Source organism: Ipomoea nil, unplaced genomic scaffold, assembly GCF_001879475.1.
Source record: "Ipomoea nil cultivar Tokyo-kokei standard unplaced genomic scaffold, Asagao_1.1 scaffold2297, whole genome shotgun sequence".
Taxonomy (NCBI): domain Eukaryota; kingdom Viridiplantae; phylum Streptophyta; class Magnoliopsida; order Solanales; family Convolvulaceae; genus Ipomoea; species Ipomoea nil.
In genome coordinates this window covers 884,762-956,850 of record NW_017618725.1, presented here as the reverse complement: position 1 = coordinate 956,850, position 72,089 = coordinate 884,762, and the positions used below count along the sequence as shown (strand labels likewise).

The 72,089-nt window shown below is 37.4% G+C and overlaps 1 protein-coding gene and 1 long non-coding RNA gene across 2 annotated transcripts; both read right to left on the bottom strand.

Annotated features, from left to right (window-relative positions):
* Positions 1 to 25,839: 25,839 nt before the first annotated feature.
* On the bottom strand, positions 25,840 to 46,755 carry LOC109151896. The gene is made up of 3 exons (XR_002049303.1): positions 46,743 to 46,755; positions 45,815 to 45,822; positions 25,840 to 25,939 (listed from the first exon to the last, which is right to left on the bottom strand). It is a non-coding gene; the product is annotated as an uncharacterized LOC109151896 (long non-coding RNA).
* Positions 46,756 to 51,635: 4,880 nt separating this feature from the next.
* LOC109151883 lies at positions 51,636 to 52,373 on the bottom strand. The gene has a single exon (XM_019299483.1). The coding sequence runs from the start codon at positions 52,371 to 52,373 to the stop codon at positions 51,636 to 51,638; it is 738 nt and encodes a 245-aa protein (XP_019155028.1).
* Between the last annotated feature and the right edge of the window lie 19,716 nt (positions 52,374 to 72,089).

Below are 72,089 nucleotides of genomic sequence, written 5' to 3'. Positions count from 1 at the left end.
TATATATATATATATATATATATATAAAATTTAATATAGATATAATTAGATAAAGCTTATTTTGTGACCAAACAATTGGTAATATTTATGATTTATTGAACCAATTCGTAAATGAGTCAATCTATACTATAATTAAAAACAAAATCCTATTTACTTGATTTCCCACCCAAACAATAGTAAATAGTAAAGGTAAATTTTAAAAAAAGAATGGAAAAAAGAACATAAATATTTCACAATAATATTCTACATCATCTGTTAAAAATGGAATGGAAATTAGGTAAACTGAAAAAATAACTGAATATTAATAATTGACTGAAAATTAAAAATGAAAAAAGGAACATAAATTAGGTTAATTGAAAAAAGGAAATAAATATTTATAATTGACTAAAAATAAAAAATGATCCATAATTGACTAAAATGGAAAAGGAAAATGGTCAAATTATTGCATTTTAATTTTTTACAATAATATTACACAATATAGTACATCAAATCATAATTATGTCATAAATCTTTCACAATTTTAAAAATGGAACAGAAATATTTCAATAATAATATTTTACATCATCAAGTAAACGTAAATTAAAAATGAAAAGGAAATATTTAAATAACAATATTCTACATCATCAATAATAAAGGCATATTCTAATCAATAATAAAGTTAAATTAAAAATGCAATGAAAATTAAAAATGAAACGGAAATATTTTAATAATAATATTCTACATCATCAATTAAAAATGGAACGAAAATTGGGTAAAATATCACTACATCTGATATTCTAATTGGCTAATTGACCAATTGACTGAAAATAAAAAAGAATAATTTGCTGAAAATGAATATGATATTACTAATTAACTGAAAATATAAAATAAAATGAAATATTAATAGTTGACTGCAAATAAAAAATGATCTATAATTAACTAATATGAAAAAAAATAAATGTTTAGGTCATTGCATTTTAATTAAAAATTGATGGAAACTAAAATTTAACGGAAATATTTCAACAATAATATTCTACATCATAGATAATAAAGGCATATTTTAAACAATAATAAAAAATTAAAAATGCAACGGAAATATTTCAATAATAATATTATACATAATCAATTAAAACTCGAACGAAAATTAGGTAAAAATATCATTGCATATGATATTCTAATTGACTAATTGATTAAAAATAAAAAAGAATAATTGGCTGAAAATGAATATGATATTACAAACTGACTTAAAATATAAAAAAATCCCTAATTGACTAATATTCTACCATTATATATTTTCACTCGAGTCACCCATCATGATGGACTGAAGGTGTTAGCTATAGACGATGATGGACAAGATTGTGTTGCTACTACCAATGTCGAAAGATGTTTCAATAATGTGTACATACAATCGTTGACATTTTTTTTAAATGACAAATTTGCTATATATCTAGACAAAAAAATATATATCTTCCATACAAATGAATTAAGATAGTAATTCATTCCTATAACTGAGTTGCTTGAGAATGAGCACATTTGACTAATTTATATAAAAAAAAAAAAAACACTAAACAATGATAAATAAAATCTCCAAAATTACAGCACCGCATGCGTACATCTACACATTAGCTATTAATTTGAGCAATCATTTGCTCAAATTTAAGCAATGATAACATCAAAACACATAAATAATCCAAACCATATGTTCAATTGCACTATATAATATTTGATGTTATAATTTAAATAATTATATATTGATCCAAATATTCTTAAATATATTACAACAAATCCATTCTGTGCATCAAACGGGTGAAAATACTATTATTCTAATAATTTTTCTTTTCTTCTTTCGTGTAATTACTATGCTAATGTATTTAAATATTGAAAGAGAATTCTATAAAAAGGATCCTTAACTCACTAAAATTCTATATTATTCTTAAAAACAAAACCCCCATTTCTTACTTACCCGCCCAAACAATAAAAAAAAAATTACCAATTAATAATACTAATAATAATTAGTAAAAAAGTTAGTAGTAAAATAGAAAAAAAGATCCTTAATTCACAAAAAAATAGAAAAGGAAACGGGATTCACTAATTAATTAAAACTAACAATAATCAGTAAAAAAAGATCATTAATTCACTAAAAATGAAAAAAAAGAAACGCAAGGGTGTGAAAAAAAAAAGGTCATAATAGGATAACAGTAAAAAAAAAAAAGAAAATTCTACCAAAAATTAGAATAATAAAAAAAGTTTCTTAATTCACGAGAAATAAAAAAAGAAATGGAATTCACTGATTAATTAATAGTAATAATAATCAGTCAGAAAATTAGCAGTAAAATATGAAGAAAAAAAAAGATCATTACTTCACTAAAAATGGAAAAATAAACGAAATTTACTGATTAATACTAATAATAATCAGTAAAATTGAAAATAAAAAAGGATTCTTAATTCAATGAAAATGAAAGATTTTTTTTTTAAAAAAGGGGTCATAATAAAAATAACAGTAAAAACAATCCTACAAAAAAAAATTGAAAAAAAAGATTTATAATTTACGAAAAATAGAAAATGAAATGGAATTCACTGAATAATTAATACTAATAATAATCAGTAAAATTAAAAGTTAGGATTAAAATAGAAAAATATAAAAGGATCCTTAATTCACTAAAAATAGAAAAAGAAACGAAAGTCACTGATTAATACTAATAATACTCAGTTAAATAGGAAAATATAAAAAAATTCTCAATCTATACCATTATTAAAAAGAAAATCCTTCTTCCTTACTTTCACACCCAAACAATAGAAAAAGAAAAAAAATCTATAATATAATTAAAAACAAAATTCTATTTACTTGATTTATCGCTCAAACAATAGTAAATAGTAAAGGTAAATTAAAAAAAAAAAGGATGAAAAAAAAAGAACAAAAATATTTCACAATAATATTCTATATTATCAATTAAAAATGGAATGTAAATTAGGTAAATAAATAAGTATCTATATTGAAACATATTTTCTCAACCAACACCTTCACTAAGGCCCGATCTCATGACTTCCCACATCACTACATGCCATCTGAGCACAAGGTGCTTGGCAACAAACATTAGGTTAATTGAAAAAGGAAATAAATATTAACAATTGTTTGAAAATAAGAAAATATTCATAATTGACTAAAACAGAAAAAAAATGGTCAGATCATTGCATTTTAATTTTTCACAATAATATTACACAGTATAATACATCAAATCACGAGTATGTCATAAATTTTACACAATTTTAAACAATAGAATGGAAATATTTCAATAATAATATTCTACACTATCAAGTAAAGGTAAATTAAAAATGAAAAGGAAATACTTCAATAATAATATTCTACATCATCAATACTAAAGACATATTTTAAACAATAGTAAAGGTAAATTAAAAATGTAGCGAAAATTAAAAATGAAATGAAAATATTTCAATAATAATATTCTAAATCATCAATTAAAAATAAAACGAAAATTTGGTAAAAATATCATTGCATTTGATATTTTAGTTCGCTAATTGATTAATTGACTAAAAATAAAAGAGAAGTAATTGGATGAAAATAAATATGATATTACTAATGGATTGAAAATTTAAAAGGAAATGAATATTAATAATTGACTGCAAATAAAAAATTATTCATAATTGACTAATATGAAAAAAATAAATGGTTAGATCATTGCATTTTAATTAAAATGGAAGGGAAACTAAAATTGAACGCCAATATTTCAATAATAATATTCTACATTATAAATAGTAAGTGCATATTTTAAACAATAGTAAAGGTAAATTACAAATGAAACAGAAATATTTCAATAATAATATTATACATCCTCAATTAAAAATGGAACACAAATTAGGTAAAAATATCACTCCATGTAATATTCTAATTGACTAAAAATACAAAAGAATAATTGACTGAAAATGAATATGATATTACTAATTTATTTAAAATATAAAAGGATCGCTAATTGATTAATATTATACCATTATATATTTTCACCGAGTCACCCATCCTGATCAATTGAAGGTGTTAGCTCTAGACGATGATGGACAAGATTGTATTGCTACTACCAATGTCGTCTACAAAGAGGTTTCAACAATGTGTAAATAAAATCGTTGATATTATATTTTTAAATGACAAAATTGTTATATGTATAGACAAAAAAAATATCCTCCATACAAATGAATTAAGATAACAATTCATTCATATAACTGAGTTGCTAGAGAACGAACACATTTGTATAATTTATAAAAAAAAATACTAAACAATGATAAAAAAAAAAAAAATCTCCAAAGTTATAACACTACATGCATACATCTACACATTAGCTATTAATTTGAGCAATTATTTGCTTAGATTCATACAATGATAATATAAAAACACTTAAATGATCCAACCCGTATATTCAATTGAACTATATAATATTTGATGTTCTAATTTAAATAATTATATATCGATCGAAATATTCTTAATATATTACAACAAATCTATTCCGTGCATCGCACGGGCGCAAATACTATAATAATAATAATAATAATAATAATAATAATAATAATAATAATAATAATAATAATAATAATAATAATAATAATAATAATGTTATTACCTTAAATAAATAAATTATTATACTTTCCTTTTGAATTAGTATTTTCTACCTATAAATACAAGGGCTTCTTCAATCAAAAAATGTCAGACTCATCTCTCTGCTTGTTTTTTTTTTTTTTTTTTTTTGTATGAATTTTCTACATTTTTCTAACTATATTCTCACGTACTTCAATATGTTTTGCAGTTTATATCGTCTGGTATGAGTTTGAAGATACTTAAAGAGGCTATGCTTCAACAAAAGGAAATCGAGGAGGAAGAGCATTTGTAACAGAACCCTATTGGTTTAGTTTTTATGGAAGATTGTAGAGATGCGATCGAGGATGATAAAGACGGTAATTTTGATAATTTTGTAAGATTTTCTTAAACTTAGAGTTAGTATGTTGATTTCGAGATTTGTACATGCCATTCAAGTTTCTATGTTTTTTTTTTAACAAGCAGAGCTCATTTTATAGCATTTTTATAATATATATATATATATATATATATATATATATATATATATATATATATCACAACTTGAGTAGAGTGTTTGTTTAACCTATTAAAAATCTCGCTATATTTGATTTTTTCTAAATTTTTGTAAAACACAAAAATAATGATTATTTAAAAAGAAGAAATAAATAACAAATACAATTTCAGATTTTGTGTTACTCCATTCACATATTAGTATAAATAAAAAAAAGTAATAAAATAAAATACAAAGGAAATATAAATTTTTAACCAACAATTTAATTAGAGAAACCTCCCAAAAAAATCCACGTTGTACTGAACCCAAATAAAAAAATATTGGCAATAGCACAATCATAAGGATCAAAGAGAACAATGGAAGACCCAGAAATTCAAACATCATTGATGTACCGAACGGTGATGAGAGACTCAGAAATAGGAATATCATTATTAATGAAAACGGAGATTTTCTTGACACCCGAATTTAGTTTAAGGAGAAGTTTACTCTTGAGTACAAATGTCTCCTCAATGGATTTTGTATGGTCATATAGAGTGTATTTATACACATGGATGAGTTCAAAATGGCACAATATTGAAATTATAAAATGGTAAGAGATCTCAAAAAAGGTAAAACTTTCAAATTTTCAGTTAATAACAAAAATGTTATAATCGCCGAAAATATATATCTTTAACTTTTTGTCATGCTGACTCATCGTGAAATATAGTAATTAATGAATTACCATTAAAATTAGTATAGTAATGAAAGAATTATCATTTGTATGTTGACATTTTCCCCGTTTATTACCATTCAAATGTTTGATACCAAAAATTATACTATATAAACACAAAATATGCATATATGGTAAATATGCAATTTATATATATATATATATATATATATATATATATATATATATATATATATATATATATATATATATGTCCCTAAGTTTTGGAGATAAACTTGGTTAGGAGGATTTTACTTTTAATTATTTATAGATATAGATTATTCTCATAATTTTTCTTTCCTTCTTTTGTGTTATTATTATGGTAATGTATTTAAATATTCAAAGAAAACAAATGTTATAATTAATGAAATTATTGTGGTAATTGCCACAATATTTGGTAATTACAATTAATATAATTAATAAAATTGAGAAATATATGATTTCTTCCGTAGAAATATTTGTGACAATTTTATTAAATTATAATTAATAAAATATGAAATATAATTAAAGAAATGAAATTATAAAATTAACAAAATATGAATATTTATAATTTTTTTTAAATATACATACATATACTCTTTAAATTTCTAAATATAATTTTTTTAAGTATAAATCTATCAATATAAATTATAATTAATGAAATTATATTATAGGACTTTCCTATATACATATTAATAAATATTATGTGTATATACAAAGTATTATACAATCATATAAGGATATGCGTCCGATTAGAATATTTATTAATTCATACAAAATTTAGAATTTATATTTTTATTGATTTCTAAGTACAATTCTCTTAGTTATTATTATTCATATTTTTAAATTTCATATATAGATATGAAATACAATTTGGAATAAATCAACTTAATTATATGAATTTTTTCTATAAATTTATCTAAATATGTACATGATTAGAGATTATATTAACCAAACAAAATTTTAATTTTAATTTCGTATGTTATGAAAATAGATACTTGACTAAATATATAAAAGTCCAACTATATTATTCTATTGTACATTTTAATATCTTTTTATTTTTTCTATTTTTATTTTAAATTCATAATAACAAAAATAAAATTACGTGCAATGCATGGATAAAACACTATATTTAAAAAATACAATTTGATTAATATCATAAATTAATTAGTAAAATATCATTTATATTTATAATAATTAAATAAAAAATAAATAATTCAACTATGTAAACCAATAATTTCAAAATGAAATTAATGTACAGTTACAAATAAATATAGCATGATTACATTTACTTTAATTAGTTTTAATTTCCTTAATGATATGACTTTTCTTTATCAATTTTTTGATGTGAGACTAAGTGAGTGTTTGGGTTGCTGGAAATTATTTTTTTTAAAAAAATACTTACTAATAAAAAATAAATTTAAAATATTTTTTTACCCCTCATAACATGTGTAAATCTTATATTTTTTAAAAATAGAATTTGATAAATATCATAAATTAATTAGTACATTATCCTTTCTGTTTATAGATTATAATAATTAAAAAAAAAATTAAATATGTGAACCAATAATTTCAAAATAAAATTAATATACAGTTACAATTAAATATAACATGATTAGATTTACTTTAATTAGTTTTAATTTTCTTAATGAAGTGACTTTTCTTTATCAGTTTTTTATGGGAAGCTAAGTGAGTGTTTGGATTACTGGAAAATATTTTAAAATAAAAATACATATTAATAAAAAATATTTTAAAAATATTTTTTAACCCATCATAACATGTGTAAATGTTATATTTTTTTTAAAAAAATACAATTTGATAAATATTGTAATTTCTATTTATAATAGATAAAGAAAAAAATAAATAATTCAAAGATGTGAACAATGATTCACGTTGAGTTATTACCAAAAAAATTAGTCTTTAATCACGGTTAATTGTATGTGACTTTTTCACGAGTCACCCATCCTGATAGTCTGATTGTTTTAACTATAGACGAGGATGAATAAAATCCCGTTACTACTACCAATGTCGTCTACAAAGAGATTTTCAATAATGTATAATTCAAGCCATTCGTATTATGTTTTTTAATATACAAAGATGACAAAATTGCTATATATCTACATAGAAAATATAACTTCAATATAAATAATTTCTATATATGTTCGAATTTGATCTTAACAACATTCAATTTTAAATTTATTCTTAACCATAGTCAATTAATTATTATTATTATTATTATTATTATTATTATTATTATTATTATTATTATTATTATTTGCCATGACTTTATTATTATAGTAATAAAGGAAAAGGAAATGATTGAAGTTAAAATATTATTTTCATATTTTTAATACTCCGTAATATGTAATAATTTAAAATTCAAATTTTATTCAAATTGCGTTAGTATAATATCACGAAGTAATTTACACAATTTATATTATATATTTTACGTTTGTAGGGTTTTAGCTTCCAAAACAATACTAATAACTAAAAAAAAATGCAAAAAAAAAATAGTAATTATTATCTTCAAAAGAAATTAGTAATTATTATTATTATTTACGTTTTAATAATAATATTTAATATTCCCTGGATTCTTTTACGTTTTTTATGATAATAATAAAGAAATATGGTAATATTATGCTACAATTTAATAAAGAATTATTTGAATATGGTAATTTTATATCCTCTGATATTATGGTGATATCACTAAATCATATATGCTACAATTTAATGAAGAATTATTTGAATATGTTAATATTATGTTCGAATTTGATCTAATATTGTCGTAATATAACCAAATCACATATGCTACGATTTAACCAAATTATCGTGTAGAAATATGGTAATGAAGAAATATAGTAATATTATGCTACGATTTAATGAAGAACTATTTGAATATGGTAATATTATGTCCGAATCTGATCTAATATTATGCTAATATCACCACATCATATATGCTATGAATTAATGAAGAATTATTTAAATATGGTAACCAAATTACCATGTAAATTTTTAACTAAAAATATGCTATGTTAAAAAGATATATTATTCAAGGGTGAAATATATGCTACGATTTAACTAAATTACCATGTAGAATTTGATCTAATTTAATACAACTTATTTTGTATTAGTTGTAAGGACATTAATTGCTTTGCACGGAATTCTTCGTACTATCACAAACTAATGCAATAATGATAAGGGGATTGACGGGAAGAATAAATAAACTAACGTACAAAGAAACAATTAACTAAAATTTTGATAATATTGTTTCCATATTCCCATATTAATGTACTACCATAATTTATATTTATACTATTATTAAAAACAAAATCATTCTTTCTAGAATTCCGTCCAAACACTTTTGCCCAAACAATAGAAAAAGAAAAACGAAAAAGGAAAACGGATTAATTAATACTAAATACTAATCAATAAAAAAGTTAACAGTAAAAAATGAAAATAAAAAAGATTCATAATTCACTGATTAATACTAATAATGTTAGCGGTACAAACATAAATAATGAAAAAAAATAAACCGGAATCTATACTATTAATAAAAACAAAATCCTTCATTTAAACTCTCCGCCCAAAACAATCATATATTATTAAGGTTTGCGTAATATTATAAAATGATGTAATACAATTCTTAATAAAATATAATATTTTCTACTTTTCTATTCGTACTACAATTCTACATTAAAATTCGTATTCGTAATACAATACAATAATATTAAAATTCATATTTCTATTCAACAATATTATTCCGTCACCTCCAATCAATCAAAACTTATTATTAAAAATAAAATCTTCCTTTTCAACTTCACGCCCAAACACTTAATAATAATAAGGTTAGAGTAAAAAAAAAAAAAAAGAAAAGAATCCGTAATTCGAGAAGTCATAATGTTCTAAAATTATTTCTACGCGTTATTTTACTATTAATCTAATGAATATGAATATAAGGAATATTTTGCAAAAAAAAAAAAAAACAAACAAAAAGAAAAGAATAAGTTATTTATAATTTAGATTAAAATTACAGGTCGTTATTGTAATATTAATCTCATGAATATAACGAAGATTTTTCAAAAAAAAAAAAAAGGGAAAAGAATCGGTTATTAATAATCTACACGTATACCATTATTAAAAACAAAATCATATTTTTTAACTTCCCGCTCGACACTTAATAATAATAATGTTAGCAATAAAAAGAAAAGGAAAATGGAAAAGAATCCGTAATTTGAGAAGTCATAATGTTCTAAAATTATTTCTATGCGTTATTGATCTAATTTTCTAATGATTATTTATATAAGGAATATTTTGAAAAGAAAAAAAAATTGGTTATTAATAATTTAGATTAAAATTACACGATATTATTTTATTATTAATCTAATCAATCAATACTATTATTAAAAAAAAAAAATTCTCATTTTAAACTTCCTGTCTATATAAAAACAAAATCATCATATTACATTTTCCCGCCCAAACTTTTGTAGTAAAGCTTATTTGGTAAGTAAATGTCAAATAGAAATTAATTAAAATCTATTAATTGGTAATATTGCATAATTAGTAATATTATATATGGTATTATATATTCTATAATATAATTGGTAATATTGTTGTTCAAGTATAATAAAAATCCTATGTAATAATAAAATAAAATTACAATAATAATAAAAATAATAGAGTGAGTAGCATTCAAAATAATATATATATATATATATATATATATATATATATATATATATATATATATATATATATATAATCCTCCTAACTAATTTTTCCGCCCAAACTCAGTGGCATTTTAGTAAAACCCTTAATTTCATTAATATGGACGTTCCAGATTATTTGTTTTTTTAGCCTTTGATTCCTTTTTAAATTTGTCTAATTTTGTTAAGTTTTTAAAGAGTAAGGGCATATTAGATGCCGTTATTCTTGAAAAATTAGTATTAATATTCATAATAGTCTACATCATCAAATAAAAATAAAACAAAAATTAGGTAAAAATATCACTGCATCTATATTCTAATTGACTGAAAATATAAAAGAAAATTGATATTAATAATCCATAATTGATTAAAATTAAAAAAACAAATAGTCAGATCATTGCATTATAATTAAAAATGAAACATAAATTTAAAATTAGACGAAAACATTTTAATAATAAGATTCTACATCATGTAAATGCATATTTTAAACAATAATAAAGGTAAATTAAAAATGGAACGAAAATATTTTAATAATAATATCTACATCATCAATTAAAAATGGAACGAAAATTAGGTAAAAATATCACTTCATTTGATATTCTAATTGATTGAAAAAAAAAAGAATAATTAGCTGAAAATGAATCTGATATTCTAATTGACTGAAAATAAAAAAGAACAATTGACTGAAAATGAATATGATATTACTAATTGACTAAAAATATAAAAGGATCACTAATTGAGTGATGTTCTACCATTATATATTTTCACCTGAGTTACGTGTCCTGATGGACGGAAGGTCTTAGCTCTAGACGATAATGGACAAAATTATGTTGACACTACCAATGTCGTCTACAAAATTTTTTTAATAATGTGTAAATACCATCGATGATATTATGTTTTTTAAATAACAAAATTGCTATATATCTAGACAAAAAAAATAAAAATAAAAAACTTCCATATATACAAATGAATTAAGATAGCAATTCATTGTTATAACTGAATTGCTAGAGAACGAGCACATTTGCCTAATTTATAACAAAAAATACTAAACGATGATATACAAAATCTCTAAAGTTACAGCACCGCATGCGTACATCTACATATTAGCTATTAGTTTGAGCAATTATTTGCTCAAATTCAAACAATGATAACATCAAAACACATAAATGATTCAAATCGTATCTTCAGTTGCAATATATAATATTTGATGTTCTAATTTAAATAATTATATATCAATCCAAATATTCTTAATATATTACGACAAATCTATTCCGTGCATCGCACGGGCACAAATACTAGTATATATAAAAGTAAAATCCTCCTAACAAATTTCCCCCCAAAAACTTTTGTAGTAAAACTTATTTGGTAAGTAAATGCCAAATGGAAATTAAATAAATATTAATAATCTATATATATATATATATATATATATATATATATATATATATATATATATATATATATATAAAAGTAAAATCCTCTTAACAAATTTTCCCCCCAAAACTTTTGTAGTAAAACTTATTTGGTAAGTAAATGTCAAATGAAAATTAAATAAATAATAAATAATAATAATAATAATAATAATAATGTTATTAGCTTAAATAAATAAATTATTATACTTTCCCTTAAATAAATAAATTATTATTCTTTCCTTTTGAATTAGTATTTTCTACCTATAAATACAAGAGCTTCTTCAAGCAAATAATCTCAGACTCATCTCTCTGCTTTCTTTTTGTATGAATTTTCTACATTTTCTAACTATATTCTCACGTACTTCAATATGTTTTGCAGTTTATATCGTTTGGTATGAGTTTGAAGATACTTAAGGAGGCTCTGCTTCAACAAAAGGAAATTGAGGAGGAGCATTTGTAATAGAACCCTATTGGTTTAGTTTTTATAGAAGATTGTAGAGATGCGCTCGAGGATGATAAAAACGATAATTTTGATAATTTTGTAAGATTTTCTAAAACTTAGAGTTAGTATGTTGATTTTGAGATTTGTACATGCTATTCAAGTTTCTATGTTTTTTTTTTTAACAAGCAGAGTTCATTTTACATCATTTTTATTATATATATATATATGTATGTATGTATGTATGTATGTATGTATGTATGTATGTATGTATGTATATACATACATACATACATACATACATACATACATATATATATATATATATATATATATATATATATATATATATATATATATATCACAATTTGAGTAGAATATTTGTTTAACCTATTAAAAATCTCGCTATATTTGATTTTTTTTCTAAATTTTTGTAAAACACAAAATAATGATTATTTAAAAAGAAGAAATAAATAACAAATACAATTTACGATTTTTTGTTACTCCATTCACATATTAGTATAAATAAAAAAAGTAATAAAATAAAATACAAAGAAAATATAAATTTTTAACCAAAAATTTAATTAGAGAAACCTCCCAAAAAAATCCACGTTGTATTGAATGCAAATAAAAAAATATTGGCAATGACACAATCATAAAGATCAAAGGGAACAATGGAAGACCCAGAAATTCAGACATCATTGATGTATCGAGCGGTGTGAGAGACTCAGAAATAGGAATATCATTATGAATGAAAATGGAGATTTTCTTGACACCCGAATTTAGTTTAAGGAGAAGTTTACTCTTGAGTACAAATGTCTCCTCAATGGATTTTGTATGGTCATATATAGAGTGTATTTATACACCATGGATGAGTTCAAAATGACACAATATTGAAATTATAAAATGGTAAGAGATCTCAAAAAAGGTAAAATTTTCAAATTTTTAGTTAATGCAAAAAATGTTATAATCGCCGAAAATATATATCTTAGACAAAAATTAAAAACGAAATCATAAACAATTTTAATAATTGACTATTTCATTTCTATGTTTCTTGAAAAATGATGGGCATGAACATGCTGACTCATCGTGAAATATAGTAATTAATGAATTACCATTAAAATTAGTATAGTAATGAAAAAATTATCATTTGTATGTTGACATTTTCCCCCGTTTATTACCATTCAAATGTATGATACCAAAAATTATACTATATAAACACAAAATATGCATATATGGTAAATATGCAATTTATATATATATGCCCCTAAGTTTTGGGGATAAACTTGGTTAGGAGGATTTTACTTTTAATTATATATAGATATAGGTTATTCTCATAATTTTTCTTTCCTTCTTTTGTTTATTATTATGGTAATTTTATGGTAATGTATTTAAATATTAGAAGAAAACAAATGTTATAATTAATGAAATTATTGTGGTAATTGTCACAATATTTGATAATTATAATCAATATTAATATAATTAATGAAATTGAAAAATATATGATTTCTTCCGTAGAAATATTTGTGACAATTTCATTAAATTATAATTAATAAAATATAAAATATAATTAAAGAAATGAAATTATAAAATTAACAAAACATGAATATTTATAATTTTTTAAATATACTCTTTAAATTTCTAAATATAATTTCTTAAGTATAAATCTATCAATATAAATTATAATTAATGAAATTATATTATAGGACTTTTCTATATACATATTAATAAATATTATGTTTATATACAAAGTATTATTAATCATATAAGGATATGTGTCCGATTAGAATATTTATTTATTCATACAAAATTTAGAATTTACATTTTTTTTATTGATTTCTAAGTACAATTCGCTTAGTTATTATTATTCATATTTTTAAATTTCATATATAGATATGAAATACAATTTGGAATAAATCAACTTAATTACATAAATTTTTTCTATAAATTTATCTAAATATGTACATGATTAGATATTATATTAACCATACAAAATTTTAATTTTAATTTTGTATGTTATGAAAATAAATACTTGACTAAATATATAAAAGTCCAACTATATTATTATATTGTACATTTTAACATCTTTTTAGTTTTTCTATTTTTATTTTACATTCATAATAACAAAAATAAAATTCCGTGCAATGCATGGATAAAACACTATATTTAAAAAATACAATTTGATAAATATCATAAATTAATTAATAAAATATCATTTATATTTATAATAATTAAATAAAAAATAAATAATTCAACTATGTGAACCAATAATTTCAAAATGAAATTAATGTACAGTTACAAATAAATATAGCATGATTACATTTACTTTAATTAGGGGGGTGTATTCAATCATGACTTTTGTAGAGTTTTAAAGACTTTTAAAATGATATATTTTAATAAATTTTGATTGACTTTCATAGAGTCGTTCAAAACTTTTTAAAACTTTATAAGACTCCATAAAAGTCTATATAAAAAACATTCATAGACTTTTATCAACTTTTTTATTTTAAAACGTCTACAAAAGTCATTGAAATTCTAAATTGAATACATCTTTACAAACTTTCAATGATTTTGATTCTTATCATTTAAAATTTTCTTACAAAACATTTATAATATATCATAAAATTCTTCTTATAATATATAAAATACAAACATGTGGACATATACCGTGCACACACCTAATGCGGGTATGCACAAATCCAATGTAGTATGCATGGGTGAATCCACAGTATTTGGGCCGGCGTGCACACGTCCATGAACGACAGTGCACAAAGGCGGGCAGCACACAAAATCATAAAAACTAATCACAACCTTAGATACCTAAAATCCAACGATCCAAAAATGTCCACACGTTTGTATTTTAAGTCCTGTTTTTATATGAATGTAATTTTATATATAAACATAAAAATAATAAAAATCAAAATATATAAGTATTTATATGAATATTATGAAACCTATACTAAAATTTGACGATGAAAAATTTGCTTTGTTCATGTATTTAAGGAGAATTAGAGAAAGTTAGGGATAAAAAATTCATAGAAAAAAAAATAAAAACCAATATAAACAAGCAATAATGAAGTAAAAATAATATTATTTCGAATTTTTAGATGAAGATTCTAAAGTTTATGAGAGAGAGAAAAATTGGTAGAGTTTAGGTATGAGGAAAATATAGGATAATGAAGCAAAAAATAATTTTATTGAATTTAGATAGGTTTATAGAGTTTAAATAGGGAGAAAAAATAGAGTTTAAATAGAGAGAGAGAGAGAAAAAAAACATTCAAAGTTGTTGGAAAGAAAATTTGAAATCTTGGGGTTGATGGTTCGATTTCAACTATTTATATTTGAGAAGGAAAAGTCTACAAAAGTCTTAAAATTAAAAAGTCTACAAAAGTTCATAACTTTTTGAATACCACAGACTTTTAAAAACTCTTTAAAAAGTCTTAATCGAATACCACACGACTTTTTAAGACTCTTTAAAAATCTTGATTGAATACCGCCTGACTTTTAAAGACTCTCTAAATGTTTGAATTGAATACCTCTAAACTTTTAAAGTTCATAAAAGTCTTTAAAACTCTATGAAAGTCATTGATTGAATACACCCCCTTAGTTTTAATTCCCTTAATGATATGACTTTTTTCTTTATCAGTTTTTTTATGGGAGACTAAGTGAGTGTTTGGGTTATTAAGTCAGCTAGTTTGTTATTAGTTTGTTATAATAAAGTAGAGTCTTTAGCTGTGTCAAGCTCCCCCACCTATTGTGGTGGGCAGCTCTACTATATAAGCCTTGTAATATTTCTTCACCGTGAATATTGAAATCTGAGTTTTTCCCTTCTCATTTGGTATCAGCCTAAAATACGGTCCAATGGCCAACCCACCCACAGTCACATCCAACCCCACTCCCGCCGACTCCTCCGAACGAGAGAACCAAGCAGTTGCGCAACCTGACCGACGTCCGGCCAGTGTATTGCAGCAGGCGCATCACTATGTTTCACTAAAGTTGAATGCCACGAACTACCTGTTCTGGAGAGCGCAGCTGGTCCCGTTCTTGAGAGGCTAAAATCTCTATGGCTTTGTTGACGGAACGAGTGTGTGTCCGCCGGAGTTTTTGCCTTCCCCGACCACGCCAACGGCAACCCCGGTGGTGAATCCGCTGCACGCCGACTGGGTCCAACAGGACCAGTCCATTCTAAGCATGCTGTACTCGTCCATGGCGGAGGAGGTACTATACCTCGCAATCGGCCACAACACTGCCAGGGCGGTTTGGGTCTCGGTCGAAACAGCCTTGGGCTCGACGTCGCGTTCCCGCACCCTCAGCTTACTAACACAACTCCAGGGGCTTCAGCAAGGGAACTCATCGACATCCGAGTATCTCGGACGTGCCAAAATTCTCGTCGAACAGCTCGCACTGGCCGGTCGGCCGATAGGACTGGACGAGCAGAACCTGCACCTATTCAGGGGTCTCAGGCCAGAATATCGATCACTCGTTGCCTCCCTCACGACCAAAAGTGCTCCCCTGACCATATCGGAAGTAGCTGATCTCCTTAATACTCACAGCTACCTTTTTCCGGAAGAAGCTGCACCAGTCGGCCATTCTCCAGCTGTGTTGATTGCCCAGCAGGCACCATCGAACAACAGGTCCACCAACGACGGTGGACGTGGTCGCGGCCGGCATCAGAGAGGCCAGCGAGGGCGTGGACAGCGTGGCCAAGGTGGTGTGCGTTGTCAAATATGTGACATACCCGGTCACACGGCCCTGACTTGCTACCGGCGGTTCGACGACTACGGCGGCCCTCGTTCGGCTTCTACTCAACCTCAGGCGAACATGGTACACCGGCAGCAACAAAATGACCACAATACTGCTCCTTTTTCAAATGTGTGGCTGCCTGATACGGGGGCCAATGCGCATGCTACACCGGCGGTTGATAGTCTGACTGGCGTAGAACACTATTCAGGCGGTGAGGCACTGCAAGTAGGAGATGACACAGGTCTGGTTATAAAGAATACAGGTTCCTTTACATTAAATTCCCCGTCTTGGTCTCTGTTTCTAAAACATGTGTTACATGTCCCCGAACTACGTGCGTCTCTGATGTCTGTCCAAAAGTTTACACAAGATAATGATTTGTACTTTGAATTTCACCCTCGTTTTTTTGTTGTGAAGGACCGTACCACCCAGCAGATTCTGCTTAGAGGTCCTAGCACAGGTGGGATGTACCAACTCAATGTTTCCAGTCCAGTTGCCTTCTTGTCTGCTAAAGCGTCCCCAAGGACATGGCATGAGCGTCTCGGTCACCCCAACTCTCAAGTTTTAAAACAAGTCTTAGCAACCTGTCCAGTTGTAGGGTCTTGTAATTCTTTAAATAACGTATGTACTCCGTGTCAGATGGGCAAGTCTGCGCGCTTCCCATTGTCACGTATTGAAAAGTCTAGTGAGTCGGTTTTGGATCTTGTTTTTTTTTTTGATATTTGGGGTCCATCTTCTGTGCCCACAGTTGATGGCCATAAATACTTTGTGTTGTTCGTCGATGACTACTCTAGGTTCATGTGGATTTATCCCATGCATCTAAAGTCGGACATTTATTCTATCTTTGGCAGGTTTCGGGCATTAGTGGAGAAACAGTTCTCCCGCCCCATAAAATGTGTCCAATCCGATATGGGTGCTGAATACATGAAATTAGGTACGGTTTTTGCAGCCGCAGGAATACTCCACAAAAAGTCGTGTCCTCATACACACGAACAGAATGGGCGTGTGGAACGCAGGAATCGGCATGTGGTCGAAACGGGTCTGACTTTGTTAGCCCGTGCTCAGGTTCCCCACAAGTTCTGGTTCTATGCCTTTGAAGCGGCAGTACACTTGATCAATCGCCTTCCATCTTCTGTTTCGTGTGGTAAAAGTCCGTATTCTTTACTTTACGGTCATGCTCCTAGCTATACCATACTACGTGTGTTTAGGTGTGAGTGTTTCCCGCATTTACGCCCATACAACACACACAAAATGGACTTCCGTTCCAAGGCGTGTGTTTTCCTTGGTTACCCGGACTCCTACTATGGCTACCGGTGTCTTGACATTCAGTCTGGACGTGTCTACATATCCCGGCATGTCCGCTTCAATGAGGCGGTGTTCCCATTCTCACAGGTGAAGGCATTAGCAGCTGTTCCTACACAGGATGTACAACCTTGGGCGTGTGCTCAGGTTAACATTCAATCTACTAAGATGGCCACAAACAATGATGTTCAACCAACCACAGGTGGTCCGCCACGTACATCGTTGCCCACATCCTCGTCCACGGCAGCTGCAGCATCTTCCTCTTATCAGCCGTCCACGTCAACCACGACATCAACTAGGCGTCGTCGACAACGTCCAACTGTTCGCACGCATGTGATGCGCCTCCGGACTACAACTGACGCTCAACGCAAGCGTCCCACTGCCTTGGTTGCGTCGGTGGACGACGACGAACCCACGTGCCATTCCCAGGCTGTTCGTCAACCTCAGTGGCGTGATGCCATGAATGTTGAATTCAATGCTTTGCTGCATAATCAAACGTGGTGCCTCGTGCCCTCACAACCAGGGATGAATGTCATCGGTTGTAAGTGGGTTTTCCGTATCAAGCGGAAGTCTGATGGTACAGTTGAACGATACAAAGCCCGCTTAGTAGCTAAGGGGTTTAATCAAATACCAGGGCAAGACTACGTAGACACTTACAGTCCGGTAGTCAAGCGCACAACTATTCGGCTGTTGTTAGCCTTTGCTGTCTCCCAGAACTGGACAATGCGTCAACTTGACGTACATAATGTCTTCTTGAATGGGCATGTCACTGAAGATATCTACATGCGCCAGCCACCGGGTTATACTAACCCAAATTATCCCGATCATGTGTGTAAGTTGCAGCGATCGTTGTATGGGCTCAAACAGGCACCACGCACTTGGTTTACGAGGCTACACGATTTCCTGATTCATGTCGGGTTCCGCCCTTCCAAAACGGATATCTCACTTTTCATTTATGATACCGGGGACGTTCGGATATACTTGCTAGTATATGTGGACGATATACTTCTCATGGGCAACAACCCTGCTGTGATTCATGACATTCTCAACAGGCTATCCACGGTCTTCAAGATTCGGGATCTTGGCAAGCCTAGGTTCTTTCTGGGTATTGAGGCTGTTGAGGTAGACAAATCCCTAGTGTTGTCCCAGAAGAGGTACATGACTGAGTTGTTACGGAAGGCTGGTATGGATTCCTGCAAACCGTTGTGCACTCCGATGTCGGTGTCGCCTCCTGCTGAGGACTCAGAAGCGTTAGATGATCTAACCCCATACCGTCAACTGGTTGGGTCATTGATGTACTTACTAATCACCCGTCCCGACTTGGCTTTTTCTGTTAACAGGTTGTGTCAGTTCATGCACACTCCTACACATGGTCATTGGGCGGCGTTGAAACGAGTCCTTCGATATGTCAAAGGCTCGTTGGATATTGGTCTGCGCATCTCTCCATCTACTACTCCAGTTATCCATGCCTTCTCCGACTCAGACTGGGCTGGTTGCTCTATTGATAGGCGATCAACCGGAGGTTTTGCTGTTTTTCTGGGTCCTAATCTTCTGTCCTGGACTTCCAAAAAGCAGCGCACTGTCGCTCGGTCTTCTACGGAAGCTGAGTACAAAGCTTTAGCTGATGTTGCTGCCGAGGTCACATGGATTCAGTCTCTGCTGCGTGAGCTTGGGTTGCTTCCTTCGACTGTTCCTGTGTTATGGTGTGATAATCTCGGAGCAACATACTTATGCTCTAATCCGGTTTTTCACGCTAGGACGAAGCACATTGAGGTGGACTATCATTTCGTCCGGGATAAGGTAGCGACTGGTGGTCTCAAGGTCAATTTTGTGTATACTCAAGACCAGTTAGCTGACATCTTCACCAAACCACTCTCGAGTGTTCGCTTTGCTGATCTCCGTCACAAGCTTGGCGTGGTATCTTGTCCCCCGTCAGCTTGAAGGGGGGTATTAAGTCAGCTAGTTTGTTATTAGTTTGTTATAATAAAGTAGAGTCTTTAGCTGTGTCAAGCTCCCCCACCTATTGTGGTGGGCAGCTCTACTATATAAGCCTTGTAATATTTCTTCACCGTGAATATTGAAATCTGAGTTTTTCCCTTCTCATTTGGGTTGCTGGAAATTATTTTTTTTTAAAATACTTACTGATAAAAAATAATTTTAAAATATTTTTTTACCCCTCATAACATGTGTAAATCTTATATATTTTTTAAAATAGAATTTGATAAATATAATAAATTAATTAGTACAATATCCTTTCTGTTTATAAATTATAATAATTAAAAAAAATTAAATATGTGAACCAATGATTTCAAAATGAAATTAATATACAGTTACAATTAAATATAGCATGATTAGATTTACTTTAATTAGTTTTAATTTTCTTAATGAAGTGACTTTTCTTTATCAGTTTTTTATGGGAAGCTAAGGGAGTGTTTGGATTGCTGGAAAATATTTTAAAATAAAAATACATATTAATAAAAAATATTTTTAAAATATTTTTTAACCCCTCATAACATGTGTAAATGTTATATTTTTTTTTTAAAAAAATACAATTTGATAAATATCGTAATTTCTGTTTATAATAGGTAAAGAAAAAAAATAAATAATTCAAAGATGTGAACAATGATTCACATTGAGTTATTACCGAAAAAATCAGTCTTTAATCACGGTTAATTGTATGTGACTTTTTCCCGAGTCACCCATCCTGATGGTCTGATTGTTTTAACTCTAGACGAGGATGAATAAAATCCCGTTACTACTACCAATGTCTTCTACAAAGAGATTTTCAATAATGTATAATTCAAGCCATTGATATTATGTTTTTTAATATACAAAGATGACAAAATTGCTAGATATCTTCATAGAAAATATAACTTCCATATAAATAATTTCTATAACTGAGTTGCTAGACAACGAGTTAATTAGCCCAATTAATACAAATTATAAACACTGATATATAAAATCTCTATAGTTGCAGCAACGAATGCGTATATCTACACATTAGCTATTAATTGAGAAATTATTTACTTGAATTCAAGCATTGATAACATCAGAAAACATAATCGGTGCAACTCAATTTTTCAATTATATTATATAATATTCGATGTTATAATTTATACAATTGTATATCAATCTAAATATTTTTAAAATATTATAACAAATTCATTCCGTGCAACGCACGGGTAAAAATACTAGTATGATTTAATAGTTGTTATATTAAATGTTTCCCTCTTCATCTCTAATTCGAGATGAAGACTATGTATTCTTCTATAGTATAGTTTGGAGATGAAGAGCATTTCTTCAATTCGTCTCTAACTATGGAGAGGAAGAACAGTCTTCGTCTTTAAATCGAAGATGAGTAAGAGGGGGTACGGTGGTTAAAAAAAAAAATTATTTTATTTAAAAGTATTAAATATATTTTAAATTTTTAAAAAAATCACATGGTGTGTTGTAACCGGATATAGTAGTAAAATATTTTACTAATAAATTGATCTAATTTTATGAAATTAGTTAATATAAAAATTTAATTAAACTTTTTAAATTTTAGTAGCCAAATTAATACTTCTATCCATGTTCTAGTCCGTCGGGCTTATTGTTTGAGTGCTCAAACCATAAGTCGTAGTTCGTTTTATCCTTGGAAACCTAAACTACAATGCTCCAACACCTTTCAAAGGTAGCAAATAATTTTTTTTTTTAAAAAAAGAGTGTTTCACTCGACTCGAACTAAATCTCAACTTTTCGTTTTTGTGCTTGTATCTGTTGGTCCCGAAAGGGTGGTGAGAAGTCTAGAGGGGGGGTGAATAGACTTCTCTAACTTTTTCAAACTTCTTCTGCAAACAACACTTTGTAACTTCAACTCTAAGTAACAAGCATAAACAAGTATAACAACTTAGAGTGTGCACAGCGGAATTGTAACGGCAAAGTGTTATGCTTTAAATTGTGTCGTGCTCAGGAGAGATTTTATACATGCATCATGTTAGAGCCACTTAGTATAGATGTAGGATGATGTATATAAAATTTCACTTGCATGCAAACGAGGGAACTATCAAACCCAGACAGATAAAGATACGCAATAAACCGTAACGGGTTAGTTCACAGATAATATAGGCATGCACGGAGTATATATGAGCAGTAAGTAAGTAGAGAGAGAGATTTATAGTGGTTCAGAGGTGGTGTAATCCTCCTAGTCCACTCTTCTCCTTTCACTTCAAGGAGGAAATTCACTATTCTTCGATCACCCAGATACAATAGTGAATAAGTGCCCAACGACACTTCTCCGAGTGCTTTGCGCAAAGCTATACTCCACCAAGGTTTTTCGCAAGCTCCTCTTGTTACTCCGCCTTCCCGAGTACTTCGCACCAAGCTGTACTCCTACACCACGAGAACTACGCACAAAGCTACGCTCTCACCGGGTTTTCACAAGCTCCCCTTGTTACTCTGCCCGTTACAACCGAGTGCTACGCACAAAGCTACACTCCAACTGGGTTTTTCACTCTCCCTAGTTACTCTACCCCTTTTCTACACTCAGTAGAAGATTTACAATGAAAATACAAAGATTTCTTCTCTCAGACTTGAATTCTATCTTATATAGCTCAATATACCACTTGATGATTGATTGGATAATTTTCTTGTTGTTCAAGTGTTTTCTGAATCTCTGTTAGATTCGTGCTTGTCTTCAAGTCTGCTTGTGCAATTTATAGCAGATGAAAGCTATTTGCCCGTTGATCAACTTTCGATCTCGATCGTCCATTTTGAATTGTAGTTGATCAATTAATTTTGCCAACTTGGTCTGCAAAAATCATTTCGCCGTCTGTCAGAAGATTTAAATAAATTTGCCGTTGCTTCTCTTTAAGCTGACAAAGCTTTTTCCTTGGCATGGGTAGCCTCCAAATTTGAATTTCTCTGGCATGATTTTTGTTGAATTATTGATCTGATGTGCCAAGTTGATCAAATAATTTATCTGCTGATTCTTGCTTGAGTAATAAAAAGATCTCCTTCGTATATCAGCTTCTTCTTCTCCTTCGACTTCTTCTGCAGAAACAGAGCTTCAAAATAATGTTTCTGTCTAATTCTATCATGATGTCATAGCTCCTTTTGATGAAGTCATGTCCCAATAGTATATCATGTTCCACCTTGTATCATGGACCATATATATCATGTATGTTTCTGTCTAATTCTATCATGATGTCATAGCTCCTTTTGATGAAGTCATGTCCCAATAGTATATCATGTTCCACCTTGTATCATGGACCATATATATCATGTTCCATTTCATATCATGAGCTAGCTATCATGTTCCACCTTGTATCATGGACCACATATATCATGTTCCATTTCATATCATGGGCTAGCTATCATGGACCATATATATCATGTTCTATTTCATATCATGAACTAGCTATCATGTTCCACCTTGTATCATGGACCATGTATCACGTTCCATTGTGTGTCATGAACCAATATCATGAATTCATAAAATCGCTTCGATTGGGAATCAAACTGTGGACCATTTGCTTTGCTTGGCAAGACTTCTTCCATCTCAACTGGGTATCCAATTGATATAATCCAAGACTTAATTTCTTTTGACTTATCTCCTCCACGTGTTCTCCACTAGCTTTATCACATTGTGATGTCATTACCCGATAGTCGTCAAGACTTAATTTCTTTTGACTTATCTCCTCCGTCATCACCCGATAATTCTCAACTATCACGATAAAAATTGTTCTTTCATGATAGTATAACCTGATATTACTATCATGATGACATCATCTCTTGATATTGCTACTTCACGATAGCAATTCATCTTTACACCAAAATTACTTCTAATGAGAATCGAACTATAGATCATCTTGCATTAAGCAGCTTCAACAAGTCTTCTACCATCTCGTCCATCTCAACCTTTAGTAACTTAATGCTTCATAAATCTGTTAAGCTATGATCCCGCTTTCATTTATTCTTCTTTAAAACTGCTTTTTCGTAGACTTCATGTAGGCTTCATGGCAGTGGTGCACTATACTTGGTGAACCAGAACTGACTCAAATAAAATAAAATTGGGGTCTACAAAATACATTTGGCTCATCAAAACTTCTACAATATATTCCTAACAGTATCTTTTCAGAAATAATATTTTTGCAGTATTATTTCCTTATCCCATAGTTGTTATATGAATTGTTAATTTGGGTTCTAATGTTACAGTAATGTTATTTTCAATTAAAATTCTATGAATGTTTTATTATATGTTTTCTTTTCTGTTGTTTTTGAAATAAGATATGAGTAGTGAACATGATTATATTGAAAAATTGCTAGGCGCCCGACCGCCTAGGGCATCTAGGCATTCATGTATTTTTTTTAATTGTTTAAATTTTTTTTTATTTTTAAAATTTTTTAAGACTTGATAATTATAAACAATTAATACTTTAATAGTTAATACTAAACTGTTACATATTAACCTAAAAAATATCTAAGGTTTAAATGAATTAGGGTTATTTTGTTCAAAACGACTTCTTTTTGAGTGAAATAACTCATTTAAAAAAAATGATAATAGCTAACCTATCTACTAGGTGGCCTAGTCCGGACCTAGGCGGTTAGCACCTAGCCGGCCAACCGCCTAGACCATCGATTATGGTGATACGTTAGGTGCGATTTTTTAACAGTGGTAATGAGTAATATTATACTTGGTATAATGTTTAAAAAGGTCACTAAATTGCACACAATAACGTAATTGAGTCCAAATTAACCTTAAAAAAAAAGTGCACTTGGATACTGTTAAACTCAACTTGTATTTCTATATATTCTGTTCATATGTACAAGGAAGAGTAGAGCTCTTTATACAAGACAAGAGCTACCCTTAGCCATAGATTTCAAACATCAAAACCTAGGGCTAAGAGAGATTATATTCTCTCAACTAATACCCTATTTCTCTAACACTCCCCCCAAGTTAGAGCATCCAACTTGTTACATATGTATCTCATGAACCCTATGACTCCACACCTAGAATCATAACTTCCAAGGCCAACGCCCAAGTCTTCAAACACTCAAACAATCTTCGAACCACGTTGTGCCAAACCAGTCCACAACCCACCTTATCGCACCAACAAAGCTTTTACGGAGCCAAAAACCAGGTCAATCATCACAGCGTCGCACCTACCTCTCACACCCCACACCCTTATCAACGCTACCTAACACCACAGCGTACCTGCCTCTCGCTCCACAAACCATTAGCGCTGCTAGAACATATTGCACCTGACCCTCTCACCATGCACCCTTATCAACGCTGCCTAACACCACAGCGTTTCCCCGGTGCATGCACGTAAACCGATTCACTCTGAATCAATCTTCAGCCATCGGTCTCCCCTGCAGCATATGCCAAGTCCGCCCACTCTTGGCACCTGTGTTGCCCATTCCTACAGCACCCCTGTTTACGCACACTGAATAAGCTGCACTGACTCAACTCAGACCCTGGAATCGCTCCCACTAAAAACAAGCGACAAACTATGACAAACCAAAACATAAAGCTCAAGACTTATTAATATGATAAACAACCAACACAAAACAACCTACTACCTAATTATTCTCCTTATCAGCTTTTACCCAACACAAATGTACTAACCATCCCAACAGCAACACAACCTAACCTACTGACCACCCCAACAGAAACAAAAACCCAACCTACTAACCACAGTCGCTGGTGGCCGTCACCAACCACTCAACCTTGCGTCACCACCTACCCCCCTTGCCGTCGTCGCCATTGTCAGCTACTGAAAAACATCCACCGCCGGGTCCTCAACAAAACTAAACCAACATTCCACCAACAACCCATACTCCAACACATCACACAACATACCTTGACGAAATGTGCTCACCAAAACGTTTTGCCGAAAAAGTCATCGAAAACAGCCTCACGCGCTACCATCACCACCCCAGACCTACTGGGCTCACCGAGACGAGCCCGCCGGTACTCGCCTTGACCGGAGAGGACGCCGGAACAGCGCACATGCGCCGGCGCATGGCGTCGAAACCTCTGGACTGCGGTGGCGCGTGGAGGCTCCGTTCGCCGGGAAGCTCATGTCGGTGAAGTCGCCTCTCTACGCCGATCGATACCCACTGGGTTCTGATACCATGTTAAACAATGAACTCAACTTGTATTTCTATATATTCTGTTCAGATGTACGGAAGAGTAGAGCTATTTATACAAGACACGAGCTAATCCTAATCTTAGATTTCAAACATCCAAACCTAGGGCTAAGAGAGATTCTCTTAACTAATACCCTATTTCTATAACATATACTTACATTAACCAATTCTGTGCAATTTAACCATTTTACATGTAAAACCCTTTACTACTTGGTTACCGAGTGGATGTGATATTTATTTTAAAAAATATTAATTTTAAAATATTTTTTTTAAATAAATTAAAACTATCTATATCTATACTATTAATAAAAACAAAATCCTCCATTTAACTTCCCGCCCAAAACACTCTTATACAATTAAGGTTTGTGTACTATTATAAAATATGGTAATACAACTCCTATTATGCTACAATTGCACATTAAAATATGGTAATATAATTCCTAATACAATATATTCTTTCCTACTTTAATATTCGTAATACAATTCTAGATTAAAATTACTAATCATAAAAAAAAAAAAAAAAAAAAAAAAAAAAAAAAAAAAAAAAAACTCTCATGCCCGTAATATAATTCTACTTATTATTTCACAAAATCTCCAAATAATAATATTGATTGAAGTTACACTATAAATACTTTTCTAACCGTAATACAAGTGTACATGAAACATGCATCCTCATTTCTTCAAATTATAATATTGAAATTGCAATATTTAGAAAAATGTTACAGTATAAATACTTTCATATCAGTAATACAAATTTACTTTGTTATTTTACATAATCTCCAAATAATAATATTGATTGAAATTACACTATAAATATTTTCCTAACCTTAATACAATTGCACATGAAACATACATCAATATTTCTGCAAATAATAATATTGAAATTGCAATTGACGGATATATTAGGAACCGACCCGCACCGACCCGAGGTGCGCGGGCAAGAACGGGTCCCGGGGTGGCGCCACGTACCCGCCCCGGGAGGGCCTCGCCACGTGGCCCCGCGCGGGCCACGGCAGAGGCCGGGCCGACCTCCTTGTGGGCTCGGCCCGAGCCCACGACGGGCTCGGCCTGGCCCCATAACGCGGCCCGGTCGCAAGACCGGGCGCGGTCAACTTAGATCTAACCACCCCCCCCGCTTTGGGGGGTGGCGGTTAGGGACGGGGGTTGTATAAAAACCCCCCACCTTGTCCAGTTAGGACACGACCTACTCTACGGACACACTTTGTACTGAAGAATCATTGTAATAGCCAATTCCACGGCATTTAATACAATATACGGTCCACCGCGGCCTTTACCATCTCTTTATTATTCGTATTCTCATTCGGGTTAGTTAAGTCGGACCCCCGGTTTAATTAATTCCATCAGTGGTGCTCTTGTTGAGAGCTGCTGTACAAGCTTGAGCGCTCTCTCCCCACTATTGTTCATCGACAGCGATGGCACGATCGAGATCCAGCTCTCGTCATACCAATGGTTCCCGCGGCACCCAGCTCGTCGCGAACGGGAACGGCCCCAACGGGGCCCCCGCCCCCGGCGCCCAACCGGCCGCCTCCGCCAGATCGGGGGAGGATGTGAGGGCCCAGCTCACCCACCGCCGCAGTAGCGGTGCGCCATCAGCTCCCCACGCCGCCCCCGCTCCGGCTCGCGCACTCATCCAGGAAGGGGCGGCGGTCTTCGAGCAAGCTTCCACCGCGCTGGCGCGCGTCGCGGCGGGCCTCGAGCAGAGGAACAAGCCGCCCTGGGCGCCGCCGGGGGGGCGCCAGGGTCGCCTCCGCCTCCTCCTCGGGGGCGCAGCGGCCTGAGCACCCGACCACCCCAGGCACCTGTCACCCAGGGGGAGGTCAACTCGCCTCGACCATCGGGGAGGCGGGGAGGTGGAGATTCCCGCCGAGACCGTCAGCGCGACGACGATGGACGGACGCCGACCCAAACCAGGCCCGCCCTGGAGAGATTGGGCGATCGCGTGACAGCCCGGGATAGGTTGGGTCCGAGGCCGACCAATGGGCCACCGGCGGCGGAGTCATGCTCCCGCCGGCCGCTACGACAGGGATCGGTCACCCGGGGGTCGCCGAGCCGTGGGCCCCGCGCCCCGCCGCGACACGAGGCAGCCTCGGGCGGGTCAGCAGGTCGGGTCCCCCGACTCCACCCGCGACGCGAGCAGGCCTCCCGGGTCGAACGATCGGGGGAAACGAAAGGTAGAGCTCCGAGCTCCCATCGGGGGGAGGTCGAGAAGCTGCAGAGGAGGATGGACGAGCTCCAGCGGAAGATTGATGAGAGGGACGGGTCTCCAGAGCCCCAAGATGTGTTGGCCTCCCCATTCGCAGACACCATCATGGCAGAGCCCCTACCTCGGGACTTTCGCTTTCCCACCATCAAGGCGTATTCGGGGACCACGGACCCGCGGGCACACCTGACCAGGTATAGAGCCGCCATGATGATCACCGAGGCAACAGATGCCATCCTATGCAAGGGGTTCTTCGCCACCCTGGACGGGCAGGCACACGATTGGTTCGGGTCCCTCCCGGCGGGGTCCATCTCCACCTTCGCGGACCTCACCCGGCAGTTCCTATCCCATTTCGCCACCAGCATACAGCGGAAGAAGCAAATTGCCGACCTGTGTGATTTAAAACAGGGGAGCTCGGAATCACTAGCTGAGTACCTCAGCAAGTGGAAGAAAGAGGCCATGGGGGTCGCCGACTTTGATGGGAAGTCGGCCATAGTGATTTTCCGGAACAACCTGAGGTCGGGCGCCTTTCACCAAGACCTCATCAGGTACCCCCCTAGGACCTACAACGACCTGATGGACAAGGCAGCACGGTATGCTGACGCCGAGGCTGCCGAGAAGAGGAAGAAGGAGCAGGAGGAAGGGCGTGGCCGGAAAGACAAGGCACCCCAGGAGGAGCGCAAGGCGCCGCGGCCGCACCGACGTGAGTACGCTGAGGGGCCCAGACTGAACCCCACACGCTATCTCACCCCGCTGACGCAATCAGTGGGTACCATCTTGGCGCACGCGGAGGACCAGGGAATCGTAGTGTTCCCGAAGGAGGAGTGCATGAAGATATCGGCAAGGGGGGACCCCAACAAGTACTGCAGGTTCCACAGGCAGAAAGGGCACGATACAGACGAATGCATCCTCTTGAAGCGGCAAATCGAGGAACTCATCCAAATGGGTTACCTCGGCCAATTCATTAAAAGACCCGGCCAGGCACAAGGGCAGGCGCAGGGCCAGAAACCAGGTAACGTATGGAGGAAGGGGGGTGGCCAGGCGCCATCCACATCGGCTCCCCGTAAGAGGGATCACCACGACAACAGCTCGGAGGAGGAGGAGAAGACGACAGAGGACTCCCAGCCCCCGAAGAAACGGGCCATCTACGTCATCTTTGGAGGGCCCGAGGGAGGAGATTCACCCGCCGAGCGGAAGAAGTGGGCGAGGAGTTTGTACGTGGGGGAGGTCACACGTACCCCCCACGAGAAGAGAGCGAAGAGGGAGCCCATCACGTTCACCGACGCCGACCTACCGGATGGGCCCCTCCCCCACCGAGACGCCTTGGTGGTCAAGCTAGACATCAACAACGTAGTAGTGCACCGGGTGCTGGTGGATACGGGCAGCTCGGTAAACGTCATGTATTATGACACGTTTACCCAGCTGGGACTCTCGAGGGGGCAGCTGGAGCAAGTACGGACCCCCCTGTCCGGGTTCACGGGGGACTCGATCGAGACGGAAGGGTCGATCAATCTGGAGGTCGAGATAGGCACCCCGCCTCACACCAGGAGGTGGGGGGTCGAGTTTGTAGTCGTGAAGATCAGCTGCGCCCACAACATAATACTCGGCCGACCCGCACTAGAGGACCTCAGGTGCGTCATCTCCATGGAGCACCTGTGTCTCAAATTCCCGACACCGGCTGGGGTCGGGGTCGCCCGAGGGGACCAAAAGGTGAGCCGCAGCTGTTACTTGAAGGCATGCCGTCAAATCGGTCAGAAGGACCTACAGGTCCACACCATCGCAGAGAAGGCTTTCCGGGAGGAGGCTGGCCGACCTCGGGCCGAGCCCGTGGTGGAGACGGAGGAGGTCATCCTCGACCTCAGCCGACCTGACCGGGTCGTGAAGGTAGGGGTCGGCCTCCCGGCCGACCTCCGGGCACAGATAATCAACACCATCAGGAGCTACAAGGAGATCTTCGCATGGGGTCCCGAGGATATGCCGGGCCTCAGCCGAGACGTGATCACGCACAAGCTGGCTGTCGACCCCGCGGTCAATCCCATCCAGCAGCGCAAGAGGTACCTCTCCGCCGAGAGGAGGGAGTTCGTCAAAAAGGAGGTCGACACCCTGCTAGAGATCGGCCACGTCAGGGAGGTCATATACCCCACGTGGTTGGCCAACGTGGTCCTCGCCCCAAAACCACCCACCTGGAGGATGTGCGTGGACTACACCGACCTCAATAAGGCCTGCCCTATGGACCCTTTCCCCCTCCCCAACATTGACCAGCTGGTGGACGAGACAGCAGGTTGTGCCCTCATGAGCTTCCTAGATGCGTTCAGGGGGTACCACCAGATTTTCATGGAGGAGGCCGACGAAGAAAAGACAGCCTTCACCACACCGGAAGGGGTCTATTGCTACAAGGTCATGGCCTTCGGGCTAAAGAACTCGGGCGCCACCTACACCCGAATGGTGGCCAAGGTGTTCAAGCAGGTCCTTGGTCGCAACCTACAGGCCTACGTCGACGACATGATCGTCAAGAGCACCGACGCCGACCTCCACACGGACGACCTTACCGAGGTATTTTCAATAATGCAACGCTTCAATTTACGGTTGAACCCCAAAAAGTGCACCTTCGGGGTGCACGGGGGAAAGTTCCTGGGGTACATGGTCTCGAAGAGGGGCATTGAGCCCAACCCCGACAAGGTCAAGGCCATCCTCGACATGGAACCTCCGAGGTCCCTCCGGGAGGTCCAGCGACTCAACGGGCGGTTGGCAGCCCTGGGCCGTTTCCTCTCGAGGTCGGTCGAAAAATCATTGCCGTTCTTCGGCGTCCTCAAGAAGACTAAGGGCTTCGAGTGGTCCGAAGAATGCCAGAAAGCGTTCGAAGGCCTCAAAACGTACCTAATGTCACTCCCCCCCCTGGCTAAACCCGTAAAGGGGGAGGTCCTGTACCTGTACTTGGGCATCTCGCAGGCCGCGGTCAGCTCCGTGCTGGTCCGGGACGACGGGGGGGGGGTCCAACGGCCCGTATACTATACGAGCCGAGCTCTACGGGGGGCGGAGGTAAGGTACACACCTGTGGAGAAGGCCATCTTCGCGGTAGATGCGACGGCAAGGAAGCTGAACCACTACTTCCAGGCCCACCCCGTGCAGGTCCTCACGAACCAGCCACTAGACGCGGTGCTGAGGGCCTCGGGGTCGACCAGCAGATTGGTCAGATGGGCCATGCGGCTAAGCCAGTTCGACATACAATTCAAGCCGAGGCCCGCCATCAAGGGGCAGGCACTGGCTGATTTCATAGTCGAGTGCACCGCCCGGGAGGCCACGGAGCAAGTACGGGACGAAGATGAGGAGTGGTGGACCCTCTCAACAGACGGGTCCTCCAGCGCCAAAAATTGCGGGGGTGGAGTCGTCCTCATCACCCCAGAGGGGTTCCGGGCTTACTACGCCCTCCGCTTCGCGTTCAAGTTATCCAACAACGAAGCCGAGTACGAGGCGCTCCTGGGGGGGCTCCGCCTCGCATTGAACATGAGGGTGGAAAAACTCAAAATACGGTGTGACTCCAGGCTCGTGGTGGGACAGGTTACAGGTGAATTCGAAGCAAGCGACGAAAGGATGAGAAGGTACCGGGATGTGGTACTCCAGCTCCTGGGGCAGCTGATCAATTATGAGGTCCTACAGGTGCCCCGAGACCAAAACACAGACGCGGACATGTTATCCAAACTCGCCCAAGGGGCCCCGGAGCACATCTCAAAAATAGCCCGGATCGAAGACTTCGAGAGGTCAAGCCTGGACGCTTACCCGGTCCTACCTGTGCAAACCCGGCCTCCCTGCTGGTTAGACTTCCTCAAGGAGTACAAAAAGACAGGCGCCCTGCCTCCCGACGAGGCCGACGCCAAATTGGTGACACGACGAGCCCCCACGTACGTACTCATGGGAGACACACTTTACAAGAGGTCCTATAACGGCGCCTTATTGCGCTGCCTGTACCCGGACGAAGCCAGGTCGGTCATGGAAGAAATCCACGAGGGGACCTGCTCCGCCCACCAGGGGGCCTTCGCAATGTCCCGAAGGGCCATCATACAAGGGTACTTCTGGCCCAAAATGGCCAAGGAGTGCGCCGACTACGCCAGGAGTTGCGAGACCTGCCAACACTTCCAGGTCACCCCGGCCGGCCCGCCACGAGCTACACCCCCATCAGCTCGGTCATCCCCTTCTCTAGGTGGGGAGTGGACCTAGTGGGAGCTCTACCCATGGGGTCGGGGAAAAGGAAGTACCTCATAGTTGCGGTGGACTACTTTACCAAGTGGGTGGAGGCGGAACCACTAGCAACCATCACAAGCGCCCGTTGCAAGCACTTCGTGTACAAAAACATCTTGTGCCGTTTTGGGGTCCCGATGCAACTCATCACCGATAACGGACGCCAATTCGAGGGGCAAGAATTCAAGGGGTTCTGTGCAGAGTGGCACATTACTCACAGCCGGGTGGCCGTGTGCTACCCTCAGGCAAATGGGCAGGTGGAGAACGCCAACCGCACCATTGTGGACGGCTTGAAAAAGAGATTGGAATCCGCAGGGGGGGCATGGGTGGAGGAGCTCGACGCCATTCTTTGGGCCTACCGCACCACCCCCCGGAGGGCCACCGGGGAGACACCTTTCTCTTTGGCCTACGGGTTCGAAGCTCGAGCCCCGGCAGAGGTAGTCATACCTTCCCGGCGGGAGGAAAACTACGACCCCGACACGAACGAAGAACACCATAGAACTGACCTCCACCTGGTCGATGACAGGCGCGAAGCGGCGGCGATCCGAGCCGAGAACTACCAAAGGCAAACCAAGGCATACCATGACAAGCGAGTCCGACCCCGATACTTCCAAGTGGGGGACTACGTGCTTAGGAGGAGAGAGGCAAGCCAGCCGCAGGCGGGAGGAAAATTCGCTCCCAACTGGGAAGGCCCATACATTGTAGCAGGCGTGGTCCGCCCGGGTAGTTACAAGCTCAAAACCCCCAAAGGGAAGATGATAGCCAGGGTCTGGAACTCGGAACACCTGCTGAGGTTCTACAAATAAGACCCGCGTGAAGGATAGGTGTCGAAAGACTAGCTTAGGAGGAAGATCCCACCCCTCCCCAATAATGTTTTATCCGGTTAGTGAGCAGCAATAATACCACAACTTTGGCCTCAGCCATTCTCTTCTCTTAAAAAAAAAAAAAAAAAAAAAAATCGCGAAACAAAGGGGAACGAGTACTCACTCATGACTCCCCCGTGGACCCTAAAGGGGCACGAGGTCCGACCTCGCGTACTAACCCCGACGGAGGACGCACCCTAAGGGGGCACGAGGGCCGACCTCGCGTACTAACCCCGACGGAAGAGCCCGGTGGCTTAGTCTGGAAAGACTGGGCCCGAGCAGCTGGCGCGCACCCTAAGGGGGCACGAGGCGTAGCCTCGCGTACAAACCCCGACGGAGGAACCCGGTGGCGTAGTCCGGCAGGACTAGGCCCGAGCGGTTTGGCGCACCCTAAGGGGGCACGAGGTCCGACCTCGCGTACCAACCCCGACGGAAGAGCCCGGGGGCGTGGTCCTAAAGGACTACGCCTGAGCGGCTGACACCCCCAAAGGGGACACGAGGCCCGCCCTCGCGTACTAACTTCGACGGGGAGCCCGCTGGCGTAGTCTCGTAGGACTATGTTGTGAGGCTAAAAAAAAAAAAAAAAAAAAAAAAAAAAAAAAAAAAAAAAACGAGGCCTACCATACCCCGGCAGCGCCGGGGTGCACCATGCTGCGTGCACCTCGGCCGAGCTGCCGGGGTGCACCATACTACATGCACCTCGGCCGAGCTGCCGGGGTGCCCCATGATACGTGCACCTCGGCCGTGCCGCCGGGGTGCGCCGCGCCAAGGTCGGGAACCCCGCCGCTGGCCGGGTACCAAAAAAAAAAAAAAAAAAAAAAAAAAAATCAACATGATCACGACAGCAGAAACGCATAATCAAGCATAAGTCTTAAGCATATACCGAAGATCCAACATCCGAAAACATGATAAAACGGGGAGAGTTGTCAAGGAAAGTCAGCAACAAAAGGGGGCAAGAGTATACATCCAAAGTCTATGCCCGGATACACGAAATAGGAAGCAGTAAACTAAAACGAGCACGATCAAGGCTGCTCGTCCGAACCCGGCGCAGCGGCAAGTGGCAGCTCTGTCGACGGCGCGACGGCCACGGTCACTCCCTCGGCTCCCTCGTCCAAGTCAGGAACAGGATCGCTCGGCACAGCGGGTGCAATAACGCCCGAGGAAACCACCAGATCCACAAGCTCGTCGGCGCGGTCGAGGGGTGATAGTGAGAAGCCTTCGGCAGGGGCCGCTGGCTCGGGGTCCTCCATCTCAGCCGGCAACTCAAGGGCGATCGGGTCAAAGGCATCCCCCTTCTGGCGAAGGGCGGTGTAGATATCCTGCTGCATAGCGTATCGGCCCAGCTGGAAGGCCATAGCACTCTCCTCCGCGATCGTCTCCCTCCCGGCGTCGCTGGCCAGCCACGAGGCGACTATGTCGCCGCTACGCCCGCGAACATACTCTTCGGCATCCCTCCCGAACTCATCAGACTTCTTGTAAGCAGAGATAACCTGTCCAAGCTCCTCCGCGTGCCTCTTCCTCTCAGCCTCCAGAGCCTTCCGGGACTCGGCATCGCGCCTGACCGCCTCATCAGCCCGCCTACCCGCCTCATCAGCTCGCCTAGTCTCGGCCTCCAAGGCTCGCACCAGCTCGGCTGCGCGACTCTGCTCATCCTCGACAAGGGCCACAGAGGACGCAGCCCAACCCTGAAACAAGGGCACAATCATAACAAGGCAATAACAAGGACTAAGCATAACAAAGGAAACCACGAGCATACCTCGATGGTCCGAAGGGCCTCCCGGAGGACAGCGGGCAAACTCCGCGACGCGTGCGGGGCAGGTGGCAGCGGGGGTGGAGCACCCGGTGGTACAGGGGGGCGGCTCGCCTGCGGCCGTGTCCCTCCCGGGGGGGGCACACCAGACTCAGAAGTGGGAACATCAGACTGTGCAGTAACCTTCTGCCTCTTCGCAACAGGGCCGCGCGCCACGACGCGCTCAAGACGCTGGCGGAACGTAGACATGACGGGAGGTCTCGCTGCAAAAGGAAACAAGCAAAGGTCAAACGAGAGGACATGAGTACAGCCGAAGGTTCAACAAAATGAAGAGGGACAAACCACGAGTGGAAGCACGCGAAGGGCCGACAGCGGATCCGGAGGACCCAGGCTCGGCAAAAACCTCGCCCGAAGACCCGGAGGATCCCGGAGACTGCTCTGGCGGCTCGTCGTCCGTCAAATCGATCAACGGACGCGCGTCCGGCTGGGGCGCACGCAGAAGGCGCGGACGGATACGAGGCAGCAACGGCCCATCCAACGTGAAGCCCAGGCCGCGCATGTTCTCGGGCGTAATCATCTCGCCTATGCTAATCTCCCCCCGATCGCCCCGGAAGGCATGGATGTCCCGGGCTACGGTAGCCGTCTGGAGGGGAGCCCTGTGGCGCACAAATCTGTTGTTCCAAGATAGGAACGGGCGAGGATCACCAACCGATACGTAGACGAAGTGCGGTTTCCAGTCCCGGTTGGTCTGGTTGAAGTCGTGGAACGTCTTCATACGCGCCCGGGCCGCTATGCCCACGAACCCTCTGCTGGCCTGGCTGGATGACGAGGTGACTTGAAACAAACTCTGGAAGAGATCCATATAGGGCTTGACACGAATGGCGTGGCAGCGAAGCAAGAAGGCAAGAAGTAAGTAATGGGCATTCGGCACCAACTGCCTGGGTGCGATGCCGTAGTGGTTGAGGAAGGATTCGACGAAGGGATGAATGGGGAAGCGAAAACCAAGGTACATGGATTGCACGTGCACCCCGAAGAAGAGGGGTGTCGGCGGCTCGGTGACATTCCCCGATGAGGAGGGCAGGCGCACCTCGCCCGCAGGCCCAACATAGCTCTTGGCCTCCTCAAACTCCTGTACGGAGGTCTGAGCCAAAGTCGAGGCCGCGATGAGTGTCTCCAGGGGAGTGTACTGGGCGGGATCCTCGTACGGGACCGCGAGGGGATCCTCCATGACGGGAGGATGGGCGTCCAACGGACCCTCGTACGGCATGGTGACCTCCCCAGAAGGGGAATGAGCAGGAAAAGGAGTGGGGGGGTCGCTAGTTTCGTCCATGGGAAGGACGTGAGTGTCTACGGAGTCCAAAAAATAGTCCAAGGAACCGGAAGAAGTGTGCATGCACCGACTAAACCTACGAGACAAAAGAAAGAGGGTATAAGGACGAGGCCAAAAAAAAAAAAAAAAAAAAAAAATGATGAGGAAACAGCGAACCTCGGCCCAGGGCCGAGGCCGAGGTCGGCCCGACCTCGCCGAGCGAGGCCGAGCCGACCCCAGACGCCGGCGCCGTCAAAGGACAGCGCCGAAGCGGGGCCGGAGGTCGGCGAGACCCCGGCGCCCGGAAGGCGCCACGGCCAGCAGGCCGCGCCGCGACGGACGGCCCCGCACCGCCGCCGCGGAGGAACGGCGTGGTGCACGGTGGGGGCGGCAGCACGGTGGACCTAAAAATAAAAAAAAAAAAAAAAAAAAAAAAGGGGAGCAGATAGGCGGACCTCGGCCCTGCGCCGAGGTCAGGGTCGGCAAGGCAGGTCGGCCGGCGCGGCCTCGGCGGGTGAGGTCGGCCAGACCTGCCGCCGAGGGGTGGCGCGGCCCCGGCGAGAGGGGGACGGCCGTTGCCGCCCTCGCCGTCGCCCGGGAGGTTAGCCGGGGACCACGCTACCGCAGCCTGAGAGCCGCCCGTGGCAGCAGAGCGACGACGCCGCCGCGACGGAGCAGCGCCGCCGCAACGGAGCGGTGGCATCGCCGCGGCGGCAGGGCGGAGCCGCGGCGGCGGCGAGGTTCCGCGGGATTTCCGAAAATAAAAAATAAAAATAAAAAAAAAAAAAAAAAAAGAGGAGAGAAAGGGGGTTTACCACGCTCGGGCCTACGGCTCGGCGACGGGGGAGGTTGGAGGTCGGCCGGAGCTTGTTGCCGCGAACTCGTCGGAATCCGGTGGTGGCTCGCCGGAGGTGTCGTCGGAATCCGGTGGGGGGGGCTCGCCGGAGTTTGGGGAGTGAAGAGTGTGAAGTTGAAGTGGTGAAAGTGTAGAATGAGAGGGGAGAAGGGGTTTATATAGGAGAAGGGGAGAGAAGAAGAGGGGGAGTTTTGAAATTCAAAATAAAAAAAAGGGGGGGAAAAGGGGAAAAGATGGGTGTGATTGGTTGACTTGGGGAGGATGATCAAAACCTAAAAGGAATCTACTATGTATGTGTTCTAACAGATAAAGGAGTCATACCTCGGAGGGAGTGTTTCATCATTATCGCGAGAAATATGCCCGGACGGCACCTATGGCGCGGGGACGCGCGCGCCTCGCTGACGATTACTCGCACCTCGGAGAGTGGGGGACTGATGACGGATATATTAGGAACCGACCCGCACCGACCCGAGGTGCGCGGGCAAGAACGGGTCCCGGGGTGGCGCCACGTACCCGCCCCGGGAGGGCCTCGCCACGTGGCCCCGCGCGGGCCACGGCAGAGGCCGGGCCGGCCTCTCCAGGAGGCCGGGCCGGCCTCTCCAGGAGGCCGGGCCGGCCTCTCCAGGAGGCCGGGCCGACCTCCTTGTGGGCTCGGCCCGAGGCCACGACGGGCTCGGCCTGGCCCCATAACGCGGCCCGGTCGCAAGACCGGGCGCGGTCAACTTAGATCTAACCACCCCCCCCGCTTTGGGGGGTGGCGGTTAGGGACGGGGGTTGTATAAAAACCCTTCACCTTGTCCAGTTAGGACACGACCTACTCTACGGACACACTTTGTACTGAAGAATCATTGTAATAGCCAATTCCACGGCATTTAATACAATATACGGTCCACCGCGGCCTTTACCATCTCTTTATTATTCGTATTCTCATTCGGGTTAGTTAAGTCGGACCCCCGGTTTAATTAATTCCATCAGCAATAATTTAGATTAAAATTACAGTATAAATACTTTCCTATCCGTAATACAATTTTAGCTACTTTTTATTTTACAGAATCTCCAAATAATAATATTGATTTAAATTACACTATAAATATTTTCCTAATCTTAACACAATTGTACATGAAACATGCATTCTTATTTCTACAAATAATAATATTGAAATTACACTATAAATACTATCTTAATCGTGAATTATTCTTACATGGATTATTTTATGTTCTTCCCTGATATTTTTGCTATTTCTCTTTATTGTTGACTAATGGAGTCTGTTTTCATCTAAGTCTCCAACCTATCCCCCAAAACGATTGATGTAAAGCTCTATAAGGCCCCACTTGATGCGTTGTTATTTGTCTAGGGAATATCAATGCTCCATAGGACAATGTTGAACAAGTTAATTCTCATTAAACATGTTTCTTCCCCTTGCAATAATATTTTTTTCCACCTTGCTTTTCTTAATAGTTAGTTTCATCCAGGGCATAGCACCCCTGAAAGCTACATCTTCGTCAAGTCCAGAAGTCATTTTGGTTTATGAAAGCACTCCCAGCAGCAGTCTTTAAAGAGACTAAACGTGGACTGTTCATCGTCTTCAAAGGGTTTGAAGAATCCTAAGATCGAACCCAATACATGAGAACCTTGGCTGATTGGTTTTTGATTGACGACAAACAATGTATATTTGTGTTCCAGTCAATTAAACTTTCTATTTTCACACCATTAGACTGTGATTTTGTTTTTCTTTGTTTAAGTGGGCTAAATGCTTAATAGATGATTTATTCTGTATGCTTTAAATTGCTTTAAATTTTGGCATTGCTGTTAGCTTATATACGCTAGAAAACAGTTTATTTTGTCACTCTTCTTGATTTTCTCTGCCTATTTCTATGTTATAAATCTGCAGGTTAAGTGGCAATATTGTTAGGAAGTCAGAAAATATTACACACGCATGTCGAGTAAAGCAATATAGATGCAAAAACTTCAATCTTCAAACATGAAATTATATATTTAATATAAATAAATGAATATATAAACATAAGAAATCTAACAACCCCTTCAGTTTTCAAAATTACAATACATATACTTTCCTATCGTAATACAATTCTACTTATTATTTTACAGAATCTTAAAATAATAATATTGATTGAAATTAAACTATAAATACTTTCTTAACCTTAATACATTTGTACATGAAAGATGCATCATTATTTCTGCAAATAATAATATTGAAATTGCAGTACATATACTTTTCTATATGTAATACAATTCTACTTATTATTTTACAGAATTTCTAAATAATAATATTGATTGAAATTACATTATAAATACTTTCCTAACTTTAATACAATTTTACATGAAACATGCATTCTTATTCTGTAAATAATAATATTGAAATTGTAGTAAATATACATTCTTATCCGTAATACAATACTACTTACTTCGGTATTATTTTACAGAATCTCCAAATAATAATATTGATTGAAATTACATTATAAATGCTTTTCTAACCTTAATACAATTATACATAAAACATACATCCTTATCTATACTACGGAGTATTAATAAAAATAAAATCTTACTTTTGCAACCTCCCGCCCAAACTACTTCCCAGCTATTACTATATAAAATATAAGAATTATCATGGTAAATAGTAGCTCAATAAATGTGACAACTTATATATATATATATATATATATATATATATATATATATATATATATATATATATATATATATATATATATATATATATATATATATATATATATATATATTTATTTATTGGGAGAGGTGTCAAATAGGCCCATCTACTACTAGCAAGTGCTCAATTCCCATCACGAACTATATTAAAGTCTAATTAACCACACTTACTTGTTAAATTTGTTTAATTGGCATTTTTTGCAGGTGGCTAACATGTTACCAATTCAATTATTAAAAAAATAATTAAAAAAATTAAAAAAAAAAAGGATTTCAGCCACTGGACAGGCGGTGGCTAAGTACTATTTCACAGACAGTTGTGGCTGTCCGGCGACTTCCTCGCCGGACAGTCACGGTTGTTTGTGAAATACTCCTCAACCACCGGCTGTCCGGTGGCTGAAATCCTTTTTTTTTTTTTAAAAAATTTTTAAATCATTTTTAATTATTCTTTTAATAATTGAATTGGTAACCTGTTAGCAACCTGCAAAAAAAGTCAATTGAACAAATTTAGCAGGTAAGTGTGGTTAATTAGACTTTAATTTAGTTCGTTGTGGGAATTGAGCACTTGACAGTAGTAGATGGACCTATTTCACACACACACACACACACACACACACACACACACACACACACACACACACACACACACACACACACACACGGTATAATAGTATAATTGCACAATATTAATATATTTTACCTAATAATTAATATGATAATTAATAAATTATTTACACAGATATTAGTATAATTAATTAATAATTATTATAGTAATTAAGCTTATAATTATCATTGATAGTACTAATACCCACGTGTTAGCGGCCTAAGTACTGAATGAGAACAAATAGTAGTAATAATGGTATTTTATTAATAAGAAGGTGACCTAATACAACCTAAATGACTATTCCGAGGGCCGATTGACTGCGGTCGGGCAACTCTGTAAATAGCCTATTGATCATTCCAAAAGTCCCCCTCACTGTAGCCGTCGCGGATATTTGTAGCCTTTGGTCGGAGACAAACCTCCGGCCTACCGGCATGTAACCCACGTAACATCCACGCGTCTCCACCCGGCAAGCCTTCTCTGTCAACGCATAACATCACCACGTACCTTTCTCCAACATCTCTATCTCTTTGTAAAGTAAAGGCACGGTAACCGGGTGATAACATCGATCGGGAAGTCTATCGGTCGGGCCCGACCGCCTTGTCACAACAGCGCCCGACCCAAAGACCTTTTACAAACTACGAGAAGAGTCATCCTATGTCGGTCGGGATATATCTTACCAAGAGCACCCCCAGCCCGAGGCGTTTTAGACCGCTCGGGAAAAAACAGGACGGGATGGAAAGTCCTTGTCATTCGGGCTTCGATTCCGACCGCCCAGCTGTCATTATCCACGCCACGTGTCGGTTTGCAGACATCTTGGGATCTGTAACGGTCATTTCACGCAAGTGGACGATTTCCTGCCAAAACTTCTTATATAAATAGTCCTTCCTGAGGCTCATTTCAACTTTTAAAACTCTGTGAAAATCGGTCGGAGCTTCTCGAACAAGCAACACTGTAGATCGGTCGAGCAGCATACTTCTTAACTTCCCGGCAAGCTTTACTTATTGGTAAGTTGTTTCCTTTTCCTTCTTTTTACTTTCTTTTTAACTCTTTCCTTTATTCCACATATAACGGCCGACCCTGGCAACTCACTAACCCCGACCAAATATAACCGACCCCTTCCGCTGAACCGGCCATCTCCTTTATGAAGGGGATATGTCAGACTCGGACAGCCAGAACGTCTCGGGAGCAGACTATGACAACACGATCGAGGAAGATAGCGAAGAAACACTGATAGAAGAGTCTTCCCCCGAAGTAACTCAGGTTGCTCGACATCCGAGCAAAATTCCCGAGCGGACAAACTCTTCTAGCTCAGAAAGCTCGTCCAGCTCGAGCGGTTCAAGTAGCGACAGTGGTAGCAGCGGTAGCACCTCGATAAGCGGTCGTGAGTCTCCGTCTCCTCACGTTCGAGAAACGCCTACGCGCACCATTGGGCCCGAACACGAAGCCCATGGCTCTCCTCACGTCTGGGAAACTTCCCACGATTTGGCTGGCGAAGGTCCAAGCCAAGCGGCACCTGCAGAGGTCGAGTACGTCTTCCTCAATAGCGAGAGAGTCGACCATCAAGAATGCCTACTGACGACCCACGAAGCGGCAAAGATTTCCGCAAGGCTAAGCGGTCGGCCAAAATTCGACACCCGTAGGAGCTTAGGAGGGATTAAAGAACGTCACCAGGGGAAATGGATCGGGATGCACTTCGATTCGTTGCAAGACCCGATCACGTTCCCTTTTTCTGGCCTACTGACCGCCTTCTTAGGCTACTATCGGGTCCTACCAGCTCAGATATGCCCGAACGCCCAACGCATCCTAGCATGCTTCCCGCAGATCTGCGCTCAGCACAGCGTTACGTGCTCGATGGAACTTTTTAATTACATGTACACGGTCAAACCCTTAGCAGCCAAATATGGTGCCAGATTTCTGATGATCCAGTCCCGGGATCATCTTTGCTCGATTGAGGACCTTCCCGGGAACAACAGAGGGTGGAAGAATAAAATTTTATCAGTCGAGTACGACCCATGGATTCTACCGGTTGACCGGAAATGGGGGACACATTACAGGAAGCAAGTGCAATCACCCGCCACTCGGGCCCTCCGCGAAGCGACCTTCCGTATCTCGTGTGAGTATTACGAGTATAAGATCTTCCGATCGCGGGAGGCTTACGACAATGCCCGATTGCCGCCGCCCCGATACGATCAAGAGATGAAATATAAACCTCAACCGATAGGCGTATCGATTGCTGTAGCGGCGCCTCAAGCCGAGCCGACCAACGAAGGTCTAACAATAACTATACTTTCCCAATTTCATGCTGATCGCTTATTATTTTTAACTTTGTGGTTTATGATTGTAGAGATGGTTCCAATTCGCGGTTTCCCGAGTGCCAGCGCACCCCGAGCCTCCCGAGCTAAGATGACGCTCGGGAAAAAGGCTACTGAGGCCGAAACATCGGTTGGGCAAGAGGTCGCCGATGCTTCCATCCCGACCGCACAACCACTCGGTGCCTCCACCACTCTTCAAACCGATATCACAACCGACCCGCTGGACCCCCGAGCCCCCGGACGAAAGGGCAAGAAAAAAGCGTCCGGGAAGGACGCCGAAGAGATGAGCGCTCTTAAGCGTCGTCGCAAGCAAAGCCCCCCGAGCGAAGTCGTCTCAGGTGGGGAACAATCTCTCCTCGCCCGGCTTAACAATCTGTAGCCGATCGGGGAGGATATGAGCAAGTGGACACCGGCACAAATAGCCGAGAAGGGTGCTCAAGACCTGGACGAGGTTTGTTTCATTACCTCTTTAACTTTATTTTCAACTTTAATCGCTCGAGCTAACTTATTATTTCTTGTAGGCATCCTGAGCGATCCAAAGCCTCCAATACTGGGCCTTGTTGGCCAACGAGGCCGAGGCCTTGAAAAAGGTCGCCGAGCGGCGAGGGAAGGAGAATGCCGAGCTTCAACAAGATCTGAAGGCGGCCAAGGACGCCCTAGTGATAGCGGAGAAAGCCTCTCGGGTTGTGCTAAATGAAGCGGGTGAACTAAAGACCAGACTGCGCAATCTGGAAGGGTTGGCCAAGTTTCTGTGTCGCGACGAACCTACAATCGACAAATTCTTCCGAGCCTTGATGAAGAATAAGCTCGGGGAAGAAAAGATTTGGACGTTCGGTCACTGGGCCTATGCGTCCGGCCAACGGGCGATGCGGGCAGAGTCCCGGTCGATAATGGAGGAGGTCTTCGAAGGCGAAGATCTGAAGGCGGTGTTAACCACGCTTCTGGATGAGATTCCCGATCTTGGCCCAACGCCCTTCACGAGCCGTCCGTCTCTGGAGCTGCAGCTGAGCCAAGAACCGGTGACAAGGATGAAGGGAAGGTCGTGTAGCCCCCGACCAACCCTAAAGCTTACTATTTTTGTAATTTTTGTAAACTTAACTCAATCGGGAGCCCGGTCCCGTTTGTATCGGGCAACTTTTTTATTTTTGAATGAATGGTCTAATTGTTTATCGCCTCTTTTAGTTTTTATCCTTTATGAACTTTTCAATCGATCAAGCGACCTCGAACGACCTTCTTTTAGTTTTTATCCTTTATGACTTTGTTAACCTTCCTAGCCCCCACACTGCCGGACACAAAAGGAACGATTGAGTGCGACAGTGTGCCACGAAGGTTGGTTGCTCGGGCATATCCCGATCACTGGCTTGACACGACCGTTACTGACGATGAGCATTACCGTTCGGGCGTTATAAATTGCCCGGGTGAGATGTAGAGGACTGTTATAGTCCGTTTGGTCTTTACCACTATCGGTCGGTGCCGAGTGAGCGGTGTACCTTTATCGGTTATAACTGATATTTTATATCCCGGTATAATCGGGTAAGTTTTAGCGACATTATGGTCGTTGGGCCTTCGCCCATCCCGATCGTTGATGCTGAGTCTTGGTCAGATATGTCACAATCAAAAGCAACTTCTGATATGGATTTAGCGAAACTACTTATTATTTACACATCTTAATATTCGATCAAGCCCCCGTACACAGACGAGCGAGCAATCATCGATCGACATTACATATTTCTCTCCCATTCGCAGACGGTCATACACAGACATTATTTTACATACACAACAAAAAACGGGCGTGCCCACTCGTAGGTTGAGCCCCCACCCCATCCAAACATACACATAAAATTTAATGGCGATACAACACCAAATTCTCAGAATTCCATGTTCCTTCAATGCTCTGACGGTCGTTGTTTCCAGTCGATAAGTGCCCGGGCGAACGACCGATGTGACTACATAAGGTCCCTCCCAATTCTGAGCTAATTTGCCTCCTTCCAGGGGTTGACTCGATTCTCGTTGTCGCAGCACATAATCCCCGACCTGAAAGTATTGCGGGTGAACCCGCACGTCTTTAGTGCTCTTCACCCTCTTTTGATATTCGGCCATGCGTCGAGCCGCGATTTCTCTCTTCTCTTCGACACCATCTAGATCCACAGCCAAAGAGTGCTCATTCTCTTCCACATTGTAAGATCGTTCTCTAGCCGTCGGGATCCACGCCTCAATTGGCAAACGGGCTTCAGTGCCGTGGATTAGAGCAAATGGTGTTTCCATTGTGGCCTTTCTAGGAGTCGTGCGATATGTCCAAAGTACATACTAGAGATCCTCGGCCCAACTACGACCAGCTGAGTGCAATTTCTTCTTCAGTCCTTCTAAGATGGTTCGATTGGCATTTTCCACTTGACCGTTTCCCTGTGGGTAAGCTACCCACGATCGGATCGAAGTTATCCCGATCGTCGCCAAGAAGTTCTGAAAATATTGGCTCACAAATTGTCGACCATTATCACTTATCAAGTGAACGGGAACACCAAACCGAGAGATGACAATCCGCCACAAAAACCTAGCACATTGCTGAGAAGTGATCGTGGCCAAGGGCTCGGCCTCGATCCATTTAGAAAAGTAATCGATTGCCACTATAACGAAGCGTCGTCGTCCGGACAACTGTGAAAAGGGCCCCACAATATCTGCACCCCATCAAGAGAATGGAATTGCAGTCGTGACCGGCTGATAGAATGTTGCCGGACGGTCAGGCGTCCGGGCATAGAGTTGACACGTTTCACAACTTCTAGCAAGCTTCTCGCAATCTAGTTGAATGGACGGGCAATAGTACCCGATCACCATTATGCGATGAGCAAGCGATCCACCTCCTTGGTGCGAAGAACATATGCCCGAGTGTAGCTCGTTCATGACTAGGTCCGCTTCAAAAGAATTTAAGCATCGCATCAAAGGACCACCATACGATCGTCTATACAAGCGTCCATCCTGCACTTGAAACCTTGGTGCCCTTAATTTCACCTTTCGAGCCTGTTGTGGGTCGTCCGGTAAACGGTCATGCTGTAGATATTCCATCAAGTCAGAGATCCAAGTTTCTTCAGCCGGTTGAATCGGGACGATCGATAATCGATGAATACTGTGCCTCGGGATCATCAAAATCCGAGCAATCTTAGACATATGCTCCGGAGCGTCCTGTGCCAACTTGGATAAGATATCTGCAGCGGCATTATTTAATTGGGGAACATGGCGGACAGCGTACGCTCAAAATAAGTTAAGCTTCTCCATTGCTAAGTCACGATAAGCTTGTATCCGTTCTCCATTGACCTCATATTCGCCAAGCTAAGGACCTACCCGACCACCAATGCTGAATCAGTCTGAGCCCGGATATAATCAGCCCCTAAATCCCGAGCGCATTGTAAACCGTTGATGAACGCCTCGTAATCTGCTTCGTTATTGGTCGGGGTAAACTGATACATCAAAGCGTAGTAGACTTTAAACCCCTCCGGGCTCGTGATCACAACTCCTCCGCCCGCTCCTTTTTTACTACTCGACCCATCAGTGGCCAGTGACCACCAAGTCGCCTCGGGATCTTCCGTGTCTGGAGGTTGAGTATCCCGAGCGGTACATTCGACCAGAAAATCTACCAGAGCCTGGCCTTTGATAGCCGGTCGTGGTCGGTATTCTATAGCGTACTGCGTTAGCATCAACGCCCATTTGACTAGGCGTCCGGAAGAAGAAGCGGTGCAGAGGACTGCTCCGATCGGCTGGTCGGTTAGAACGTGGATGAGTCCTTGGAAATAAGGAGCCAATTTCTTCGCCGTTGTATATAAGGCATAAACAATCTTTTCCAATTGGGAGTAACGAAGTTCCAGACCATGGAGTGCATGGCTCACATAGTAGACCGGTCGTTGAACGCCTTCCGGATCTGTCCTGCATAGCACAGCACTGACTGCCCGATCGGATATGGCAGAGTAAACGTTCAGCTCTTCCCCTGGCTCGGGTTTAGACAAGACGATCGGAGACATCAAATACTCTTTCAAATCGTCAAAAGCTGACCGACATTCATCATCCCACACAAATCCGTTGACCTTGCGTAACACTTTGAAGAAAGGTAAAGCGCGTTCTGCCAACCTCGAGAAGAATCGGCTCAAGGCTGCTAATCTCCCGGTCAGCTGTTGCACTTCCCGAACGGTTGTGGGCGGTTGCATGTCGAGGATTGTTTTTAACTTTGGCGGGATTTGGCTCAATCCCTCTCTTCGTTATCATATAACCCAGAAATTTTCCGGTCTATACAGCAAATGTGCACTTGGTTCGGGTTCAAACGCAGCTGGTACGTTCGCATAATTTGGAAGCACCATCGGAGATCCCGAGTATGGTCCGCTCGGTCCCGACTCTTCACAAGCATATCATCAATATAAGCCCCCATAGTTTGGCCTAGCAGGTCTTCAAAGAGCATGTTGATCATGCTCTGATATGTCGCTCCTGCATTGCGTAGGCCGAACGGCATAACCCGGTAGCAATATAAGCCATCGGGCGTGACGAACACCGTTTTGCTCTCGTCTTCATGGCTCATCATGATCTGATGATAACCCTTGAAAGCGTCCATGAAGCTCATCAGCTCGGCCCCGGCCGTTTCATCCACCCTCTGATGAATGCTTGGCAACGGGTAAGGGTCCTGCGGGCACGCCAATACACATTCTCCAGGATGGGGGCTTAGGGGCGAATGTGCCCGATCGCAGTCATCTTCTTCACCTCTTCTCGTACAAACTCCCGGCGATCCGAAGACAAATGTCTGGTCTTCTGCTTGATTGGTTTAGCGGCTGGACCTACAGCCAATCGGTGACATATGACAGTGCGGTCGATCCCAGGCATATCCTCTGGCCCCCATGCAAATATGTCGGCGAATTCTCGAAGGATTGCCAACACTTCCAATCTCAGCTCGGGGGTCAAAGCCCGACCGATATTGACCTTGCGGTTAGGCCTGTCTTTAGACAAAGGAACTTCTTCTATCTCTTCTGATGGCTCAGGTTGTTTTTTTCGGTCCTTACCGGCATCTTTGGCAATCGTATTTACCCGGGACGAGCTTGCGTCTCGCCGATTGACCGCTCGAGAATAACACTTCATCGCTGACTGAACCTCACCACGTAGAACTCCAACCCCAGCCGAGGTAGGAAATTTCATGCACAGGTGAGGCATAGATATAATTCCCCCGACCCTCATGATGGACGGGCGGCCTAGGATGGCGTTGTGGACGCAATGAAGATTTACCAAAAAAAATTCCATCTTCGTTTTGACCGATTTGGGCGGAATCCCCAGCTCGACTGGGAGGACGATTTTTCCTTCGGGGTGAATGGTATCCCCGGTAAATCCTGACAAGGGTACACTGACCGGAATCAGTTCCCATCGATCAAGCTTCAATTTCTCAAAGACGTCCAAATAAAGAACATTTACGCTACTCCCAGTATCCACCATCACTCTTTGTACGTCGACTCCCATGATGTCGATCATAAAAATGAGTGTTTCCATTCCGGTATCTCCGCTCTCGGGCTGATCTTCAAGAGCAAAAGTAATTGGTTCCATTTTCTGCCTCTTACCAATTTCCCGGGAGTCGACGATCGCCACCGGGCAAGGTTCTCGAGCTTGGGAAGCATCTTCCAGGCCCCCGAATATGACATGAATAGTAGGTTTTAATGTTTGCCGACCGCCCAACTGGGGATTGGGATCCTTCCGGTCCTGGTCCGATCGATCAGGGCGATTAGAACGCCTGTGATCTTTTCTTTCAGCTGATCTTTTGTTCTCTTCCCTTTTCCCAACACACTTGTCTAACTTGCCCAACTGAAGTAAATCTTCCAACAATTGTTTCAGGTGTATACATTCTTCAGTATCATGCCCCGCACATCGATGATAAGCACAATGTTTCCACTTATCCTTCCCGTCCTGTCCAGGATGAGGTAGACAAATTAAATTGCAGGACTGGGCATATTGCATAGCTTCCGCAGCCGATTGGTACAACGCCTTGAAGTCCCCAGGCCGGGCACGGGATCGCGGGTGGTCCTCGACCATCCGGTGATCCGACCGACCAGAGGGCTTCCGGGACGACCCGACCTCTTGGGATCATTTGACAGCATTTGCCTCCCCAGCATTGGCATAATCCGTCACTCGACGAAGCGCTTCTTCATAGGTCGCAAGCGAGTGGAGTATGAAATCTTGGTATAAGTAGCAGGCTCTAAGGGAAATATGCAACATATGAATAGCCGTTAGGTCGTCCATGGGTTCGACCTCTCTCACCGCCGTTTTCCATTTAACCAGGAAGTCGGTCAGACTCTCTCCTTCCAACTGCTTAGCCTTTTTAAGATACATGTAAGGTTTCCGGATGACTTTGGAAGTTACAAACTTCCTATTGAACTTTGTTGCCAAGCTAGCAAAGCAAAAAATAGATCCTGGTTCTAACGTTCTGAACCACTCTGCTGCCCGACCAGAAAGCGTCGAGTAAAAGGCCCGACACATCACAGCATCGCTTATGCCCATCATCAACATATTCCCATAGTAAGTGTTGATATGGACTTCCGGGTCCGTCCGTCCATCGTATTCTTTGTTCCCGGGTATACGTAGATCGAGTGGGTAAGGTTGAGCCATAATCTCCGCCGTGAAGGGTGTCCGCAATAATGAAGCGATGTGATCAGAAGGAGGCCTCAGGGCATGCTCGTTTTGCCATCGAGTGAACTCTGCCCGGACGTCGTTTAACATTCCTCGGGTCTCATCTTGCTCAACCGTACGGGCTGGTTCCCGAGCCCGGCGTCGACAGTGCGCTTGAGGCCCACTATGTCCTGACGACCTTGCCTGGCTAGCCACTCGCATGGGAGAATCAACCGAGCGCCTATCTGGGTCCTGCGGTCCCAATCGTTGCCACATTGCTGGTCGGAGTCGCTGGAACGCACTCGCTCGATTATCTTCTGGTTCAGGTTCTTTTACCGCCTGGGTATGTATTTCCTGCCGTGGTTCCTCCATGACCTCGGCCCCCTGCGATCCCAACCTCGAGCGAGCCGAGCGCCTAGTCCGGGTACCGGGCTAAAGCTCGGGCTCGGTCGCATTGTCGGTTGGTTCGGGAGAGCAGAAGCTGGAGCCGTGTACGCATGCTTGTAAGGCGGATAATACATCGGTGTTCCTGGCCAACAACCATATTGGGGAGGTGGTACTGGATATGGGTAATGTCCCAGAAACGGATATTGTTGACCGGGTGTCGGATACGTCGGTTGAATGTAATTGATCGGGTTAGGAGCTACCGATTGAGGAGGTGAGAGGTTGAGATTCAGGTTGACTGTCTGACCCGGGTGCTGTGTGTAGTTGTGGTCGGATGAGCTAGCTTCTTCGTCCTCCGGTGCTTGATACATGAACGGATACATGATGATTGAAGTCAGATACGCGTCTACAATGACTTTTCGTACCGGTTCCCACAGACGGCGCCAAAATGATAGTACTAATACCCACGTGTTAGCGGCCTAAGTACTGAATGAGAACAAATAGTAGTAATAAGGGTATTTTATTAATAAGAAGGTGACCTAATACAATCTAAATGACTATTCCGAGGGCCGACTGACTGCGGTCGGGCAGCTCTGTAAATAGCCTATTGATCGTTCCAAAAGTCCCCATCACGTAACATCCACGCGTCTTCCGCGGCGGATATTTATAGCCTTTGGCCGGAGACAAACCTCCGGCCTATCGGCATGTAATCCACGTAACATCCACGCGTCTCCACCCGGCAAGCCTTCGCTGTCAACGCATAACATAGCCATGCACCTTTCTCCAACATCTCTGTCTCTTTGTAAAGTAAAGGCACGGTAATCGGGTGATAACATCGATCGGGAAGTCTATCGGTCGGACCCGACCGCCTTGTCACAACAGTGCCCGACCCAAAGACCTTTTACAAACTACGAGAAGAGCCATCCTATGTCGGTCGGAATAGATCCCACCAATCATAATAAATAGTATAATTACAATTAAACATGGGTCGTTGGATTATAACAATAAATTTTTTATAATATATATATTAACAAAATAAATTATTATGTTAAATTAAGTTAATACTTACACAAATAGTAGTATAATTACAATTAATTCATTCAGATATGGAGGAGGAAAAAAGTAATGGCCCGTTTGGTTCACAGAATAAATTTAGAGGGAATATGAATGGTATTCCATAGGGAATGAAATAGGTAAGGAATAAAATATAAATTGTACTCTGTTGTTTGGTTCGCTGAAGGAATAGACATTGGGAATTGTATTTCAATATTTTTATTTTTTTTTTGAAAACCAAAGGAACTTCCATTAACGCAAATGTTCAATACAAGAAGGAAATGAAATCAACCAACAAGAAGAACCAGTCTGAGAACGAGTAGCTCTTGCCAAAGCATGAGCAAACCTATTCACTGATCTTGAAACATAATGAAATGACACTAAATCAAAGTGTCGTTGGAAAGATCGGCACTCACGAATAACACAACCTGCATATGATAGATCCTGAGATGTGCCATTTAGCAGCCTACAAACATTCTTGCAATCAGAATAGATGATTACCTTTGTGAGACCCAACTCCTTAACCCAAGATAAAGCTTCCTTCACCGCTAGAGCTTCAGCTAAATGAACATCACTCAAACAACGGATTGGGCCATTTTTAACTGCTACGAATTCCCCATTACTATCCACCACAAAGACCCCAAAGTAAGCTTCATCAGTATCACCAAAAACCGTGGCATCAACATAAATATTCATAGTACCTGGACTATCACCTGGTAAAGTATTAATGTTCTGTCCATGCATTTCTTCACTTTCTACCAAAGTTGCCTCTCCCTGCCATTCCACAAAAGTATTAGCCACCTCATTTTGTATTAAGGATGGTTGCCAAACTTTATTATTCCATACCAATTCATTACGGCCCTTCCAGATGCACCAGCAAATGAGGACACATTTCATCACCAAAGTACTATCACCACACGTTAGACACCTTGAGAACCATGCAGCAAAATCGTCATCTTCACTAGGTAGAGGACATTTCACATTTGCCATAGAGATTGCACATGATTGCAATCAGCCATAAGATGCAGGATTGTCTCCGGTTAGAGACCACATAAAGGGCAGCTTAAATCAACATTCACCCGACGAGATGCAAGCGACGCCATGGTTGGCAAAACTCCATGAATACAACGCCAAATAAAATTCTGAACCTTTGGAGGAATCTTTAGCTTCCAAATCAAACCCCATACAGTGGAGTTTGGAATGGCCACCTCCATCATATTCAGCAATCTGTAACCATGTTTCACTGAGTACAATCCCTTCATATCATCTCTCCAGCTCCAACTGTCCTCAAACTGCACTACAACTGGTAGCTTAAGAATCAAGTTTACATCACGGTCCTCAAATAGATCATTTAGGAGTTCAATATTCCAATCTTTCGTCTCAGGGTGAATTAAAGCACTCACCATAATGTTGTCATTCTGAATAGTGCTAACTGAATGTACATACGGATCTTCCCTATCAGGAAGCCAGGGATGATGCCAAATAGAGGTCGATTCACCATTACCAATTCTTTTAAAACACCCCTTACGCAGAAGATCTTAACCTGCCAATATAGAACGCCAACAATAGCTTGGATTGGCTCCAATATTAGCATTCAAAAAATCTCCTTGAGGATCGTGCCTTTAGAATTCGAGCCACCAAAGACAATGGATTAGTTAGCAACCGCCACCCTTGCTTTGCCAGTAAAGCAATATTAAACCTATTAAGATGTTTAAATCCCAAACCACCACCTGTTTTCGGTTTACACATACGTCTCCAAGCCATCCACCGAATCCCACCCCCTCCAGTAGTACGGGATTCCCACCAGAACTGATTCATGATTCACTCCAGATGTTCACAAAATGTAGATGGGAGGTAGTAAATACTCATAGTGTACGTCGGAAGAGCCTGCACAACACTTTTGAGCAACACTTCTTTCCCGGCCCGTGTAAGGATCCTTTAATGTCACCCACCTAACCGCTGTCTCAATTTAGTCTCAATATATGAAAATACTTGCTTCTTGTTACGCCCAATCCCCATGGGAAGACCTAGATAGGTTCCAAGATTATCAACCGCAATAACATTTAGGACAGAAGTTATAGCATATCTAAGATCTCCTCGTGTATTACGACTAAAGAGCACACAAGATTTACCAAAGTTCACCGATTGTCCCGACATAGCTTCATAAGAACTAAGACAATCCTTAATCGCACTAGCTTCTTGAGACGTTGCTTTAAAGAACAACAGACTGTCGTCGGCAAAGAAAAGGTGAGAGATACCGGGCGCCCCTCTTGCCACAATGCAAGGAGATATTAAACGGTTTTGAGCTGCCGTGGATAACAAATGTGCCAACCCTTTCGCACACAGAAGAAATAGATATGGGGACAGTGGGTCCCCCTATCTCAGACCTCTCGATGGAATTATAAAGTCGGTAAGAAAGCCATTTAAACCAACCTTATACCGACCGTCGTAACACAGTGCATAATAAGGGAAATCCACATTTGATCAAACCCCAACCGAACCATCATGTTCTCAAGGAAATGCCACTCCATCTTATCATAAGCTTTTGCCATGTCAAGCTTTAGAGCACACCAACCAGTATTTCCTTCACGTTTTCGGTTAAGAAAATGAATAACCTCCGACGCTATAAGAACATTATCAGTGATAAGTCGCCCGGGGATAAAAGCACTCTGAGGAGCTGAAATCAATTTATCCAATACCTCTTTAAACCTGTTAGCCAACATCTTAGATAAGATCTTATAAGTAACGTTGCATAAGGCAATCGGCCGTAAATCACCCATATATGTAGGTACTACCTTCTTTGGGATTAGGGTAACATAGGCATCATTCATTCCAGTCGGCCATATTCCTCCATTTACACAACCTAGAATAAAGTGAACCACATCCTCTCCAATCTCCTTCCAAAAGTGCTGAAAAAAGGCCAGACTAAAACCATCCGGACCAGGGGATTTATCCGGGGCTATAGAGAATAGTGAATCTTTGACATCATCAGCCGTAAAAGGTCGTAACAACAGTTCATTATCCAAATCTGAAATTCTGGGGGAGAGATTATCCAATAAAGAATTAATAGCCACACCTCTAGAAGTGAAGATGTCATTATAATACCTTGAAATCAAATCCAACAGTGCCTGACCCTCAACAAAATCATCATTTTCATTTTTGAGCTTGGTAATCGTATTTTTCCGTTTGCGCGATGAGGCATACTGGTGAAAATATTTGGTGTTCCTATCTCCTTGTTTTAACCAGTATTGTTTTGCTCTTTGACGCCATATGGATTGCTGCTGATCATATAGTAAATTCAATTTTGCCGTCAATTCACGAAAACGGAGCATGGAGGCCTCATCACGTTGCTCTCTTAATCCAGAAAGGCAAATTTGTAATTGAGCAATTTCCTTATCAATTCTTTGTACTAAACTGCCTCCCCACTGCTTTAATGACGCTCCACAAAGATCCAGTCGTGTAGGTAGTGCATCACCTATGGATTCATTCCAGGACCTGAGAACAATATCCTTACAGCCCACATCTTTGAGCCATGCATTCTCAAATAAAAACCTTCTCCGTTGTCGACCTAGTCTAGGGCCCTCCAACTCTAAAAAGAGTGCCGTATGGTCAGAGGTAATAACATCTAGATTTCGAACCACAGCTTGAGGAAACATAGAGCACCAATCCACTCCCGCCACTGCCCTATCAAGCCGTTCCTCTACCCAATTCTCTGTTCCTTTACCTCGTTGCCAAGTAAATTTCCTCCCCTTCATACCTAAATCAAAAAGGTGGCAATCCTCCAATGCACGATTGAGACCCTCCATTAAAGCCGGGGGATGGGGATGCCTTCCACGCTTCTCGCAAGGGGCCATAATATCATTAAAATCACCCATGACAAGCCACGGGAGGGAAGACTTTGGTAAAAGTGAACGTAATAAATCCCACGACTGCTGCCTTCTACTTCTTTCAGGAAATCCATAAAAACCCGTCAACCTCCAAGCATTGCTACCAAGTAGCCTTACTTGAATGTCAATGTGATTTTTTGAAAAACTAATAAGGTTGGCAATATCTTTGTCTCTCCACAGTAACGCTAGACCCCCTCTACTTCCTCCTCCATCAACATAAAATAAACCATCAAATTGTAACTTACGTCGCAGTTGCTCAGCATGTTTCCGTCGAACTTTTGTCTCCATCAAGAAAATGAACATAGGCTTCAACTTGGCCTCAAGTGCCAAGACTTCTCGAACTGTACGTGGATTGCCCAATCCACGACAGTTCCAACTCAAGGTACTCATTGTGTCGGGCGGGTCTGGCCATCTCCAGAACCCGCCAATAGCAAGTTTTTTGACTGGTTATCTTCCAGAAGCATAAGTGAGCAGTCATCATTATTGCCTTCCATTTCAGTTCGCCTTCTCTTTTGGTCGACAACAGTAACCTCGTCATTATTGTCTGAAGCCGTGTTGATATTCAGAGAGAAAGTTGACGAACCAGGCATTGTATTGGTATCGTTAGAGATAACCATTGGGGAGGGTGTAGTGGCATGAACATGAGTAGCAGCATCAGACGTCACAGGTCGTGCACTAATACCGTCAGCAGCAATGATTTTGGACGATCCAGGAGCCGTCCACTTCTCCCGATCCGCCGTCACCTCCGGAGCAAGCCACTGATTATCATTAGTCACCTGTCTCCGAGAACCAGCCCTCAACCAAGCCCCATACGATTTGTCGCCCTGATGATTCTGATAGTGACGAGCCTTCACACAAAAACGATCCCCATGTCCAATGACACCACAAAGAAAGCAAAACGTTGGCAGACGCTCGTATCGAAAGTCAATCGTAGCCCACTCATTAGAACACTTTTTAAGCTTCATCCCCTTCTTTAGAGGACGAGAAACATCAAACTGAGCTCGTATTCTGAAATAGGAGCGCATAGTTCCGTCGAAATTTCTCTCATCATGCTTTACTAGCGTGCCAATTGTCCTTCCAACTGCTTCTAACACCCCTTCCGATCGGAAACCAATCGGCAAGCCATGGACCTGAACCCAGAACTCTACCATAGTGAGAGAGACAGACTCTGGATCCTCACCAGGTGCAACCCGACGCAGAAGAAGCAAATGTTGTTCATATGTCCACGGTCCATTATCAATCACACGTTGGACATCAAACTCATCAAAAAACCGAAAAAGATACACACGAGATTTAAGTTCGCTTACATTCATCCCCATGGATGGCCTCCAAACTTGTGATATTGTATCTCTGAAAAACTGGAATTTGACTGGACGATCTGCAACCAGTCTTCCCACAACATAATATTCCACCTGATTACTACCAGGGTTGATGGGCACATTCGTGAACTGGTGTACATCCTCATTATCATCCAGATCCACCAGGGTGAGGTCAGCTAGAGCGTTGATCATGCTAGAAGACGCCATGCAGTCGCCGTCGAGGAAGAAGAAACGGTGGCTTAAGACAGAAACCCTAAAAACTCTCAAAAACGGAAGAGAGAGAAAAGACAAAACTCGCGAATCAGCGAGAGGAAACTTTTGATTATTTGATTGTTATTGCGTTGTGAACTTAATTTTTCTTGTATTTCAATATTTAGTTGGTTAAGGAATAAGAATGGTATATATGTGTAAAAGACATAAATGCCCTTTAATAATAATAATAATAATATAATAATAATAATAATAATAATAATAATAATAATATTATTATTATTATTATTATTATTATTATTATTATTATTATTATTATTATTATTATTATTTGTAAAGGGCATTTAGTTTGTATCTTAAAGACAGCAAAAATGGCACATAGTCACTTGTTTGAGATTTGACAAAATTGAATTTTTATTGATTATATTTAAGCTTGAGTTCACTACTGGAAATTATGAAATTTTCGACCACCTGAAAGTGATCTTAAATCAAGTCGAAAGCCTTGTTCCGACCACTTTTGATATCCGGAAAAAATCTTTGTTGCTATTTCCGACCACTTTTTGGTATCAACTTGATTTAAGATCACTTTCAGGTGGTCGGAAATTTCATAATTTCCAGTAGTGGTTGATGAGTTGATCTTCATTATTTCGATGATTCTTGTTTGTAGTCTAATCCAGATTCGGCTATGGAGTGGTATAAATAGCAGATGATGTTACATATGCAAATGGTGGAAGAGAGGAGAAGATAGAGAGAAAGATAGCCTAACAAATTTTAAGTTAAACAATGGTAAAATAGAGAATAAAATATATAAGCTATTTCTGAGGACTCAGAAATAGCCTAATACCTAAGGAAAGCTAGGAATCTCTATTCCCCTTGCAAGGGGAATAGATGATTCCCAGGAACACTGTTCTTGGGAATAGAAGGTTTTACCAAACAAAAGAATATGCCTATTACTGAGAATGTTATTTCATTGCAGACCTATTTCGCGAACCAAACGTGTCATAAAGGCTATATGGTTAAAAGGAATATACTTAGGTATATAAGTATAGCTGCACATATATTAGTATAATTGCTTAATAATAATTGTCTAATAATTATTATGATAATTAAGCTAAACATGGGTTGTTAAATTTCTACTATACTAATAAGAGCCCAAGAGAGTTAGGCCTATAATGGGTAGAAAAAATAGCGGTTAAATTTTTTAATGAAATGAATGACTCAGATTGATCAGATCTTAATTTTTCCTTAATATTTCCTAATTTATCCTTAATGAATATGATTTTCCGTTAACTTTTCCGTTAAATATTATCTATTCCGTTAATTTCTGTTAGTTCACCGTTAACTTACTCATTGATTTCAATAAGAAAGGTCTTAGGTTCGAACCTCATCCCAATCAAAGTTGACATAATTAGTACTCTATTTTACTCTTATTAAATTAAATACTCCGTAATAATTTAGTAGCTACAATAAAAAAAATAATACATATGCATTCTTTAATTTAGAATTATGTGTCTACAATGTCTTTATTCAAAAAAAATTATTCATTATCTATAAATTAAATAACAGAAAAATTTCATTAGTTATATTGTATTTATTTTTCTCCAATATAAAAAATCTTTACATTCAAATTCATCAATTGATTATATTCGCTACATTGTCCCTACAATGCTTTATTTAAAAATAATTATTCATTATCAATAAATTAATTAAAAGAAATAATTTTATTAGTTATATTGTCTTTATATTTCTCCAATGTAAAAATTCTTTACATTCAAATTCATCAATTGATTATATTCACTACATTGTCTATTATCTTTGTTGTGCACTATTTTTTAATTAAAGATCAAAGTTATAATACAAAATAATGTTATATATTTATTTACCAAGTATTTTATTAATACCATGAAAAAATTAAAAAAATATAATTAATAAAGCCAATCATATTAACTACTTTGAGGAATTTGTTGACAAAGAGAGTATTCAAATCACACAACAAATTGAAATGAGAACTATCTCGCAATGTCCTTGTTTGACAATCAACAGTTAACGGTTAGCGTTAGCGGATTATATTAGCGAATTTGACCAGCGAATTATATCAATGGTTGGTAAAAATATATTTGAAAAAATTAGTTGTTTAGATTAACATGTAAAATGAGCTAAGGGTATACATATAATAATAATAATAATAATAATAATAATAATAATAATAATAATAATAATAATAATAATAATAATAATAATAATAATAATAATAATAATAATTGTTTTAAAAAATAAAAAATAAAAAATATAATTAAGTCAATCATATTAACTACTTGGGGGATTTATTGACAACAAGAGTATTCAAATCACACAACAAATTTAAGTGAAAAACTATCTCGCAATGTCCTTGTTTGGTAATCATCAATTAGCTCTTCAATATTAGTGTATATTTAATATTTTATGCCCTAATTTTTATTTGCTCTCCCTTATGTCCCGTATTTGGTTTCAACCATACCTATATAATTATTTTATTGACAATTATAATCAATCTTGACTATATTATCTTGCATTTGTAATCTTAGAATTGCCTATTTAAATACACAAATTTAACATTCAATTATCTATGCATGAACAATTCCAATATAATCTTGTCTTGATATACTTTAAAGTACTTATTTAAAAAAAATAATAATATTGAGCATTATCCCAATCGCGCAATGCGCGTAAAAAAACTAGTATTTTTATAATAATTATAATTAAATTATTTTATTCTTTTTTTTTCATATTTATTTTAGTAATAATATAATTACATAAATCATATTACCTATTGATTTTTAAAGATAATTTCAGACAAACGAATAATATATTATTCAATTAATTGAGTGATACTTTTGTACCTAATCTTATAATCAATTAAATGTACACTTTCAAATATTAGAATTTTTTAGTAATTTCATCTTTAATTTTATTATCTAAATATATAATAATTTTTTTTTACCCTGCATCGTACGGGTATGTAATTAGACAATTATTTGCTCGAATTCAAGCAAGGATAACATCATAAAATATAATTGATCCAATTCATTTCATCAATTGCACTATATAATATTCGTTGTTATAATTTATATAATTGTATATCAATCCATATATATTCTTAAAATATTATAACAAATTCATTCCGTGCAACACACGAGTGAAAATACTTGTTTTTTATAATAACTAGTATTTTCACCCGTGCGATGCACGGAATGGAATTGTTGTAATATATTAAGAATATTTAAATCGAAGAAGAGTTAATTTCACCAGAGGTCGCTTATCTTTCCTGACAATTCTAAATTTAATGACTATAGTTATTAATTATTACGATTTATTCTATGTTATAATTCTTACGTTAATATTTTTACTATTACTAGTATTTTCACCCGTGTGATGCACGGAATGGAATTGTTGTAATATATTAAGAATATTTAAATCGAAGAAGAGTTAATTTCACCAGAGGTCGCTTATCTTTCCTGACAATTCTAAATTTAATGACTATAGTTATTAATTATTACGATTTATTCTATGTTATAATTCTTACGTTAATATTTTTACTATTATTATTAACAATTAATTACTTTTAAATATTATTTTTACTATTTATATTATATTATATTATATTATTATTATTATTATTATTATTATTATTATTATTATTATTATTATTAGTTTCTTTTAAAGTTTTGTTAGTATAAAATGACCGTGAGTCACACAATAATAATATAACCATAATTAAATATTCTTGTATTATATTTCGTGAGTCACAATAATATATAACAATAATTAAATATTCTTCCATTCTAATATTCTTCTAGGATTTCAATTACAATCATTAATTATTCCCTAATTTACCCCATAATTAAATAATTTGACCAATTATAAAGAGAGATTATCAAATAATGCACGGGATAATTTTTTAATTAATAAATTTAAAAATTCATTAATAAAACATAAGGTTCTCACAGTTTTTTCTTAGAACCAATTTAATAAAGCATTTTTTAAAAAATTGATGGGTCAAACCGCCTACGGCAGTTTGCAGTGGATAGATCTTGAAAAAATACGCAATTTCAAAAGAACATTTGTCCAAAACGGACAACCGAGTCAAAAGTTATGCCATGCCGAACTTTTGACACATCACAACTTTAACCCAGAATTATTGTACGAATGGGAAGTCGAAATCAATATATTTTATTGGGAAGAGAGATTTTTTAGGAATTGGGTGGGAAGTTAAAATTCCAGGATTTTTTAATTATATATAGTATAGATGTACAAAGGGAATTGTATTACACTTAGAATAAAATTTTTTTCCAAGAATTATTGTACGAATGGGAAGTCGAAATCAATATATTTTATTGGGAAGAGAGATTTTTTAGGAATTGGGCAGGAAGTTAAAATTCAAGAATTTTGTTATTATATAGATAGTATAGATGTACCAAGGGAATTGTATTACACTATTTTAGAATAGAATTTTTTCCCAGAATTATTGTACGAATGGGAAGTCGAAATCAATATATTTTATTAGGAAGAGAGATTTTTTAGAAATTGGGCGGGAAGTAAAAATTCCTGAATTTTGTTATTATATATAGTATAGACGTACAAAGAGAATTGTATTACACTATTTTCGAATAGAATTTTTTCCCAGAATTATTGTACGAATGGGAGGTCAAAATCAATATATTTTATTGCGAAGAGAGATTTTTTTGGAATTGCGCGGTAAGTTAAAATTTCAGGATTTTGTTATTATATATAGTATAGATGTACAAAGGGAATTATATTACACTATTTTAGAATAGAATTTTTTCCTAGAATTATTGTACGAATGGGAAGTCGATATCAATATATTTTATTGGGAAGAGAGATTTTTAGGAATTGGGCGGGAAGTTAAAATTCCAGGATTTTGTTATTATATATAGTATAGATGTACAAAGAGAATTGAATTATACGATTTTAGAATAGAATTTTTTCCTAGAATTATTGTACGAATACGAAGTCGAAATCAATATATTTTATTGGGAAGAGAGATTTTTTAGGAATTGTGCGGGAAGTTAAAATTACAGGATTTTTTTAATATATATAGTATAGATGTACAAAGGGAATTGTATTACGCTTAGAATAAATTTTTTTCCAAGAATTATTGTACGAATGGGAAGTCGAAATCAATATATTTTATTGGAAAGAGAGATTTTTTAGGAATTGGGCAGGAAGTTAAAATTCTAGGATTTTGTTATTGTATATAGTATAGATGTACCAAGGGAATTGTATTACACTATTTTAGAATAGATTTTTTTCCCAGAATTTTTGTACGAATGGGAAGTCGAAATCAATATATTTTATTGGGAAGAGAGATTTTTTAGAAATTGGGTGGAAAGTAAAAATTCCAGAATTTTGTTATTATATATAGTATAGACGTACAAAGAGAATTGTGTTACACTATTTTAGAATAGAATTTTTTTCCAGAATTATTGTACAAATGGGAAGTCGAAATCAATATATTTTATTGGGAAGAGAGATTTTTTTGGAATTGCGCGGTAAGTTAAAATTTCAGGATTTTGTTATTATATATAGTATAGATGTACAAAGGGAATTGTATTACACTATTTTAGAATAGAATTTTTTCCCAGAATTATAGTACGAATCGGAAGTCGATATCAATATATTTTATTTGGAAGAGAGATTTTTTAGGAATTGGGCGGGAAGTTAAAATTCCGGGATTCTGTTAATATATATAGTATAGATGTACATAGAGAATTATATTACACTATTTTAGAATAGAATTTTTTTCCTAGAAGTATTGTATGAATAGGAAGTCGAAATCAATATATTTTATTGGGAAGAGAGATTTTTTAGAAATTGGGTGGAAAGTAAAAATTTCAGAATTTTGTTATTATATATAGTATAGACGTACAAAGAGAATTGTGTTACACTATTTTAGAATAGAATTTTTTCCCAAAATTATTGTACGAATGGGAAGTCGAAATCAATATATTTTATTGGGAAGAGAGACTTTTTTGGAATTGCGCGGTAAGTTAAAATTTCAGGATTTTGTTATTATATACAGTATAGATGTACAAAGGGAATTGTATTACACTATTTTAGAATAGAACTTTTTCCCAGAATTATTGTACGAATCGGAAGTCGATATCAATATATTTTATTAGGAAGAGAGATTTTTTAGGAATTGGGCGGGAAGTTAAAATTCCAGGATTCTGTTATTTTATATAGTATAGATGTACAAAGAGAATTGTATTACACTATTTTAGAATAGAATTTTTTTCCAAGAAGTATTGTATGAATAGGAAGTCGAAATCAATATATTTTATTGGGAAGAGAGATTTTTTAGGAATTGTGCGGGAAGTTAAAATTCCAGGATTTTTTTAATATATATAGTATAGATGTACAAAGGGAATTGTATTACGCTTAGAATAAATTTTTTTCCAAGAATTATTGTACGAATGGGAAGTCGAAATCAATATATTTTATTGGAAAGAGATATTTTTTAGGAATTGGGAAGGAAGTTAAAATTCTAGGATTTTGTTATTGTATATAGTATAGATGTACCAAGGGAATTGTATTAAACTATTTTAGAATAGATTTTTTTCCCAGAATTTTTGTACGAATGGGAAGTCGAAATCAATATATTTTATTGGGAAGAGAGATTTTTTAGAAATTGGGTGGAAAGTAAAAATTCCAGAATTTTGTTATTATATATAGTATAGACGTACAAAGAGAATTGTGTTACACTATTTTAGAATAGAATTTTTTCCCAGAATTATTGTACGAATGGGAAGTCGAAATCAATATATTTTATTGGGAAGAGAGATTTTTTTGGAATTGCGCGGTAAGTTAAAATTTCAGGATTTAGTTATTATATATAGTATAGATGTACAAAGGGAATTGTATTACACTATTTTAGAATAGAATTTTTTTCCCAGAATTATTGTACGAATCGGAAGTCGATATCAATATATTTTATTAGGAAGAGAGATTTTTTAGGAATTGGGTGGGAAGTTAAAATTCCAGGATTCTGTTATTATATACAGTATAGATGTACAAAGAGAATTGTATTACACTATTTTAGAATAGAATTAATTTCCTAGAAGTATTGTATGAATAGGAAGTCGAAATCAATATATTTTATTGGGAAGAGAGATTTTTTAGAAATTGGGTGGAAAGTAAAAATTCCAGAATTTTGTTATTATATATAGTATAGACGTACAAAGAGAATTGTGTTACACAATTTTAGAATAGAATTTTTTCCCAGAATTATTGTACGAATGGGAAGTCGAAATCAATATATTTTATTGGGAAGAGAGATTTTTTTGGAATTGCGCGGTAAGTTAAAATTTCAGGATTTTGTTATTATATATAGTATAGATTTACAAAGGGAATTGTATTACACTATTTTAGAATAGAATTTTTTCCCAGAATCATTGTACGAATCGGAAGTCGATATCAATATATTTTATTAGGAAGAGAGATTTTTTAGGAATTGGGCGGGAAGTTAAAATTCCAGGATTCTGTTATTATATATAGTATAGATGTACAAAGAGAATTGTATTACACTATTTTAGAATAGAATTTTTTTCCTAGAAGTATTGTATGAATAGGAAGTCGAAATCAATATATTTTATTGGGAATATAGATTTTTAAGGAATTGCGCGGGAAGTTAAAATTCCAAGATTTTGTTATTATATATGGTATAGAAATATAGATGTACAAAGGGAATTGTATTACACTATTTTAGAATAGAATTTTTTCCCAGAATTATTGTACGAATTGGAAGTCGAAATCAATATATTTTATTGGGAAGAGAGATTTTTTAGGAATTGGGCGGGAAGTTAAAATTTCAGGATTTTGTTGTTATATATATTATAGATATTATAGATGTACAAAGAGAATTGTATTACACTATTTATAATATAATTTTTTCCCAGAATTATTGTACTAATGGGAAGTCGAAATCAATATATTTTATTGGAAAGAGAGATTTTTTAGGAATTCGGCGGGAAGTTAAAATTCCGGGATTTTGTTATTATATATGGTATAGAAGTATAGCTTTAAGAAGGGAATTGTATTACACTATATTAGAATAGAATTTTTACCCAGAATTATTGTACGAAAAGGAAGTCGAAATCAATATATTTTATTGGGAAGAGAGATTTTTAAGAAATTGTGCGGGAAGTAAAAATTCCAGAATTTTGTTATTATATATAGTATAGACGTACAAAGAGAATTGTATTACACTATTTTAGAATTGAATTTTTTCCCAGAATTATTGTACGAATGGGAAGTCGAAATCAATATATTTTATTGGGAAGAGAGATTTTTTTTTTTTGAAATTGGGCGGGAAGTAAAAATTCCAGAATTTTGTTATTATATATAGTATAGAAGTACAAAGAAAATTGTATTACACTATTTTAGAATAGCATTTTTTCCCAGAATTGTTGTACGAATGGCAAGTCGAAATCAATATATTTTATTGGGAAGAGAGATTTTTTTGGAATTACGCGGTAAGTTAAAATTTCAGGATTTTCTTATTATATATAGTATAGATGTACAAAGGGAATTGTATTACACTATTTTAGAGTAGAATTTTTTTCGCAGAATTATTGTACGAATTGTATTACACTATTTTAGAATAGAATTTTTTCCCAGAATTATTGTACGAATGGGAAGTCGATATCAATATATTTTATTGGGAAGAGAGATTTTTTAGGAATTGGGCGGGAAGTTAAAATTCCAAGATTTTATTATTATATATGGTATAGAAATATAGATGTACAAAGGGAATTGTATTACACTATTTTAGAATAGAATTTTTTCCCAGAATTATTGTACGAATGGGAAGTCGATATCTATATATTTTATTGGGAAGAGTGAGTTTTTAGGATTTGTGTGGGAAGTTAAAATTCCAGGATTTTTTTATTATATATAGTATAGATGTACAAAGAGAATTGAATTACACTATTTTAGAATAGAATTTTTTCCCATAATTATTGTACGAATGGGAAGTCGAAATCAATATATTCTATTGGGAAGAGAGAATTTTTTTAGAAATTGGGCGGGAAGTAAAAATTCCAGAATTTTGTTATTATATATAGTATAGACGTACAAAGAGAATTGTATTACACTATTTTAGAATAGCATTTTTTCCCAGAATTATTGTACGAATGGGAAGTCAAAATCAATATATTTTATTGGGAAGAGTGAGTTTTTACGAATTGGGTGGGAAGTTAAAATTCCAGGATTTTGTTATTATATATAGTATAGATGTACAAAGAGAATTGAATTACACTATTTTAGAATAGAATTTTTTCCTAGAATTATTGTACGAATAGGAAGTCGAAATCAATATATTTTATTGGGAAGAGAGATTTTTTAGGAATTGTGCGGGAAGTTAAAATTACAGGATTTTTTTAATATATATAGTATAGATGTACAAAGGGAATTGTATTACGCTTAGAATAAATTTTTTTCCAAGAATTATTGTACGAATGGGAAGTCGAAATCAATATATTTTATTGGAAAGAGAGATTTTTTAGGAATTGGGCAGGAAGTTAAAATTCTAGGATTTTGTTATTATATATAGTATAGATGTACCAAGGGAATTGTATTACACTATTTTAGAATAGATTTTTTTCCCAGAATTATTGTACGAATGGGAAGTCGAAATCAATATATTTTATTGGGAAGAGAGATTTTTTAGAAATTGGGTGGAAAGTAAAAATTCCAGAATTTTGTTATTATATATAGTATAGACGTACAAAGAGAATTGTATTACACTATTTTAGAATAGAATTTTTTCCCATAATTATTGTACGAATGGGAAGTCGAAATCAATATATTTTATTGGGAAGAGAGATTTTTTTGGAATTGCGCGGTAAGTTAAAATTTCAGGATTTTGTTATTATATATAGTATAGATGTACAAAGGGAATTGTATTACACTATTTTAGAATAGAATTTTTTCCCAGAATTATTGTACGAATCGGAAGTCGATATCAATATTTTTTATTGGGAAGAGAGATTTTTTAGGAATTGGGCGGGAAGTTAAAATTCCAGGATTCTGTTATTATATATAGTGTAGATGTACAAAGAGAATTGTATTACACTATTTTAGAATAGAATTTTTTTCCTAGAAGTATTGTATGAATAGGAAGTCGAAATCAATATATTTTATTGGGAAGAGAGATTTTTAAGGAATTGGGCGGGAAGTTAAAATTTCAAGATTTTGTTATTATATATGGTATAGAAATATAGATGTACAAAGGGAATTGTATTACACTATTTTAGAATAGAATTTTTTCCCAGAATTATTGTACGAATTGGAAGTCGAAATCAATATATTTTATTGGGAAGAGAGATTTTTTAGGAATTGGGCGGGAAGTTAAAATTTCAGGATTTTGTTGTTATATATATTATAGATATTATAGATGTACAAAGAGAATTGTATTACACTATTTATAATATAATTTTTTCCCAGAATTATTGTACTATTGGGAAGTCGAAATCAATATATTTTATTGGAAAGAGAGATTTTTTAGGAATTCGGCGGGAAGTTAAAATTCCGGAATTTTGTTATTATATATGGTATAGAAGTATAGCTTTAAGAATGGAATTGTATTACACTATATTTGAATAGAATTTTTACCCAGAATTATTGTACGAAAAGGAAGTCGAAATCAATATATTTTATTGGGAAGAGAGATTTTTAAGAAATTGTGCGGGAAGTAAAAATTCCAGAATTTTGTTATTATATATAGTATAGACGTACAAAGAGAATTGTATTACACTATTTTAGAATTGAATTTTTTCCCAGAATTATTGTACGAATGGGAAGTCGAAATCAATATATTTTATTGGGAAGAGAGATTTTTTTTTTTGAAATTGGGCGGGAAGTAAAAATTCCAGAATTTTGTTATTATATATAGTATAGAAGTACAAAGAAAATTGTATTACACTATTTTAGAATAGCATTTTTTCCCAGAATTATTGTACGAATGGCAAGTCGAAATCAATATATTTTATTGGGAAGAGAGATTTTTTTGGAATTACGCGGTAAGTTAAAATTTCAGGATTTTCTTATTATATATAGTATAGATGTACAAAGGGAATTGTATTACACTATTTTAAAGTAGAATTTTTTTCGCAGAATTATTGTACGAATTGTATTACACTATTTTAGAATAGAATTTTTTCCCAGAATTATTGTACGAATGGGAAGTCGATATCAATATATTTTATTGGGAAGAGAGATTTTTTAGGAATTGGGCGGGAAGTTAAAATTCCAAGATTTTATTATTATATATGGTATAGAAATATAGATGTACAAAGGGAATTGTATTACACTATTTTAGAACAGAATTTTTTCCCAGAATTATTGTACGAATGGGAAGTCGATATCTATATATTTTATTGGGAAGAGTGAGTTTTTAGGATTTGTGTGGGAAGTTAAAATTCCAGGATTTTGTTATTATATATAGTATAGATGTACAAAGAGAATTGAATTACACTATTTTAGAATAGAATTTTTTCCCATAATTATTGTACGAATGGGAAGTCGAAATCAATATATTCTATTGGGAAGAGAGAATTTTTTTAGAAATTGGGCGGGAAGTAAAAATTCCAGAATTTTGTTATTATATATAGTATAGACGTACAAAGAGAATTGTATTACACTATTTTAGAATAGCATTTTTTCCCAGAATTATTGTACGAATGGGAAGTCGAAATCAATATATTTTATTGGGAAGAGTGAGTTTTTAGGAATTGGGTGGGAAGTTAAAATTCCAGGATTTTGTTATTATATATAGTATAGATGTACAAAGAGAATTGAATTACACTATTTTAGAATAGAATTTTTTCCTAGAATTATTGTACGAATAGGAAGTCGAAATCAATATATTTTATTGGGAAGAGAGATTTTTTAGGAATTGTGCGGGAAGTTAAAATTACAGGATTTTTTTAATATATATAGTATAGATGTACAAAGGGAATTGTATTACGCTTAGAATAAATTTTTTTCCAAGAATTATTGTACGATTGGTTAGTCGAAATCAATATATTTTATTGGAAAGAGAGATTTTTTAGGAATTGGGCAGGAAGTTAAAATTCTAGGATTTTGTTATTATATATAGTATAGATGTACCAAGGGAATTGTATTACACTATTTTAGAATAGATTTTTTTCCCAGAATTATTGTACGAATGGGAAGTCGAAATCAATATATTTTATTGGGAAGAGAGATTTTTTAGAAATTGGGTGGAAAGTAAAAATTCCAGAATTTTGTTATTATATATAGTATAGACGTACAAAGAGAATTGAATTACACTATTTTAGAATAGAATTTTTTCCCAGAATTATTGTACGAATGGGAAGTCGAAATCAATATATTTTATTGGGAAGAGAGATTTTTTGGAATTGCGCGGTAAGTTAAAATTTCAGGATTTTGTTATTATATATAGTATAGATGTACAAAGGGAATTGTATTACACTATTTTAGAATAGAATTTTTTCCCAGAATTATTGTACGAATCGGAAGTCGATATCAATATATTTTATTAGGAAGAGAGATTTTTTAGGAATTGGGCGGGAAGTTAAAATTCCAGGATTCTGTTATTATATATAGTATAGATGTACAAAGAGAATTGTATTACACTATTTTAGAATATAATTTTTTTCCTAGATGTATTGTATGAATAGGAAGTCGAAATCAATATATTTTATTGGGAAGAGAGATTTTTAAGGAATTGGGCGGGAAGTTAAAATTCCAAGATTTTGTTATTATATATGGTATAGAAATATAGATGTACAAAGGGAATTGTATTACACTATTTTAGAATAGAATTTTTTTCCCAGAATTATTGTACGAATGGGAAGTCGAAATCAATATATTTTATTGGGAAGAGAGATTTTTTAGGAATTGGGCGGAAAGTTAAAATTTCAGGATTTTGTTGTTATATATATTATAGATATTATAGATGTACAAAGAGAATTGTATTACACTATTTATAATATAATTTTTTCCCAGAATTATTGTACTAATGGGAAGTCGAAATCAATATATTTTATTGGAAAGAGAGATTTTTTAGGAATTCGGCGGGAAGTTAAAATTCCGGGATTTTGTTATTATATATGGTATAGAAGTATAGCTTTAAGAAGGGAATTGTATTACACTATATTTGAATAGAATTTTTACCCAGAATTATTGTACGAAAAGGAAGTCGAAATCAATATATTTTATTGGGAAGAGAGATTTTTAAGAAATTGTGCGGGAAGTAAAAATTCCAGAATTTTGTTATTATATATAGTATAGACGTACAAAGAGAATTGTATTACACTATTTTAGAAATGAATTTTTTCCCAGAATTATTGTACGAATGGGAAGTCGAATTCAATATATTTTATTGGGAAGAGAGATTTTTTTTTTTGAAATTGGGCGGGAAGTAAAAATTCCAGAATTTTGTTATTATATATAGTATAGAAGTACAAAGAAAATTGTATTACACTATTTTAGAATAGCATTTTTTCCCAGAATTATTGTACGAATGGCAAGTCGAAATCAATATATTTTATTGGGAAGAGAGATTTTTTTGGAATTACGCGGTAAGTTAAAATTTCAGGATTTTCTTATTATATATAGTATAGATGTACAAAGGGAATTGTATTACACTATTTTAGAGTAGAATTTTTTTCGCAGAATTATTGTACGAATTGTATTACACTATTTTAGAATAGAATTTTTTCCCAGAATTATTATACGAATGGGAAGTCGATATCAATATATTTTATTGGGAAGAGAGATTTTTTAGGAATTGGGCGGAAAGTTAAAATTCCAAGATTTTATTATTATATATGGTATAGAAATATAGATGTACAAAGGGAATTGTATTACACTATTTTAGAACAGAATTTTTTCCCAGAATTATTGTACGAATGGGAAGTCGATATCTATATATTTTATTGGGAAGAGTGAGTTTTTAGGATTTGTGTGGGAAGTTAAAATTCCAGGATTTTGTTATTATATATAGTATAGATGTACAAAGAGAATTGAATTACACTATTTTAGAATAGAATTTTTTCCCATAATTATTGTACGAATGGGAAGTCGAAATCAATATATTCTATTGGGAAGAGAGAATTTTTTTAGAAATTAGGCGGGAAGTAAAAATTCCAGAATTTTGTTATTATATATAGTATAGACGTACAAAGAGAATTGTATTACACTATTTTAGAATAGCATTTTTTCCCAGAATTATTGTACGAATGGGAAGTCGAAATCAATATATTTTATTGGGAAGAGTGAGATTTTAGGAATTGGGTGGGAAGTTAAAATTCCAGGATTTTGTTATTATATATAGTATAGATGTACAAAGAGAATTGAATTACACTATTTTAGAATAGAATTTTTTCCTAGAATTATTGTACGAATAGGAAGTCGAAATCAATATATTTTATTGGGAAAAGAGATTTTTTAGGAATTGTGCGGGAAGTTAAAATTACAGGATTTTTTTAATATATATAGTATAGATGTACAAAGGGAATTGTATTACGCTTAGAATAAATTTTTTTCCAAGAATTATTGTACGATTGGTTAGTCGAAATCAATATATTTTATTGGAAAGAGAGATTTTTTAGGAATTGGGCAGGAAGTTAAAATTCTAGGATTTTGTTATTATATATAGTATAGATGTACCAAGGGAATTGTATTACACTATTTTAGAATAGATTTTTTTCCCAGAATTATTGTACGAATGGGAAGTCGAAATCAATATATTTTATTGGGAAGAGAGATTTTTTAGAAATTGGGTGGAAAGTAAAAATTCCAGAATTTTGTTATTATATATAGTATAGACGTACAAAGAGAATTGTATTACACTATTTTAGAATAGAATTTTTTCCCAGAATTATTGTACGAATGGGAAGTCGAAATCAATATATTTTATTGGGAAGAGAGATTTTTTTGGAATTGCGCGGTAAGTTAAAATTTCAGGATTTTGTTATTATATATAGTATAGATGTACAAAGGGAATTGTATTACACTATTTTAGAATAGAATTTTTTCCCAGAATTATTGTACGAATCGGAAGTCGATATCAATATATTTTATTGGGAAGAGAGATTTTTTAGGAATTGGGCGGGAAGTTAAAATTCCAGGATTCTGTTATTATATATAGTATAGATGTACAAAGAGAATTGTATTACACTATTTTAGAATATAATTTTTTTCCTAGAAGTATTGTATGAATAGGAAGTCGAAATCAATATATT

Coding starts and splice junctions, on each gene's coding strand:
- LOC109151883 (XM_019299483.1), bottom strand. CDS start 52,373: ATGGCAAATGTGAAATGTCCTCTACCTAGTGAAGATGACGATTTTGCT.